This window comes from Dipodomys merriami, unplaced genomic scaffold (genome assembly GCF_024711535.1).
Source record: "Dipodomys merriami isolate MVZ:Mamm:240054 unplaced genomic scaffold, mDipMer1.0.p SCAF_21, whole genome shotgun sequence".
Taxonomy (NCBI): Eukaryota; Metazoa; Chordata; class Mammalia; order Rodentia; family Heteromyidae; genus Dipodomys; species Dipodomys merriami.
Window position 1 is genome coordinate 22,045,409 of NW_027203493.1, and position 72,089 is coordinate 22,117,497.

The 72,089-nt window shown below is 40.8% G+C and overlaps 1 protein-coding gene across 6 annotated transcripts; it reads left to right on the forward strand.

The window, feature by feature from the left end:
- The first annotated feature begins 1,199 nt into the window (after positions 1–1,199).
- On the forward strand, positions 1,200–55,389 carry Bdnf (brain derived neurotrophic factor). 6 transcript variants are annotated; one of them, XM_070032690.1, is made up of 2 exons: positions 1,200–1,619; positions 54,268–55,389. In XM_070032690.1, exons 1-2 carry the CDS (start codon positions 1,617–1,619, stop codon positions 55,030–55,032), a joined length of 768 nt encoding a protein of 255 aa, XP_069888791.1. In that variant the 5' UTR covers positions 1,200–1,616; the 3' UTR covers positions 55,033–55,389. The 6 variants fall into 6 exon arrangements, with proteins under 6 accessions (XP_069888791.1, XP_069888792.1, XP_069888793.1 ...); XM_070032691.1 differs by lacking the exon at positions 1,200–1,619 and adding an exon at positions 2,503–2,657; XM_070032692.1 differs by lacking the exon at positions 1,200–1,619 and adding an exon at positions 2,667–2,740.
- Positions 55,390–72,089: the final 16,700 nt, after the last annotated feature.

The window sequence follows — 72,089 nt, forward strand, 5'->3', positions numbered from 1 at the left end:
TGGGAAGTGTGTGTGTGGGGGGGGGGGGGTTCATTGTGTCTTCTTCTTCTGCAAGTTCATCATTTCCTTTCCAACTTACTTTCCGTCCACACGTGACCCCCTCCACTTCCCAATCTCCGCAGCTACTGGTGGGGAAGCGCGGTGTTAACCACGGGACTTCCAGGGAGTGTCTCCCTCCCTCCCCGCCCCCCCACCTGCTTCACCCCCACCCCACCCCCACCCCCTGGCTGGAAAATGAAGCCCCAGCTCCTGGGAGCGTGCAGGTCTGATGCCCGACTGCTTTCCCTCCCGCTCCCTGACGGCGCGGGGCGGGGGGGGGGGGGTGGAGATCCCCGGGATAGTGTGTCTGGAGTGCGGGGGAGAAGTCGCCCTGCCCGGACGCGGAGAGCAGAGCCCGGAACGTGCGGTGGCTGGCTCTCGCCCCGGCCTGGCCGGCGGCTTGGCTCTCCGGGGCTCTGCTGGCCAACCTCTCCTGCGCACAGGGGCTGTTAACTCCTCTTTGAGAAGCCATAACCCATTAGAGCCAACGCAGGCGTAACTTCATTCAACTCAGCCGCTCGAGAGAGCTCGGCTTACACTGGCTCCTGCGGGCAACTAGTGGTGGCTCGCCTCGGTGCCTCTCGTCTACTCATCAGTCCCTAAGAGGAAAAAAAAAAAAAAGGAAAAGTTCCCGGGCTGATGCGCGCTTCGACGCATGTAGCTGTTCCCTAGGACAAGTCACTGACTACACAGCCCCCCCCTCCAGCCCAACCCCCACTCCCCATCTGATCATCACTCACGACCTCGTCGGCTGGAGCCCCTTAGTCATGATGGGGGGAGGGGCACGAACTTTTCTAAGAAGTTTCCCTGCTACCGAGGGAGTCACAGTGCCGTCGGTCACGTAAACAGCACACACGGCCGTCGCCCCCACCCCCACCCCGCTCGCCCCCCTCCCCGCTGCGCTTTTCTGGTGTTCTTATTAAAGCCGTAGCAGCCGGCGCTGTTCAGCAACAAGTTCCCCAGCGGTCTTCCCGCCCTAGCCTGACAAGGCGAAGAAGGCTTTCTTACCTGGAGACAGGGAAATCTCCCGAGCCGAGCTCAGCTTTGCCAGAGCCCCAGGTGTGAATTGAGCACTGTGGGGAAGGGAAACGGTGTGCCGACTTGGGTGATTTTTTTCTGAGGGGGGGGAGGGGAGGGGGATTACCCTAAAACTCCTCACTTTCTCTGGGAACTTTCTGTGCCAGGATCTGGAGGCTGCCTCCAGATCCGCCCGCTACAGAGCAGGGCAGTTGGGCAGTCACTGGTAACCTCGCTCATTCATTAGAATCACGTAAGAACTCCAAGGGAAACGTATCTCTCACAGTGAGGGCGTTTGCGTAAATCTATAGGTTTTTTTTTTTTTTTAACATCGATGCCGGTTGCTTTGTCTTCTGTGGTGCGCCAAGGTGGTTGAGAGTTTAAGCTTGCGGATATTGCAAAGGGTTATTAGATTCATAAGTCACACCAAGTGGTGGGCGATGCACTGAGCAAAGCCGAACTTCTCACATGATGACTTCAAACAAGACACATTACCTTCCAGCATCTGTTGGGGAGACGGGATTTTAAGACACTTGAGTCTCCAGGACAGCAAAGGCACAATGGTGAGTAGCAATAAACCCTGAATTATAATTGAAAAAAAAAATCTTGACATGTTGCTTAACAACAGGCATATCATGGCTCTTTCTAGCACTTTTCCACGCCAGAGAAAAGCAGCTACTCAGGCCAAGGGAATCGGGTTTTGTTGTTGTTGTTGTTGTTTTTTACACAGTGCAACTTCAATAGGAATCATTTGAGATTTAGTACTGCAATGTGGAACTGCGTGAAACAAACTTGGAACTGAAGGGGGGTGTGTTATATTGGTGGTTCAAAGCTGGTACTTGTCTGCCAAGCCGTCTTGTGTTCTAGTCTTCGCCTTTACGTGTACGATTGTATGACTGTATGAGCCTGTTCTATGATTTATATGTGGGCATGTAATTGGCATCCACAGGAGGGTTAATTACCACCTAATACAATAATGCTGTTAGAGGCTGGGGGTTAGGGGGAGGAGTGGGGATAAGGTTGGGGTATAAAGACTGGGTTAGGAAAGGATGGGGTGGGGGGACTGGGGGAGAGAGAAATAAAATCTGAAGTACCTACCACCACCGTCATGAAATGGGTAATCATAGAAGAAGAAAAAAAAAGGTCTTATCAACATGTGATCAACTGTTAACAGGATGGCTTTGGCAAAGCCATCCACACGTGACAAAACGTAAGGAAGTGGAAGAAACCGTCTTGAGCAATATCAAGTATCACTTAATTAGAGTTTTTTTTTAGCCTTTCCTCCTGCTGCGCCGAGTGTGTGTGTGTGTGTGTGATCTGGCGAGCGGAGTCCATTCAGCACCTTGGACAGCGCCAACGGATTTGTCCGAGGTGGTGGTACTCCAGGTAGCCTTTCCGCTCCGCTGTCAAGCCGAGCCCGTGTCGCCCTTAAAAAGCGTCTTTTCTGAGGTTGGGCTCACACTGAGATCGGGGCTGGAGAGAGAGTCAGATTTTTGGAGCTGAGCGTTTGGAAAGCGAGTCCCAGTTTGGCCCCCTCATTGAGCTCGCTGAAGTTGGCTTCCTAGCGGTGTAGGCTGGAATAGACTCTTGGCAAGCTCCGGGTTGGTATACTGGGTTAACTTTGGGAAATGCAAGTGTTTATCTCCAGGATCTAGCCACCGGGGTGGTGTAAGCCGCAAAGAAGGTAAGCACCGGGGCGGGGACCCTTGCATCCCCAATTCTTCAGCTATTTTGATATTTGATCTTCCGGAAAGGACGCGTGATGGAGGGGAGGAAGTCTAGGGAGAGCATGAGAGAAGGTTGTTTCTTGATATATGCACAGTTTAAATTTCCCTAGGTGAGAACCTGAGGTAAAGATAGAAGGGAGGTGTGTGTGGTGGGGGGGGGGGCTCAGTCTTCCTGCGGATGTAATGAGTTTAGTTAACTTGAACCTGCAAACGCCTGGTTTAAATGTAAGATTTCTCTCTCATTTTCTCCCCCTTTCCCTCCCTCTTTTCCGTTCTTTTTGCTCGTGTGTGTATGTGTGTGTATGTGTAGTAATTCATTACTAATTATGAAGCGTTGGCACAACATTCGATTTCCTAAAATTTGACTTTGTACCATTTAGGATCAGGCAGTGGAGGTAGTGTTCATTGGGGAAAGGGAGGTGAAGGTTGGGGAGAGGGAAAGAGGTAACGCTAAATCTCCAACATAAAATGAATCAAGGTAATTTCAGCTCCTCTAGTGAGAAGGATTCATTCTCTCAGTATTCCTCCCTCCCTCCCTCCCTTCTTCCCGCCCCCCTTCTTCTACCCCGCCCCCTCCTCCTGCCTCCATCCCTCCCTCATTCTATCTCTCCTTCTCCGTCACCCTTGTTCCTCGCTGGATGTTTCCTTCTGGCTTCCCCCACCTCTCCCCACACCCACCCACCCATCCTGTCTTCCCTCCCCGCGAGTTTCGGGCGCTAGCTGGGAGGGCTCCCGCTTTCTCAAGGGAAGGGGAGCCGCTGAGACCGCGCTCCGCGTTCCCTGCCAGGTCGGATGCCTCACTGAGCACAGGTCCGAGTCAGTCGTGATAACTCCGGGGAAACAGGGGGAGGGCCTCCGCTTAGGAGTGAAAGGTCCTTTCGGGACCCCAGTGCCTGGGAGCCAGCCCGGGGGAGGGGGCCCTGGGCGGCTGGACGGGGTGGAGAGGAAGCCTCGTAGCTCGGTGGGGCGGCTGGACGGAGCCGCCAATCAGCTGGGCGCGCCGACCGCCCAGCCAGGGCGAGGCTGCGTCCAGAGGCGCGGGCGGAGAGTGCGGGCTCTCCGCCCAGCTTCCGCCGCCATCCTGGTGGGCCTGGGGCCCTGCCCCGGGGCGGTGATGGGGGGGCGGGGTTAGTGGGGGGAGATCGAAGCAGGCTCGGGGCCGCCCAGCCTTCCCTTTCCCCTCCCTGCCCCCCAGATGAGCCCCCGAAGGACCCCGAGCGGCTGGAGCTGAGACTGCGTTCTCCTGTCTCGAATCTCCTCCGGGAGTCCAGGGACTTGTGCGCCTCTGGGCGGGGGCCACCAACCTTTCCACACTCCGGCAACCTTCCACCTCCCCCCCCCGGTCCCCCCCCCCACTTCTCCGGGGCCCTTTGTTCCGGCCACTGTGGCCGCTTTCGCCCCGGGGCTTGGTTGTTCCCGGACTCCTCCCTGGTTGGACCCTTGGCAATGAAGAGGCCAGGGCTCTCGCTGTGGTGGGGAAGGGGAGTTAGGGATAAACTCATTTCCAGAACTCAAGAGTCAAGATGGGTTGTTGTTTTCTTTTTAGCGAACGAAAAGAAGAATTCCCAACTCTGCGCAGGTGGAAATGATGGATTCGTAGGCAACGCGAGGATATTGTGGAAATTTAGGGGGGGGGGAACCCAGGCACTTGGATCCGATGACGGCGGTAGGCTGCTCGGCACACAAAGGGAGCGTAGGGCAGGGTTTACGGAGCCAGCCCGCGGCGAATGGGGCAGATTGTTCCGAGATCCAGTCGTTTTCTCAGGCAGATCTACGTGGAGGGAGCGGAGGGGAGGGGCTGGGCTTGGGGGCGGGGGGATTTCTGATCAGTCTGATGCAATTTCAAGCGTGCTGCAGAGGAACTCCAAGGCGCCCGCATCACCATCGCCACCCACCCTTCCCAGATGGTGCTGTTTTAAATACGGATCTGCAGGGCTGAACACAGAACTGGGAGATTTATTGCAAAATCCTGAGAAGGAGGGGAAGGGTGGAGTGGAGGGGGGGGGGCGACAGGGCAGAATTTAAAGGTGCAATGCCTGCTTTTCTCCCCAACCAAGCGGCAACCGGTCGGAATTTCCCCCCTCTCCCCCCCCCCCCCCCACACGCACTCCTGTCTACTTTTCTCTGGATTCTAATTCACCGCGGAAGAGGTGTAAATATTGTGACATTTTGAGGCGACTTGATGGATGGGGGGGGGGGGGAGGGAGGGAATCATCTGTCATTCTAAATTGCAGAGTTCCCTCTCCCCGCACCAGGCCTTGCTGGAGAATATGCTCTGCTGCCTCATACAGTTGCTAGGGCTTCAAATGAGTGCACCATTAAGGGACTATTATCCGTTTAGACGACTTGCCAATTTATGTGACAATTGAGCTGAGAAAATTGTAGATATCATGTCTGGGTGATAAAGAGGGGAAAATGCTTAACAGCCTGGTTATTTTAACTCTGAGATCTTTAACTAGCAACTAAAATAAACCTCAAAAGTGTCACATCATCCTCTTACACACACACACACACACACACACACACAGAGTCATCCTCAACTTGGAAGAGGAAATGGTTTCTTCTAAAGTTTCACTTTAAAAATGATGCACCTGGTATTCACTGTTTCAGTGTACGAACCTTGGGCTCTTCAGCATAAAGCAAGAAATCTCAATTGCTTTCTTTGGAATCAGCCAGAAGATTAAAAGATAGATAGATAGATAGATAGATAGATAGATAGATAGATAGATAGATAGATACATACATACATACATACATACATACATACATACATACATACATGCATATATACATGCATACATTCATACATAGATACATACATAGACACATAGATACAGAGAATAAAGAAGACCTTAAAATTTTAACAGTAATTTAGCCTACTTTTGCACTGCCTGGTCTTGCATATTAATGTTTCTGTATACTTAGATGAAAATATGTGCATCTTCTCCATATTTTTTTCAGTGTCACTGATAACAAGACATACAACACAGCATTTAGAGTATGGAAGAGAATGTTTGAAAGGGCTCTGTACTCTAGAAGTGGGAGATATTACTATAATGCTCTCCTTGCACCCAGCCATTTCCTTTGATTAAACCAACAAATAAAAAAATATCATCCAAAACACCCTCTAATTTGTATGGTCAAGTTAGTAAGTGGATTTTTTTTAAGCAATTAAAAAAATTGCTTAAAAAAAGCCAAATTGGCTTCTTTAAAGTATTGGTTTTTCAAAATGTTGTCAGTTGTCTATCAATGTAGGTTGGAAGGAAAGCTCTGAAAACGTTTTAAAAAATTGATGTGCATAATGGCCCTGTTTCATGTGCTAGATTATTTTCCTAGCCAATCTTTAATCTAAAGTCTTAATAAGAAAAGAAGCTGTTGAATTTAGTTTCTTTCCTTTTCCTGGCCTGTCCTCTAGGGGAAGCTTTAGTAAGAAACAACCTGCAAAAATTAAGCAGGAAGAATGAGACGGCAAGGCATTGAGTGACACACAACGATGGTCACAAAACCCAGCAGATAAAATAGAGGGGAAGTGTGCCTTTAGACATGACTTACAAAAGGGTGTTTATTTTATTTTAAATTCTGTGATCTGGGGACCAGGCTCCAGCTTGCTCAAATAATATTCACTTGATCATATTGCTAACAATCTGGCAGTTAAAATGATGTCTAACTGAATACAGTTTTTACTAAATATACTTCTACCTCATTTTTGCTTTTAATTAGGACAAACTACTCTAAGCATTTAAGTGATTATAATGAATATGAACTGATATCATCTGATTAAAAAAAACCCTGCTTAAAACTAAATTTGTTCTGAACAGCACTGACTTGCCAGAAAAATATCTATTTTTGTAGCTTTCTTTTCACTCTATGGATAATTTAATGAGTTGCCTATTTTAATTTTACAACTGCTACCTCAGAAGTATCCCAAATTATCTTTCTTTTGCTGGTGCCTTTCCATGCTAATTCGCTGCTGCCATGTGTGTGAATGTGTGTGTGTTTTTTCTAGAGAAAATTTAACCAGCACCAAGTCTCTTAAAATTATATACTATATTCAGTGTAAAGAATGGTGTGCAATATTTAGTAATACAAATCATTATTAACTTCTAGTGGAAGCTTATCATTGTGGAATACTATGGAATGGCTTCAATGGAAGAAGATTAACTTATTAAACTATAAAATGTTCTCCCCTTTTTATTTCAATATGACAATTTTTTTATAACATATGAAACTTTTCAGGATTTATTTTGAAGTAAAATTGAACTGTGGCTTTAGTAAGTGTTTTTTTTGAAAGAGACACAAGTTTATCATCAACAGTCCCTCATGGTACTACTCTCTCTGTGCTGGTATTTGAATTCTTTATTTCTGCATCCATTCTCATTGGCTGATTTTTTTTAAAGTATTCCAAAATGGGAAGAATTCCAAAATCTTAAAGTCTAGGTACATTCCTTTTCTTTCTTTTATTCTAACATCCCAAAAGAGTTCTGTATGGAACTATTTGCTGTAGTGTCGATTTTACTTATTTTTCTCCTAGTAACTACTTCATATCATACATTGCTTTGTAAGTTCTTTACAAGTTTCTTTTATTTGATTGCCTAACTACGTGTGTAGGGTAAAAAAAATCACAAATGGAGCCAGGAGCCTGAGGTTCACACCTGTAATCCTAGCTACTCAGGAGGCTGAGCTCTGAGGATGGGGTGGGGGGAGGAAGTCCCCATGAGATTCTTATCTCCAATTAACCACTCAAAAACTGGAAGTAGTGCTGTGGCTTAAGTGGTGGCTTAGGAAAGAGCTCAGGGATAGAGCCCAGGCCCTCAGTTCAAGTCCCAAATATCTATCTATCTATCTATCTATCTATCTATCTATCTATCTATCTATCTATCTAATCTATCTATATCACCCAAAGCCTTTAGTGAATGAAATTATAGTGCAGAGTTGCCAATACCCACTAGCAATAGGAGGTAGAATGACTTGAAATCTGTTTCTTCAAATGCTGCTTCTACTCTAGACGATGTTCTTCAATCCCAATTAAGACCTCTGAAGGAGGTCTTTGATTCTTTTCTTTTAAATCATGACAAATACATTCAAGAACTTTGCAAGATTGCTGGAAAGTTTTAACTAGTCTGTGACTTTCTTTTGCCAGATAATTCTTTGCCTCTAGTAGAGTTGGGGGCTCAAAGAAGATGAATCTTCCTGTAGTTAGTATGCTAATTTACAGTCAGTAATTCCCCCCCCCCCAAAAAAAAGCCCACAAAATACAGAAGACAGACAGGCTAAAGCCAAGAAGTACATTACTTTCCCTGATGAGTCATAGAATCTGAAGGCTAGGAAGTTTCTCAGAGGTCACCTAACACAGCCCATATCCAATGCATGAATTCATGCTGGCTTATTTTCTTTCAACCCTCTGGAATTTCATCCTACTCTTAGATGCCTAGATACTCATTTACCTTAATAGATATTCTGTGGATATCTTATGTGGCTCATGAGCTTAACTGGCTGTTTCTTACTTTGCTGCCCTCCATGTATATTGTCTAAAGACACTCTTTATATTCATAATTTATTCTGTAGATAAATTGTCTATTACATTCCAGGATCTACTCTGGAATCTGGGTATTCATCCCTGAGTAAGAATGAATGGTTTCTATCTTTGTGGGGCTTTTAGGCTAGAGATGAAGACTGGTCCCTTTGTTAGCTCTGAGCTCTAGAAGGGCCCATAGTTCTGGAATTTTGCCTTTTTCAAGGGAATACAGTGATGGGGATTTGAAACCCAGGTTCAAACTTTACTCCTAAGTTGTCAATAAGTAGAAAAATCAGTCACATGATCTCTATTTCCTTACCCATCAAACCAGAAGGATGTTGTCAAGATAAACCCTATATTCCATTTCAGCTCCAAGTTTGAGTGATATAAAAGATATGGTCTGTACTGATTGTTTGGTGGTAAACAGGTCCTAAATTATACTAAACTTCAGTGATTTAAAATTTTAGACACTACTCATTTTTAACTTTCTGAGTAAATTATGAAACTTCAAGCAATATTCTTGAGACCTGAATAAGAGAGATGTAGGTGATGAGCCTATTGCTACTTCAGGAGCAATGACTTTACAATAAAGTTTTAATTTGAACAATGTTTACAAACTTCTGCCGATTTATTTTAAAAGGGAAGCAAGTGTTAGAAGACCCACCATCAAATTTTCTTCATGCTGGCATAGTTCTAATTTTTCAGGTCAGTTCTTTCTAAAAATCAAAGCTATTGCATGCTGAAAATGTCTAGGTCTCATGAATAATGTATTATATGAACACGATAATAGATAATTAGGTGGACCAACCAGTGGAAACATGAAAGGGAGCGGGTAGCCCAAGGATTGCAGAAGGTGTGTGGGCATTTTGACATCCAGGAAATGCTATAGATCTGTCCTTAGCTAACTCAGCCTGGTGGAGATAATTAAGAAAAAAATGTGGGTGTAGAAAGACTGCAAGCCATTCCCCAGGATTGGCTAGATTGCTGCAGGAGTTCAAAAACAATTGGCACAGCCACCCACACTGGATATGATTGCCCTTTGATGAGGCAGCTATTGACTTTTATAAAGATGCCATGTTTAAAATAACTTCTGATGTACAAGGGCTGGATGACAGACATCATTCTCAAATTCTATTTTAGACAAATGGCAAAAATATATCTTGCACAGTATTAATTTGAAAATGAGAAACTTTAGAGTGGTTTCTTTTTCCAAAAAGTCAGTTTACCAATGGGTGCTATGACCTGTCAATTTATCAATTCAGCCTGAAGCTGGTAGTTAAACAGGTGAGCATTCTCAGGAACACTATAAGAAGTATAAAGTATTTTGCCCATGTTTTAAATCTGCATGAATGTTAAATGCATTTTAAACCCTTCAGAAACTGGGAGAGGAGACCCAACTCAGCTACTGTGAACAGCAGAAGAAATTCCTGAGATTTCAATAGTAGAACATGTATTGAATATTATCTAGAAATCTCTTCAGATATGGTAAATTCCTCGGTGCCAGAAGGAGTTAAAACTGATTTATCTCCAACCTCAAGGAAACAGATCAACTACCTATAATTCCTAAGCATTAAAGCTTTGGGGAAAAAAATATCCAAGTTAGGTGACTGTGCAAACAATCTAGAAATATCTAAAGGTATATTCATGGAGAACGAGAGAGAGAGAGAGAAAGAAAGAGAGAGAGAGAGAGAGAGAGAGAGAGAGAGAGAGAGAGAGAGAGAGAGAGAGAGAGAGAGAGAGAGAGAGAGAGAGAATTGAGAACTGAGTAGAGAAATAAACATGGAAACCAAGACCTGGCTAGAATTATAAAGGAGCTCTTGAGTCCTCTGTATTTCCAGATCATTTGACTATGAGACTGATCTCTCACTTCCTTGCTTATTATTGCTCTGGGTACTTTAGTAGGACACAATTTCCTCAGTTTTCATCTTTATTTTCCACTAAGGACTTCTTTCTCCTCCAGAACTTCCACAATCAATATTTAAGAATTATTCTTTTATTATTCTTTGCTACATGTTGAACCAATATGACATTTGTAGTTAACTTTTGTGGCACGGACTCTTGGCACTCTGGTAAGACCCACATAAACCCTTCTCACAGCAGTATTTCCAAATGAATAAAATGAAAATTAGAAGATGAAAAAGAAAGACAATTACACTGATATACAGTCAAAAAATACTAAAACAGGGATTGGGGATTTAGATCAGTGGAAGACTACTCGCCTGGCAAGTGCAAAGCCCTGTGTTCAGTCCTCAGCTCGACAAAAACCACAAAACGGAAACAAGCCAAGTGTTGGTGGCTCACACCTATAGTCCTAGCTTCTTAGGAAGTGAGATTTCAGGATCAAAGTTCAAAACAAGCTGTGCAGGAAAGTCTGCAAGACTTTTATCTCCCATTAACCACGCAAAGCCAGAAGTGGGGGTATAGTTCAAGTGGTAGAACACAAGCCTTTAGCAAAAAAGCTCAGAGATAACACTCAGGGCCTGAGTGCAAGTTTCAGGACTAGTACACACACACACACACACACACACACACACACACACATATGCGCGCACACACAGATGTACACACACACACACACACATATACACATACACACACACACACACACACACACACACACAGCCCCAAACTAAAACAGTACATTGTGTGCCATAATATATATAATATATGTACTTGGGGTTTTTTTTTGGCTGTATGATAGGCATGTGTCCGTTGACTAAGCTTGCTTTACCTGAATGCTTATTCATTGCTCTAGAAATCCATCACTCTATTGGAAAAGATAGAAACATTCACACTTGGGACATTAACTTAGGGACTATGGCCTCAGATACCCACTCTTATCTCACAAACCTCAGTAGACTGTCACAGCTCTTCTTTTTCATTCAACTAGAGAAAAGTATCTGCATGTTATGGCAAGGTGAGAAAACACCTCTCTTTCATTTATCTAGTGCTAAGTTTCTTGCTTGACTTTGACATATATTATTTAATTCTCACAATAACTCTTAGAGATAGATTGCATTCTAATTGTATGAACAAGGAAATGAGCTCTGAAAATTTAATTTGCCTCAATACAGCAGATCTTTTTTTTGGGGGGGGGGTCATGGGGCCTGAACTCCACTCAGGGCCTGGGTGCTGTCCCTCAGCTCTTCAGCTCAAGGCTAGCACTCTACCACTTGGGGCACAGCACCACTTCTGGCTTTTTCTGCTTATGTGGTGCTGAGGAATTGAATACAGGGCCTCATGCATGCAAGGCAAGTACTTTACCAATGAGCCCAACACAACAGATCTTAAATAAAGAAACTGAATTTCAAACATCAAGTTTTCTGATTTTGACATCCATTATAAAATCTTGCTACCAGTCAGATTTCATTTGGATATCCCCATTTTTCATGGCTTTTCTTGAGAGATCTTTACCACTACCCTTTGAGATGACTAACAGTCTTAAAATTAGTGGTCACAAATACTACTTGAGAACCATTGTTAGTTTTTGCTAATTGGGAGGGGGGAAACTTTCAAATTGCTAATTATCACCTACTCCTTTTGAAGCTTGGTTTTCATAATTATAAAATTGAGAAAGTGATAATACTTAAAATAGCTGGTTGAGATCAAATAAAAGAATAATCAAATCTGATTTTGAGTTCACTTTGTCAGCTAATCTACATTTCTATAGTTCATTGACTCTTACTCATAATTGTCTCCCCAGGCAGGGATTCTTTTTCATTTAAAGATAAGCATTATTCTAAACTAACAGAGCCAGAAATGACAAAACTGGACCAAACCTATATTGGCCTAATGCCAAACTTTTTTCTTTTAATTATTAAACCTGCTGATCCATATGCAATTTTAGTTACTCTTGTTATAATTGTGACCTACCTAAAACACCATCAAGACAGAAGTGAGCATAGTCACTGAAGAGAAAGATTAAAAATTGAAATTCTTTACCTGCACATTCTTTTTTCCCCCCATGTACTTGAGTTTATTACCCAATGGATGATGTCTAACTCCTTTCTTAACTTGTTTAGGGCAGTTCTTAGTTAGTTGACTTCTGAGAGTTACTGAGTAAGAAACCTTATAAATTGTTTAGATTAGGATTTAGTGTGTTTAGAAGCCATTTCATAAGTTTGCCTTTCCTAACTCTTACTGGCTGGAGTACTGCAAATGCTGTGATGAGAAACGCCCTTTCCAAAGACTCACAGTGCATGACAAACCTCCAAAGCTAACATGTTGTTTACAGATAGGGAGAAGAGAATGGACAAGCACAGTCTTAAACGTAATTGGAAGGCTTGTAGTCCCTGATGGGGACTAAAATGTTTATTGGCTTTCCTTGTGCAATTCAATGTTCTTTCTCCAAAGGCTCTACTCCAAACTTGAAACTTCTACGTAAATACATCTCATTTGGGGAAATGCCAGGAATTGGTGCCTGGGTCTCTTGTGTCTTTCCTTCAACTCAGCATTGAGAACATCGGCTCTAGAAGAAAGCTGGGAATTAGCCTAGGTAAAGGAACCATATGTGTACTTGCAGCAGCATCCTTTTAGAAAGCAGCTCCTAGAAAGATCCAATGAGGGATTGGACGCATACTGGTAAATCTGAGATAGCACAAGTCAATGATCTTAAAAAAAAAAGATTTGAAAATCTGTGAAGAAAAACATATCTCAATTTACCCTGATTTATGCAGGGAAGAATATCCAAACTCATATCATTTTTTATATGTCTCAGAGTATAGAAACCAGTGTAGTAGAAAAGTAGGGCCTTTGTAGAGTTTTTGTTGTACAAAAAAGTCCACCTAACTCCTTGTCAGAGCTAGCTAAGTAATACATTATATTAAAGATTATGAATCCTTATTGGCTCAAGGTTCCAACTTAACAAATAATTACATGAGTTTCATACTTAGCTTACCAAATAATATACAGCTCCTGAAAAATCCAGATTTATATGGTGGAAAAAGTGCCCTAAAGACGAGCTAATTGAATGGTACCCTAGAATGTTGAGATGACCTGGACCCTTCGTTCTTCCTGGGTTGAAGTCTGAACGTTATGTGAAATTTGTCAGCTTCAGTTTTCCAGCCACTGACTTCATTCTATTGATGGGGTAACTAAAGGTGTACAATAACAACTACAGTTCAGTTTATTCTATAAGCCTTTACATAAATAAGCTTGGATTAACAAATGGTCTTATTCAGATCACATGGCCAAAGAGTAACAGATTTTTAATTAGAGCCCAAATTCTCCTGATTACTATCTAGGCCTTGAAATCATTTGACATGATAAGGATCTCTCTTTGATTTCCCAGTAATTAAAATGAAACAATGGACAGTTTGTGTGGGATGCTAATTATTTTCATTTTCAAAGTAAGGTATTTTGCATATATCTTACCTTAATTACTAAAATAACACAATCGAAAAAAGTAATATTATGCTAATGGACAAATATTTATTTATTTCAAAATGGTAAGAAAAACACTAATTGAATTTTAAACAATTTTTATTTTTGGTGGTGATGAAGTCTGGACTTGACTTCACGCTTTCCAGGTAGTTACTTCACTATCACCAGTCCTATTTGCTCTGGTTATTTTTGATCCAGGCTGACCTGGATCATGATCTTCCTAGTTTACACGTTCCACTGTAGCTGTGATGACAAGTACACATACCATTCTCAGCTATTCATTGAGGTAGGATATTGCAAACTTTGACTAGGCTGGCCTAGAGTTACAGTCATCTTAAACTCTGCCTTCTGATCTCCTCTCCTCTCCTCTCCTTTCCTCTCCTCTCCTCTCCACTCCTCTCCTCTCCTCTCCTCTCCTCCCTTCCCCTCCCTTCCCCTCCCCTCCCCTCCCCTCCCCTCCCCCCCTCCCCTCTTCTCTTCTCTTCTCTTCTCTTCTCTTCTCTTCTCTTCTCTTCTCTTCTCTTCTCTTCTCTTCTCTTCTTTTTGTTATCCAAGACTCGAACTCAACACCTGACATTTTCACTCATTGGCTAGTGCTTTACCACCTGAGCTATGCCTCCAGCCCTGATCTCAACCTTCTGAATAGCTAGAATTAAAGGCATGAGCCACTGGCACCTGACTATTTTAAACTTTCTAGAAACCCATAATTAATTTATGAGAATTGAAATACTAGTCAAGACAAGATGAATTGAAAATATAAGTTTATATTTACTAATATATTACTTATACTTTAGAATTACTACATTTGGTTTTCTTATCTGATATTTGATATTAGCTTTATTTCATTTTTAGTTAAAAAATCAATTTATTTTGGATATGGTGGCTCATGCCTGTAATCCTAGCTTGGGAGGTGGAGTTTGGAAGGATCATGGTTTGAGGCTAGCCTAGGCAAAAAGTTCATGAGACCCTATTTCAATGCATAAATAAAAGCTAAAAGCTGTGTATGGTGGGCCAGATCTGCCATCTCAGCTATGTAGAAAGTATAAATAGGAGTATTATGATCTAGGCTATCTGGACATAAAAACAAGACCCTATTCAAAAAAGTAATTAATGCAAAATGGAATTGGTATACATGGTAGAGTTACTGTAGAAGTCACTGAGTTCAAACATTAAAAAAAGAAAACCTTCAAAAAACAATACTGTCCCTTTAAAATAATTTTTAAAAATAAAAAGAAGAATTCTAAAATTAATCCTCTTAAGATTCCTTAGCAATGTTAGGAAATGGTTGCTAATTTAGAAGTTATATTTTAAACTACCAATTTCCAAAGAAGTGTTCTTCAGGGTTTTTATTTACTTATTTCTTGTTCTTCATGTGAGATCCATCCATATAATTCTGCTTTTGTGATTAACTTACATTATGAAGTCTTGTCCTAAAGTGGCACTCTTATAAACATCAATGAGCGAAAATTGAATTAGATATTTTATAAATTCTTCCTAGGAACAGAAACCAAAATCATACAATGACAACATGAATTTCTAAAACTACAATAATAAAAAGTAAAATTAGAAAGATATTAGCCTAGTAAATAGTCAAAATTATGTCAAACCTGGACATATTTTAGAGAAATTGGCACCCTGTAGATTGGCATGATTGTCTTTTATGGACTACAGCTTATTTTTACTCACTTTACTCTAATTAGTTTCTGTGTGCAGACAAAATGGAAGGCACTGGGAATTTGGCTTGCAAAGTAGCTCTAACATGATCTACCCCACAATCTGCTTGTCATGCTATAAGAATATGTTTATCATGTGTGAATGGAAATTGAAGTCCATATTCAGTATCAATTTTAAAGCAACAAGCCTTGCAAAGCTAGTTTCAGTTATTCATACTGTGAACTGATTTTTTAATTAAAAAGGTGGATTGATGGCTAAACCTTTGATTCATTCTTCCCAAGGCCTCCAAGAAAACATAAAAGATCCTCAATGCAAAACATTTGACTGTATTTGGGAGAGGCATGGAATTTAGAAATAAAGGAATTGTTGAGTCTTTTTAAAAAATTTAGTATAGAAACTGTCTTGGGAAAAGATTATTGTACTCTGAATTTGTGGCCTAGAAATATATTTAATTTCTATTAGGGAGCCGACATCAGACTTCCAAAATTGAATATCTATTCATATACCATCGTGTATACACACACACACACACACACACACACACACACACACACACACACACACACACACACACACACTCCTTTCTTTCAGGTCATAACTACTGTCTGCATAGTACAAAAATGAGTTATAAATACATAAATTATAAATAACTAACATTACAAATAAATTGATTTGAGGGGGTCTTGGAACTTAAGTGCATGAATAGCTACTCCTTCCCTTCCACTCTCCAGTCTACTGTACTTCTCTGTTCTCAACTTTTATGAAACATTTAATTTGTTCAATTTGTTCATCTGCCTCAACTTCTCCTTTTCTCAAGTCCAACTAGACTTACCAGTAGGAAATGGTTGTTAATTTAAAATTGAAAACCTGGATCTTACCATTCCCCTTTTCAGCATAATGTCCCTTGACAGTTTCTCCAAGTGACATTATGATCAGAAAGTTAATGTTCTCTTCCCTTCAACTTCTTTTTTGGAGTGTTGACTTCGCTGTACGTGTAGCCTAATTTGGGGGGACAATTGTGTTGATTCTACAGTCCCTATTGAATATTTCTTAAACACAGTCATGACTAATTAGAAATGGAATTTCTGCTGAGCCCTTACTCTTCACCTGGGCTATAAAGGAGTAGAGGATTGAAAATATTTCCTCTCCCTTTAGTTGTGAAATTCTAAGAGATATATCTGATGAGTGATATGTTCAAGAAAACTTGATGTTGGTTAGCATAGCTCCCTTGTATGGAATCTAGCTTAGTTTTATTTACTCAGTTTAATTAGATCTCACATATTGACTTTTTTTAATGTTTAAATTCACAGGGAAGTGAACATTTCAAAACTAGGGTAGTGTTTCATGGATTTTTACATCCCAAGAGAAATTGTATCAGAGCATAACCACCAGAGAATGCATAAGTACTACTCCAATTTAGCAGTTATAGGCTTGCAGCTAGAGATATTAAGTATAATACAGGGGGAAAACCCTCTTGTTCTTAAACAATTTTGTTCCAGGGGGAGTAGAAACTAAATATCTTCTTCAAGATGTGTTTCATTCCAAAAAAAAAGGAAAAAGGAAAAAGCTTCATCTACAAGCTAAGGGTAAAAGACACAGCTTTGACATGAAGGCTCATCATTTTATTAAACAACCACTGTGTCTCCCAACTAGCAAGGAAAAGATTTGTCAATCTGATTGAATCTTCCCTTTAGTTTTTCCTAGCAGCTGTGTTCAGATAATTCATGACTCCCATGTTTCCTGAACCCTGGATAATCTCATACACATGTCTAGTTTGGGGCTCCACATTTTCAGAAGAATATGGAGACTTTGGCCGGAGGTCCTGTGTAGACGTAGAGAAATGATTAATGGATTAGAAGTTGGAGTTTATGAAGAAGGTTGAGATCTGATCGCTTGCTATGAGAAAAGTTGGAGTGGTGACTTAATAACATCAGGAGGAGAGTAAGCAGATGTTCTCCATTTTCATAAAGGTTGGACAATATGAAATAAGATATAAATCGCCACAAGAACAAATCTATGTTACAAGTAAGAGTTCCCAAGCTCTAGTCTTGCTGTACTGTAGAGAAGTCCCTAAAAGGAAAGGCGCATAATGTACTTCCCTAGTCTGTCGTGATGGCCCTACAGAAGTGAGGAACATGTAATGATCTCTGAAGATTCCATCAGATGAATCTTAAAAAAAAAAGAAAAAAAAAAGGTCTACTTAGGAAGCCCAGAACTACCATTGGTGGCTCCCTCTTGGAATTCCAGGGGTTCAGGAGGTGGAAAACAGGATCCTTATTGTTTGGGGCCAGCCCAGGTTAAGAAAGTTAGAGAGACTTTATCTCAAAAGGAAATCTGGATGTTGTGTACAATGGGCATGCCAACGTATTCTTCTTTGTTACTTTTTAAATGTTGTCAGGGAAATCTGGTAAGGCCTAGGGTTCCAAGTTGATGATTCTCATATGTTTGGGAGGTTAGCCTCAGCAATTTTTAATGATTTTTGTGTGGTTTTTCTTGATTTAGTCAAATATTCCCAGATGGGATCACTTTTCTACCCTCTTTTTCTACACTCCAAATCTGGGAACTTCTAAAACTTTCTTCTGTGGTTCCTTGCTTTTGTCTGACACTTGTAGTCCTGCTTGTTGCATAACTTCTGTAACAGGTGTTGATCAATTAGGTCATAATTAAGTATGGTGTAGAGCTATTCTTTCAGTTTATGAAATGCTTGCAGAGAACTACTACCCAATGAGTATGGAAACTATTTCTCCCTTAACAATTTTCTCAGGGCAGGTATTATTCAGTGATCTCAAAGAGGGTAAGCAGCACAGTTCAAGCCTGTGTTTGGCCTTTGGAATTAGAAATCACACAGAATGAATTTGAGAACAACTCTGCTACTCTGTTCAACAGAGGAGTTTTCTGTTTATTTTTTCCCCTATGTTAATTACTTATTCCCAATTTTTCAGTAATGTTGGAGGTCAATTCATTTGATACTAGAGAGTTTCAGAGTTTATTTATTTATTTTTGCAAGGAAGATTGAAGGCAGAAGTAACTAGGAAACTTAAGTAAACATAATTAAACATAAAATGTTTATAATGATAGTAGTCTTGACCTCAGCCAATTAAAAGTATTAATAGAAAAAAATGACAAAGTCACATCTGAGCCTACTGCCTCCGCTCCCATTTGGGTAATGAGGATTAGTTTCTATTTCCTGACAAGTATAGATGAGTTATTCATGGTGCTCCTGGGACACTGGGTGAGGGTAGTATTCGACCAGCACTCCAAAGCAATAGAGACACTCATTCAAAGATAATTTTCAAAACCTCACAAAAGTGAAATGAGTAACTTTTATTTTCAAGTTTCCCCTTCCCCTCCTTTTTTTTTTCTTCTTCCTTTTTTGGTTGGTTATGGGGCTTGAACTTAGGGCTGTCCCTGAGCTCTTTTGCTGAAGACTAGCACGCTACCATTTTGAGCCACAGTTCCACTTCTGGTTTTCTGGTGGTTAAATGGACATAAAAATTTCACAGACTTTCCTGTCTGGATTGGCTTCGAATCACAATCCTCACATCTCAGCTTCCTGAGTAGTTAGGATTACAGGTGTGAGCCACCAGGCGTCGGGCTTTTCCCTCTTTTTTGATAGAGAAAATTATTATATAAACTTGTCATGTTTGCTCTCAACCTGTCTATTATGCCAGAAACCAGTGTTTAAGACTAAAAACATACACACTATCTTAGCAGCATTGCTCTTGATCATAATAAGAAAATAATTTTAGTACTTTGGCAAGCAGTTGTGATTCTGTCTGATCAGCAGGTTGAGGCAGGAGGAGTACAGGTCTATTGCCAGCCTCGGCTACACAGAGGCCCTGTTTAAAAGAAAAGAAACAAGACTTTTTGTAAAGGGTTTGATCTTAGATCTCAAAAATTATATACATATATATAGTTATATATAATCTATGTTGTCTGAATTAAACAAATAAAAATATTTGGAAGTCCATGCCAGGCAATGGTGCATAGTTTATCTTGGCTTCATTGTTCTCACTGTAGGAATGTCATTTTATTGCTAACAGGTAAGTGTTTGAAGTTTGATCTCTTATTGTTTTGGGGACTCATACACAAATCAGAAAATTAGAAATGCCCAGAACTGTGTGAAGAGGTCCTATTTGTAAGGCTCATCTGAATTGATACTTAATCTTCTTTTATTTCTAAGTATCCTTTGCCTTTTCTGAATTCTCTCTTTCTCAGTGAAACTGCACCACACACTGGAAAGTGAAGATACCAACATTTATTTATATAATATCAAGGGAAAATAGGAACAAGAAGATTGGCCATAGACTCATCCAATCACAGCCTCAGAAATGAGCACAAATTCTGACAGGGAAAGATAAATTCAGCAAGTAAAAGACTTGCTCCAGCTGTAGCGAATCATAGCAGACTCTGGACATCGACTTAACATATATATATGTATACATACGTATATATACATACATACAATAACTGAGTTTTGAAACTTGGGAACAGAACTTGTTTTCTAGCAAATTTAAAGTTGGAAAGTAAGCATCAATTTGAAGCAAACAAAATTATTTGTTAAAAGTCTGGGTGGAGATTATTCCAGTCCTTATAAAGAGACACGAATATTTACTTAAAAAACATATAGCTTCATAAATTGCATTACATTGGATGACCTTTTGTTTGCATCCACCCTATACCCTGGCAACTAGAAGCAGAGAGTTTTTGAGATGGCCACACACAGCTTCAGGTCCTCTGTCCTTGTTGCTCTCTGGTTACCCTGCACATTTCACATACATTGACTATTCCACAATAAACTCCACCATCTGTCTGTAGGGGAGTTTGTATTGATCATGTGCTCCATCAAGTTGACAGAGGTGCAAAGCTAAATGTGTGACACTCTAAGAATATGCATATATTTGAATAACTTGACTATTTAGACCAACAATTTGCAAAGGCACTCTGAATGATCACACATTCTGCTAACACTTCCAAGGAACAGATAGCTCTACTTACTGGAGGGGGAGGGGAGAGTAGAAAACAGGGGTATTTCTAGCTGGAGTTCTTGAGTTCATTGAAGTCTTGTCTCTGGCATTTTCCCTGTGTGAGTGAACTTGAGTAAACTACTTTGTAGCAATGAGCCTCAGGTTCTTCATTTAGACCAACAGGAACATTTTTTTTTCCGAAGCTCTAAAATAGTTAATAGGAGTGAATTCCTTTTGCTACTTGCCAACCCTAAGGCAAATTGAACCCAGTATGCAATAATATATATTCAACAGTGCATTCTTGATAACCACAAGAAGGTCCAGGAAAGGAAATTGTTTAGAAGTCTTTCCTTCTACCGAAATGAATGTTAGACTGTGTAGGGGAATTCTTATTCTTAAAGCAACCAGTCTTAGTAACGCTTAGTTACCCTTTGAGATTACAGGGGGAAAAATTGCATACTCACACATAGCTGTCTGTACCTACAGAACTTTGAGGGGAAGGTGTTCTTGTGATTGCCAGCTTTGCATCCCTCAGGGAGTTTTTCCCAAAGTGTCACTTCAAGATTGTCTGTCTCAGAATGACTAAGGATGCTTATTTAAATGCTAATTCCTGCAAACCCCCCTCCCCCTCACTGGAGCCTAATTTCAGAAAGAGCCTTCATTTTAACACTCGGGATTACAGGGTTAGGACTCTTGAACCTTCTAGACCCACGTCTTGCTTTTCATTCTAAATCTTAAGGTCCAGACTAGTCGTGTAGGTATTGGTTGAAGCAGCTGAGAAGAACATCTAGCTTTAAAGCAGGAAGCCAAGGAGACCATAGGCAAGAGATCATCAAATGGCTTATTGAAAATAGTCTTCTGGTTCCAAGGGTCTTGGCCACAGGCAAAATAGGGACCGGGAGGACCCCCTCCCCATATATATATATATATATATATATATATATATATATGTATATATATATATCTTCACATCTGTTTCTCTAACATCTGTGTATCTATCTATGTATTTATGCACCCATCTATCTATGTGTCTTTCTGTCTATCTTCCTCTTGGCTGCCCACGTTCGTTTTTCAAAGGTCTGATTTCTATGTTGTAAGTTGGCTAAGGCTGGCAACGAAAAAAAAAATCTGCAAGAGCGTGCAATGAATGCCCTGGAACGGAACTCTTCTAATAAAAGATGTATCATTTTAAATGCGCTGAATTTTGATTCTGGTAATTCGTGCATTGGAGTGTCTATTTCGAGGCAGAGGAGGTATCATATGACAGCGTGCGCGTCAAGGCGCCGTGGAGCCCTCTCGTGGACTCCACCCGCTCTCCCATTCACCGAGAGGACTGCTCGCACCGCCTCCCTCCCCCACCCCCCCCACCCCGGCCCGGTCCCCACCAATCCCACCCCACTCCACCCCACCCCCGGCGAGCTAGCACGAAATCTCCCAGTGTCTGCCCAGATCAAATGGAACGCCTCGCTCAAGGGGTGCGAGTATTACCTCGGCCATGCAATTTCCACTATCAATAATTTAACTTCTTTGCTGCAGAACGGGAGTACTGTAGCGGGCACCCAAAGACTCGACCCCTACCCCCCCTCCCTTTTGGAACCAAAAGGAAGGTGGGGGAAAATTATATATATTATATTATATATATATTGTATTAAGAGTCTCTGAGTTTGGGGGCTGGAGTCTTCCCCCTGAGCAGCTGCCTTGATGTTTACTTTGACAAGTAGTGGCTGAAAAGGTGGGTTTCTTTTCTTTCTTTTGGTGTATCTCTCCTTCCCCTCTTCTCCCTCTTCTCCCCGCCCCTGGGTTTGATGTGCTGGGAAAGCGCGTGGCTTTAGTGAGGTCTGTTATTGCCTCGGCTTCCTGGCTGGAGCAAGTAACTTGGTGTAACGTTATCTGCGGGCGTTCATTAATAAAAAATGGTGTTATTATCTTGATTGAATTCCTATTAGGCAAACTCGGGAGAGGTCAGTGCGCGAACTCTGTTTAAGCCAGCATGATGTTTAAGGTAGCTGAGTCCACTCCCCCGCCCCCAGCCTCGTCCAACGGGTGCCTTTCACCCCGGTGCCTTTCTACCCCCCCCCCCCCCGCCGTGGGCTCGCGTTCCGCCGGCTTGGGCGGTGCGCAAAGGTGCGGGAAGGTGCGGGAAGGTGTGTCTGTGTTGGGGGGGGAGGGAACTCCCGCCCACAGAACTTAGGTACCAGGTTGAAAACGAAGGGGGAGGGTTGCCATCCCCGGGGAGCACAACGTCGACGTGTGGGGTTCACACACACTTTCTTCGTCCCCAGGGCCTCTGGCTGGGATGTCTGCAGAGGGCGTGAGACGAAGGGATTCCCGCCCCCCACCCCTCCCCAGAATTTGGGGCTCGACCCCCTCCTCCAAAGCCCGAGGCTCTCCCTCGGAAGCGCGGAGGGCTGGCCGGGTGGGGGGTGAGGTGGAGGGACGAATCGCAGGGATGCATGACTGGGGGGGGTGCTGGATGCGGGGGGCCCGAGCGGAGGATGGACGGTGCGAGGCGCAAGGGAGGTGTCGGGGGGGGGGGAAGCATGGGGGGGGGGGTCCCTGGGGCTGAGCTCTGGAGAGGAAAAGGCGCGACGTTCCCTTTAAGCGGCCTCACAGAACGGGTGTCGGTAGCGCTGGCGAGGGGGGGGGGAGGGGAGGGGATGGGGGCGTCGCCGTCTGACCAATCGAAGCTCAACCGAAGAGCTAAATAATGTCTGACCCGGGCGCACGGCGCAGGCTGCAGCTCTGGGTCGCGGTCGCCGCAGCCGCCGCCGCGCCGGGGCGTCCCCGCCCGCCCGCTGTCCCGCGCACCCCGCGCACCCCGCCGCCGCCGCCGCGCTCCGGGCTCCGCGCTCCGGGCTCCGGGCCGGGCGGTCCAAGCCCGCCCCACGCGCGCGCGCGCGTCCCGCATCTCCCTCCCGGGAAGCGTGGATGAGACACCCGAACGGCCGTGCCCAGCGCTGCCCGGCGCCCGGTTGGGGAAGAGCGGCACCGCCGCCACCATCACGGGGACCCGTACTGGACGGTGGAGCCAGGAGCGGGACAAGGATGTGACTCCGCTACTGCGCCCCCGAAATCTTTGTGTGGACCCCGAGGTAGGCGATCGCCGGATTCGGGGAGCGGGGGGAGGACGGGGTGGGAGTCGACGCGGGAGCCCGGTGGTGGAGGTGCGGGGCGGGGGGGACCACGAAGTTGTGGGAAGACACAACTCCGTCGTTCGCCTCTCCTGGCGGAGAAGGAGGGCTGGAGTTGCTTCTTGGGGAGGGGGGGTGAGGGGGGGAGCTTTCTCCGCGTCTCTCACCATCCCGAGATGGGAGGCTGGCACCCCACCCTCTGAACCCCAGGGATCAGCACCCCGAGAATCCCCGAAGTGCGAAAGCACACGGGCCAAGAGGAGACGCCACTCGGGAGCCCAGACGGCTTCCCGGGGATCCCCGAAGTCTGCGCCCCGAAGAAGAGAGCTCGTAAGAGAGATTCGTAGGGCGGCCGCGGTGGAGAGGTGGTGGGAGCTGGGGGCGCGCGGGAGGGAGGGCTCTGACCGGGCCGGGGGTGCCCGGGGCTGGGAGGCTGAGCGCCCCTCCGGCTCGTCCGGACGGGGTAGGGGGTCGAGGCGAGGCGGCCTGGGCGTCGGGGCGGGGGGATCTTCGCATCCTCCGCCTCCCCTACTTTCCTGGAGGTGAGACCCAAAGCGGACTCACACGTCCAGGGCTCACCGGAGTCGCTTGGAGAACTTGGGGAGGGGCTTGGGCTTGGGGTGCGGTGGGGAGGGGGGGGGGAGGTTGGCCTGACACTTGGGACCTGAATGGGTAGGTGAAACTCCGGGCCGTCCCTAACTCTCCCGGCTCTGCGCGCCTCTCTTTGGGGACCCCCCCCGTGCCCCCACGGGCATAAAAAGTTTTGACTTTAATGAAATAGGGGTGTGTGTGTGTGTGTGTGTGTGTGTGTGTGTGTGTGTGTGTGTGTGTGTGTGTGTGTGTGTGTGTGTGCTGATCGGTCTTGGGTTTTTTTCTTGGGGGGTGGCAGGAAAAGAGATGGATGGGGGGTGAATTGAGACTGGCGAAGAATAGGGTAGGGTAGGGTCCGGGGAGCTTTGTGCCCGGGGGTCGGGAGGGGGGGAGAGGAAATGGCAGAGAAGGGGTTCTCCAAAGGGAAAAAGACACAGGCTGTGGGGGGTGAGCTGGAGTCCTAGTTGGAGGCGGATGCAGTGTTGGGGGTGGAGCGGGGACCAGGGATCCTGGTGTGGGGGGCCGGTTTGGAGGAGGAGGAGGAGGAGGTGGAGGAGGGGCCCGGGAAAGCTGGCGCTAAGGAAGGTAGCGCGCGCCCTCTGCTGGTCATGCTTTGGAGAGCAGCAGCGGAGGGGCTGGAGGCTGGGGGTGGGGCGGTGGTTGAGGTTGGGTTTTGCGGGATCCCTGCGGGAGCTGGTAGGTGGGACTTGTTGAGTGACGCGGCTGACCTGCTGGTGGCGGTGTGCGGCTTGTCGTCTTGGGTTCTGATTCGTTGCGCGTGTTCGGCTCCAATGATGGGGGTGGGGGTGGGGGTGGGGGTGGGGTGGGGAAACTTTGCTACCCCTTGGGGTGTTTTTGGTGAGCCAAGTTGGGTGATGGACTAGGTAGGGTTCCTGGATCTCATTTGGGGTTCTTCCGGGCACCTTGCAATTCTGACTCCTCAGTGTACACTTTCTGACAAGAATGCAGGAATGTTCTTGGCCAGAAGCAAAGAAAAGCATATTTCCGAGTGTTTATTATTTCTGCAATTACAGTTATCTCTTAAAGCAAAGTGGTATATAACTGGGGACATTCAGTTATTTTTTAAACTTTCTGTTTAAGCTTGCTGTTATAAACGTTAGTTCTAGAAAGTCAAAAGCCATTTGGGTCTTACAATTTGACATGCCTTGTTTTTGCCCTTTTATTTACTAGGGTGTAATTACAGGTTTAATTCAGCTAAATGTTACAGCTTTCAACGTTTATCTCGCGCAAGATGATCATTTTGGGGTTGGAGAGATGCTAAGGTTGTGTTATGAATTGATCTCATCCTGTGTTGAAATTACACCATGAAAATGGGTCCGTGGGACCAACACCCTTTTCAAAACAACCACAAGCCTTCTGTCCCCTGATATCGCTTAAAACTTTTTTCCCCTGAGTTTACCTCTGACCTAGCAGCAGAGGTAAGAGAGAGCAAAGAGACACTTGTTGAAATGTAACCATAACCTTTACTGGAATTTGAAACACGTTGGTTACCATTACTGGAATTCCAGGACCATAGAGTCTCTTTGCTCTTGTACTTTATTTTGCAAAATGAGATAAATGTTGGTAAATATAGACCAATAGTGTTATGACATGAAAAGCTATTATGTATATAGAACTATTTTAAGTTATTGCAGAACAGTTTCTATTTATAAATGATATAAGCACAAAGAAATGATTTCCAGATAAACAAGACTGACGGACGCGTTTTGAAGCATTAGAACATTGCAGACACACTTAGACATCACATTTTAAAAGTAAAATAACAGTAATTTTTCACATACCTTTGGAGCCTGTCATAGCCCATTCAGAGCAAAGCTGGTAAGTAGAAATGTTGTTTATTTTGAGGTGATATGCAAGGCCACTTAAGATTATAGTATGTCAACATCTGCAGATCCAGAGGTTAAACTATTTAGAAATCTGGTTTGCCGATCTCCTTCCAGTGAAACTTTTAGTGGCAAACAAAGGGAAAGAATAAATAAATAAATAAATAACCATTTGCCTAGAGGCAGTAATGGCCTTCAGGCTTATATATAAATCAATTGTTTAAATCTCATCATAGCCTTTGGGAGGTGAGAATGGTGTTGGAGTATTGCTGGTTCATTTGCCTCACCAGGAAAGGGATGTCATGTTAATGTAAAGGCAAATTTCTGCAATCTTGGCTCTAAGATCTTGGCTTCCTGTTTAAAAGGGGGCCCTTAGAACGGAAGCAATTCCCTTCTTCCTGGAATCTTTCAAGAGTCCCAGCTTTCTAATAGGCAAAATGGTAGGTGATGGATCATCTCATTTCTTTTCCATATAAATAGCTCTGGTTTGGAGCTCAGCACACTGAGCCTGTTGAGCACGCCCACCTGATAGTATAGCAAAGAGTTTGTTTACTTTTCTTTACACTCATCTTTGAAAACCTTCTGGAAGTATCTCTCTCTCTCTCTCTCTCTCTCTCTCTCTCTCTCTCTCTCTCTCTCTGTTTCTCTTTCTCCTTTCTCCCTATTTCTCTTTCTCTCCCCCCTCCCTATTTCTCTTTCTCTCCCCCCTACCCCTACCCCTCTTAGAGTGAACTTGAGACATATAACAGAGCCAGTAGCTTTAGATCTCTTGGACATAATCTTCTACTAAACATCAAGACAACTGATGCACACAATGGAAAAGTCATGTACAAGTAACTCATTAACATTTTAAGATTTAGTACGTTAGCTCCCGAGGAGAGTGAAAGAAGAATTTTATGCTTCCTGAATGAAAACCGAGAACATGGAGAGGAGATGACCGCTGAATCCTGATGGCTGAATCTCTTTTTTGAAAAGCTTTCGCATTTCAGATGTGCATGATACTGAATTTAATGGTCAGAAGTAACTTTCAACTTGCATCTGTCTCCTTGTGTGCTAGGCTTTGCATTTAGTTTGTGTGAGGGGATCTTCTAGCCCACTGCAAAGGAACATATCCCTTTGATAGGGTAATTGCCCACTTGTCTCAACTTGTTTTCAAACAATTATTATGGAGCACTTGGTTTTCAATAATTGCAAAATTGCTGCTTAATTGAAGGACTCTCATACATCCAGTGCAGCCATTCAGCCACTGGCAAGCGCAAACTATGAATCACATTTGAAAGAGGAATCAGGAGAGAATTCTGTGGAATTCTAGGTTTAAAATGTTGGTTCTTGTTCCAGGAAGGAAGTTGCTGTTTGATCCAGAATCACATGAAGTGATGTTGTGATACATTTGCTTTATTGGGACAAATAATAAGCATGAATAACCGAGCAAACTTACTGCTACATTCTGCCTCCATTTACTCTGGCTTGTATGGAGCAATGTGAAGTAATAAATGCTGGTGGCAAATGAAATCCGTATGGCTTTTGCATGGGGGATTTAACTCTGGGAAACATTAAGAAGGTTTTGGTGCTTCCAAGCTGAGGTTCACATGTCCTGAGAGTCCCCTAAAACTTGCACTTAAGACACAGAAGCATTTAACCCTAATTTTACACTTAAATACATCACTATATTTCCATAGTGCTTATACTTAAAGACTCAGAAAAGCCACAACCCCATTATTGAGTACATGGAGTCATTGTTATTGACAGATTAAAAAGTAACCCTCACTAGATCTGTGTTGACATTGAAGAATTGTCTGGAGTTGGGAGAGGGGAAGCATCATCGGGCACGTTTTCTAAATGGGGCAGAACATATTCCCTTCACTGTAAAACACATGAGTTTCATTTCCGTGTAAATGCACAAATAGGAACTATGACGCTTATACTCTGGGTGAGACAAACCGGCTGGAACACAGTGGATGTTAAGAGTTCACTCACTGTCCTGAGGTTCTGTTTGTCGATTTCCTGAAGTTCAAGGATGGCTTGCATTAAACGAATATCGGATGAGAGAGTGATGGGGGGTATATAAATTTACAAGCTTCAGTGACAGCCATAATAAAGTAAAAGTTTAGTTCCAAAGAGCCCAGAGAGTAACGCATCTTATGTAGTTTTCCCCAAAGGTTCACTTGAAAGGACTTTTCATTGGTTGTCATGCTAGTAATGTTCTGATTTTGAAGGCTTGCAGAACTTAGTCAATTTTAACTGCTCTTTCATCTTGGTTCCTTTGGTCTGACTGAAACTTTATGATGACCTTCTGTGTTTTTGACATGCCTCTTTATTTTTGGAGGGAGGAGGACAGGCAAAGGAGGATTTCTTAATTCCTAGACAATCTAACCATTGAAATATAAGATTGCACGATTTTTTTTAAAGCTGTCCTTCATCTTGATTTTCTAAAACAAAATCTAAACTGGCAACTTGTTTTTATCACTTGTATGTACAGAATTAAGATGCATATTGTTGATTTAAGGAAAGCAACATTTGAAATTAAGCTATGTAATTCATCAAAAATTGAAGTAATAGTGCCACCTAGAGAACAGAATCACCAGCCTTACCAGCCAAATACATGTCTCCTTCCAAATGAGCCATCTTCCAAGGTTACAGTCCTAGTATTTCCTCTAACCATTATAATAAGCACATTTGCAGATTTGGTGAGTGTGTGTAGAGAAGAGGGAGAGAAAGGAGAAGGTACATTTGGAATTGTAGGTAAACATTTAAAACCAATAAACACACACACACACACACACACACACACACACACACACACACACACACACACACACACAGAGTTCTTTTCGTGTTTAAAAGTAGTAAGCAAATGTAGCGGGCCAGAAATCAAGGGCTGGCCTCTGTTTTTTAACATTTATTATTTTCTAAGGTTTGTACTATAGCATGGAGTACAAAGGTTCTGAGTTTATCCATTTGCCACAGGCCATTCATTACACTTTCTGAGATACAATAACTCCAAGTAAATGGAGTAGAGAGAATGTTGAGAATGCCTTTGATCTCTACTTAATTTTAACTTTAATGACTTGAGAAGACTATAAATTGCAGGGATATAGATATATATGTATACGTATATATGACTATATGTCTATATATATGTATATCAGCATTTTAAAAGCAAAGAAAAAGTAAGAAACAGAAGAGAAGTAGAAGGAAGATGGTAAGGATGGCCTCAATCTTGGAACAGATAAAAGCACATAGTTGAGTCAACAGGCAAAACATTAGTAATGGAACCAAGAGCCCATTAAGAAGGGGTCAGAATTCCTAGATGACAAAACCAGTATTTGGTGTGCTTTTACATGCTTCCATAGTAGCATTTGGGATTGATGACCTAAATGTTCTTAAATGAGCATAAATTTAGTCATGTTTGCTTCAGATTCTGACTAGAGACATAGCCAACAAAGCAGCTATATAACTGTGGGGAAATGTTTATTTGTTTTCTGGCAAGAAGGTAGAAATTGTAGAAAATATATTTAATATTACTTATTTTTTGATAAGTGGGGTTGGCAGGGATGAAAGAGAATGATAAAGGTTGTGATATTGATGAAGATGAATTGTACTTCTAAACTGACATGTTGAATTATAACCCTTTCTTTGTACAACTACGTAACGATAACAAAAATAATTTTAAATACATATTTCCCCCCTGGTATCTATTATAGAAGTCATTTAGCTAGCTTAGTTTTAAATTTTCTTGTGCATAATTTGATTCACTCATAAAGTTATGTTTAGAAGATTTGAAATGTTAGAGATGATTTAGAAAGCAACTATAAGCGTACTGGTGGATTTTCTTTGAAATGTCTTAAGTTTTAGATGGTAATGGAGACAGCAATTCTTGTACTTCCGGGACTGAAATACAGTACATTGTAAATTTGTGCCAGTTTCTGGTAAATACAGAACAAATTGCATGATAACCAAATCAGCACACTATTTTTAGTTATTTTATTATCTTCAAATGGTTGTACGAAAGAGGTTTCAATTCAACATGTCAGTTTGTGAATACAATGCATCTTGATCAATGTCACCCCTCTGATCATTCTCCCCTGAGTTTCTCAAGACTCCCCAAGAAAATCTTTATATGTGTGTCATTCATAGAAGCAATCAAGTGTCGAAACTTTCTTATTCAGGAAAAAAGATAACCCTTCCAAAAACAACAGTGTTATATAAAGAGAGAAAGAGTATCTCATTCAGTTTATTTATTTAGTTAGTTATTGGGTCAGTCATGGGTGCCATGGGCCTGGGTGCCATCCCTTGCTCTTCACCTCAAGGCTAGTGCTCTACCACTTGAACCACAGCACCACTTCTGGTTTTCTGGTAGTTTATTGGAGATAAGAGTCTCTAGACTTTCCTGCCCAGTCTGGCTTTGAACTGCTATCCTCAGACCTCAGCCTCCTGAGTAGCTAGGATTACAGATGGGAGCCACCAGCACCTGGCTTCAGTTATATTTTTGCCACACAGAATTCAATCTAGGTGTTGGAGCATCTATGTACCTTGGTAGTTGAATTTTCTACTGCCTCTTTCTGCCTTGGGGAACTGAAATGAGGCCCACATTGAGAGAAGTTTCTCTCTCTTTTCACATGTTCACTTGTTTCTTGAATGTGTTTTTTAAACACAGGCAAATTTCTTTTGCATTACGTACAATCTGAAGGTCGAGAGAGAGCTGCATTCATGAATCTGGAGGGAGATGCTTGGCAGAGTCCCAGGCCACATTCCTAGACCCAGCTCTCCTTAGGTGTTCCCTCTTACACAATCTTGGGAAAGTACACCCAGAGCTGCGGTTGGCTGAGGGAGGACCTGTCTGAAGACACAGATGATACACTTATCATAGTGAAACATAAAGCCAGCAGCCATTGCCCTCTTTCTGCTCAGTGATAGAAGCTGGATCAGTTGCATTTACTTAAATGGAAAATAGTGGGATTAAGTTTACAAAGTCAGTTGGATCAATACAGGCTAAAACAGGGAATTGGAGGCATAGTTTTAGAGAATGTACTATCACCATTGTAGAAAGGAAACGGAATTCATTTATTTAAAAGCAGTTGTAAGATCCATGTGAGCATGTGAGCCAGAAGTGTGAGTGGCTGAAATTTGGGGTTGTGGTAGTAGGAGTTCAGTACTCAAATGAAGAAGCTGATTATTCTCCTCTTTCCCATGAGGAGAAAAGGTAATTTTGCTCAAATTTGTAGTCTAGGAATCTGTATGTGGTATTCCTGAATCCTGAAAATATAGCTAGCGCATAATACGCATGCCAACTTTACTGGCTAAAGTCACATAGGCAAGACTACCCAAAAATAATGATCTTGTCCAAATGTGTAGTTATCTATACATGAACTGAGTGCTGATCTAAAAGACAAATGAAAATTCTGTGATTTAGAGAGACATCATTTATTTTATTACAAGAATATTTAGATTAGGACATGATTAGAAGGGATTTGTAACTTTACGAAGAACAGACATTCAGAGGCTTGGAGATGCAGTCCTGCCAAAGGTTCTTCTATAAGGGCAGAGGGTTCTCTATGTGAGGGCAGAAGACCTGGGTTAATTGTGTGTGTGTGTGTGTGTGTGTGTGTGTGTGTGTGTGTGTGTGTGTGTGTGTGTATGCACACGCACATACATATAACAGTATTAGGGCTTGAATTCAGGACAAGCTCTTGCTTAGCTATTTTGTTCAAGGTGCACTACCACTTGAGCCACACTTCCGCTTCCAGATTTTTTTCCTGGTTAATTAGAGATGAAAGTTTCAAGAACTTATCTTTCTGGGCTGGCTTTGATCTGCCCTCATCCTCAGATCTCAGAGTCCTTAGTAGCTTGGATTTACAAGTATGAACCAGCAGTTGCACATCATGAATTAGTGTTCCTGACTGAACTAGAAGATGGAGTTTGGTTCTAGACCCAACATTTACTAAGTCTGTGACCTTGGGGAAGTTACTTAGGTGCTTTGGGCCTCAACCTCTTAGCAGGGTAGTGATAGAGATTAAATGTGTTAAGAGATGGAAACTGTTTAGAAGTCTTGCGATAGCTACAATTTTTATTAGCACTTTCTAACCCCAATAGAACATTTTCAAGATAGCTTATTACCACAGCACTGAGGAGCTTCATCAGCATGCATCATGCTTAAATTTGCTTCACTTTATAGCAAAGTTGACAAGAGCAGAACTTTGTTTTCCTGTAGTGTAAATCTATTCGTGCAAATCTTAGTCATTCTTCAAGACCTAGCTGGAATTCTTCTCTAGGAAGACTCCTTCTCAAAGTGACCTGCCCTCTCTGAGTCACGTGTGTTGTGTTTTGTGTTATTGATAGGGTACGCTCTAGAAAAATGGTCTAGAGTGACTTGCTCAGAATAGTCTGTTCATTAAAAAATAAATCCTAAATAGAAACTTCTTGAGATAGAACAAGTATGGTACCTGTATTTCTGGGCCAAATGATTAAATTTGATCCCAGACACAGATTCTATTGGGAAAGTTCCATCAGTTCTCTGTACCTAAAATAATGTGGAAGGAAACTACTCCCCTCCCAATGTTTCCTCAAGGGGACTTGCTTCCTGAAAGAGAACACTATTAGGAATACCCAGGCCATTCTCATGCGCATTATCTCTTCCTTTTGGTGAGAAGGGAGCGATTCATCTGATTGATGAGACCTGTAGATCTGTCAGCTTCTCTAGTGTATAAACCAAAGCAATGGACCACAATGCTGAAATTGAGCTAATTCTCTTATTCTCTGTTGGACTACTATAACCTAAATAGATAAAAATAGCAAGATGTGGTCCTTTTCCTAAAGATGCTATCTTATAGGTCTGCCTTCCACCACCCCATATCTACTTGAATAGGCATTTTAATGTTAGCTATTCAGTTAGATTGTAAATCCTTTCAAAGTAAAAATATCCCATAATCCTCATCGATCACAACAATTTGTTAGGTATACTCATAGTAGATGGCTCTTGCTAAATTCAACATGTCTTTTCTTCATAGGGGAAAAAAGTAGTATGATCCACTAGGAAGGCAGCTGAATCAATTTCATAAATAAGCTTTTTATAAGTACCCATAAAAAATGCAACTTTTGGTTTTCAGTTTATATGCCCTCTGTGACCAACATTGAACTCTTCATGGATACTTTGCCTTGCTGTAGGGGGCTAGCAGATCAGAAAATACCGTCTCTTATTCTACCACATAGACTCTTTTTACAAATTGGTTCATAGGTGGAGTGCTGTCCACTTCCATGACTTTCTGATTTTCTTGTTATACTGGAAAATCAGTGGCCATTTAAATTTAAGATAATCACTCAGTGAATTAGTTACCAAGTTAATTACTTCAACTTTATATGGAAAAACTTTAAAAAATATTTTCTAAAGTTAATCTCAGTACATCCAAGGTTGATAATTTCTTAAACTGTGAGTCAAGAACTGCAATATAACACATTCTTAATTCCTTTTATTTTGTTGGTTGTGGGACCTGAACTCTGGGCCTGGGCGCTGTCCCTTAGCTCTTCAGCTCAAGGCTAGAGCTCTACCACTTGAGCCACAGCACCACTTCCAGCTTTTTCTGCTTATGTGGTGCTGAGGAATCAAACCCAGGGCCTCATGCATGCGAGGCAAGCACTCTATCACTGAGCCACCTTCCCAGCCCCCACGTTCTTAATTCTTAGTTGGAGGCAATTTAAGTCTCTTGTGTAAGAGGAGGTCTTCATTTGATGGGATAGTATGTTTCCTAGAAACATTTCTGGAAGGAAACATCATATACATTTTGAGATTGGAGCCGAGAGGGCACTGTGTTTGACTCAAGATGGCCACCGTGAGAGCTGTTCAGTTGAGCCTGGTTGAAGTTCTTCTTTTTATTAACAGCAGTTCCCAGAGTGCACTGCACTAGCAAGGTGGCTTAGAACCAAGCGCCAGATACCTGGCATAGGGGCTATGCCAATCAAAGGAGAATAGTGGGCTTTCCTTGCTTCCCTCCCTTGTTTCAAGTAACTGGTTTCTTAACACAGCATCTGGGTAACAGCACCAATAGAGCACTGTCAGTGAACTCCATCATGTGGTTATTCCCAGCCTCCTGGAATGTTTCACTTAGGGAAGGTGAGGAAAGCAGCTCTTGGATTTCTGTGATTAGTTTAACATTGTGGACCAGCTTTGACCATCCGTTTAATGGGAGATATGCTTTCCAGATGACTTGACATGAAGATGAGAAGGTTTTTTGGTGGGGGAGGTGAGGTTTGAGAGAGTGTTTTTTCATTCAGTCTCCAAACTTGGGGTAAAAGGTCCTCTGGGGAGCATTTTCAGAAGTGTTTGAAGTTCCAGTCTGGTTCAGAGGTAAGCTGAGGTGACAGACACACATCTTCATCAACTACCTTTGTTCAACATTGATCTCCTATTCATAAAAACCTTATTTCCCAAAAGTTCCTTCCCCTGTCTCTCTAATTCCTCTGTTAGCTTGTACCAAATAAATGTACAACATATTCAATTTCAGGTGACCACATATGGAGTCATTTAATGACACCTTTCTCTTCAGATCAGCCTGTTCTTGTTTTTTGTTTCTGTTTTTATTCCAGCTTTGGGAGGGCTTCTTTTCCTCTTCAGGCACTTGTGCATTTGGCCATGGTCCCCCCTCACCTCCCCACCATATGTTCTGCTCTACAACTCTTGTTTGTAGATTGCCCTTTAGAGGTCACAAAACCCTTTCCCATTTGTCATTGATCCTTTGATCCTTCTTGCAATGCTGTGAGTCAGGCAGAGCAAGTTTTCTTCTCTTCCTCAAATTGCTTGACATGAGGCCTTAAATTTGTTCATTCATGAATGTGTCTAATTTGCTAGTAAAAATGGCCAAATAACCACTTTAATAGGGTCAATGTAATACAAAGTGGAAGAGGCACAATCAGAACCCAGGTCTTCAGCCTCCTGTTCCCAGTCCCAAGAATTGTCATTGGATCCAATCACCCTATCTTGCACAAATGTCTTAGGGAATTGTATCAAGAGTAGAGGTGGCTGGTTTCTGTAGGTTAGAGTTATTTCTTCTTTTCTTTTTTCTTTTATCTCCTGTGGTCACTGTTTTTGATTTTGGTACCCTGTGTCTTGTATATACATTTATCTGATTTGGGAGGGAAAGGGAAATAATGAAATGGTGAGACAAAGGACAAAGGGTGAACCACTGACACTGAGATACTCACAAGACACTTGGTTGGAAATGAACTTTACAAAGTTGGGGGGAGAGGAAGGGGAGACCAGGGGAAGGAAAGTGGGAGAAAACAAGGGAGGGGGTAACTCTGTTACACACACACACACACACACACACACACACACACACACACACACACACACATACACACACACAGATTTGTATGTCCACTATTCAGTTCTATATTTTATTAATATATTCCCGAGAGCTTTCTATTTTACTATATGGGAAAAAATGTTTCCTTAATAGTTGTGTGGATTCTACTTTAAGTGTGTACTCCATTCTACTTTCCTGTAGTGGGAAACTGGGCTGTTTCTATCATTCCTGCTAATCTGTTATTATTAATAACCACATTTTGTGTGTATGCACCCACATCTGTATATTAGTTTCCAGCAGTGGAGTAGCCGGGTCAGGAGAGTCTACTTACATATTGGATAGATATTCTCTAAACGATCTATGAGGGCCTTGAGCTGTTTGTATGGCCGTTATCAGTGTATGAGAACACCTGTCTCTCTATACATTCATCAGTGGAGTCTGAGAGATGAGATGAGAAATGGGGGACAAATTTCTAATTGAAGACTGAGACATTTACTTTGTCCTTAGCTTGTGGTGGAATTACTGTGCAGTCCTAAGAGCTGGTGCAGGCATCAATTTCAATGGAAATAATAGCTCACCATGGATATGGGCTTATGCCAGTCCTTGTGACATAGAATGGACCCACACTGTCACTTGTAGAGTTTCCTGTAATGGAAAGTTGAGCTTGTATTCATTATTTACCCAACTAGCAATGCTGGCTCCCAAGAGCACATCAGTATTTATTGAAACAATATAAAAAAAAAAAAGAAAATTGTTCTGCCTAAACACACTGTGTACCAGGCTTTCAGTGCTCTTTTCTCAGCTATTAACATTATTTCTAGGGACAGAGTGTAAGAGATGTATATCTCAAATCACAGAGGAAGACTTGTTAAGCTTAGAATTTTCCTACCCAAGGGATGCTTCTTGTGAGGAGTGACTCTGCACTTCCCTAAAGGTTTGTAATTAACTTAATTAGTAATTTACAAGATAAATGAAAACTTCCAGAGTACAATATAAACACTGAACTGTGACACAGGATTGCTAGGCTTCTTTAATGTTGCCAGGCTGTTCTGTGTATTATGCAAATCCATGGAAAACACCACCCTTGTATGACTTAGATATATTCCAGGTTGACCTCTTGTAAGTTTTTACCATTGTTATCAGAAAGATTGACTCTTGGGCTCATTTTTTCTCTGAAAACAGTATGCTCTTGTTTAGAAACAAACAAAAATCCCTTTAGTTCCATTGCACAGAAAGTATGGCAAATGAAGTCTGACAGAAAAGTTATTCAATCCAAGTGATCTTTTGTAAAAGTAGACTTTAAAAAAAAAGAGGGAAGGAAAGCCACTTTTCTTTCTGTGTGTAGAATCGTTGTATCTGGAGAGTTGCATTCCTGGTTGTATCTGCATTGCATGAGAGACCTTTCCCAGGCATATGGGTGGATTGTGAAAAGCTACCTGACACAGCACTGACAAATACATGTTTTCTTTCAATGATACTGTCTATGAACGCTTCCACAACAGGCATTTCCAGTTTTGCTCTCTGGCTCTTTACAGCAGCTTCTGTGAAAAATCTGTTCTCTCCTAAGGGTGGACAATGGCAGAAGCAAAGTGTTCTCACTGTGCCATCATCGCACACTCAACCACTGCACATGGGATGTCACTCCAGATGTATTTGGGGGGGGGGAGGAGGGCACTGTTGCCTTTGTCCTCCATTCATACTGTAAGGCTTCTAAAAGACAGTATGATGGGAGATAATTTTGAGACCTTTGTTTCTTGGGCTGTATTGACTTCATTGCTCTTGGTGGTACAGTCTGCACTGATGTTCACTGAAGGTTAGACCATTTCTTCTACTGGCCCGAGGGTCTTCAGTAGCTGTCTCAACTATACCTACCCAACAGATGCTCTTAGGAGGAGTGGTTTCACTTCCCTCAATGACATTGTCTTGTGATAGCTATCTTTCTGCTTCCATCTTAACCTCTCAACTGTATTCTTTAAAGGACAGAGATCACAAGTAGTTGGCATAGAGTAACAGATAGGAAGGATTCAAGGTTCAGGTATTAAAAATAAATTTTTATGTCCCTGTTACAATTTTAAAAGGCCCATAGGTCTTGGTTGAAATCATTGTTACTCAAGCAGAATTGACAGAGTATTTGGTAGCTATGGTTACTGGTTTAAAAAGTGTGTGGTTCTTTTCCAACGCCCAAAGAGATCTCCAAGGGAAAATGTTCTGACATGTCCCAACAAATTACCTTCATGGTTTGTTTTGACATGGTCCTATTAAGTATGCGTGTATGGTTGGGACCTTGAGGGAATAATTTCATGTTAGGGGGAAGTAGTAACAAAGACATAGTAGGATTATACTCAACATCTGTGGCATGAGTTTGTAAGCAGCCATATAGGGCTTTGCTTAAATACATAAATGGCACATAGGGATTGTGCATATATGTGCCATATAGATTTCCCTCCAAATGTAAAACACTAGATCCCATCTGATCCCCCCATCCCTACCCCCATGGAGGAGGCATGCAGCCATGGTTCAGAGTCTATCTCCATTATGCTGGGTGCATGGTCTTAAGGAATTCATTGAATCTCTCTGAGCCTTGGTTTCCTTTAGCTATAATCTGCTTGGTGCAATTATTTGCCTTATAATGAGTGGATGTTAGGCCACTTAGGAAGTCAATTTTTTAAAAAAACAAACATTTGTTTTTGAACAGTGTCACCCCTTCCCTTATTCTTTCCCAGTTTTTCCCTTCTGTTCCCACCCACAAGGTATATAGTTCATCTTCAACATAGTCTCTAATGAGTATCAGTGCTGCATTTGTTCACCCTTTGGCCCACCCTTTCTGTGTCCCCCTGTACCCTCCCAAAGACAGATAAAATAACAAACGAGGTAAGAGGTAAAGAAAACAAAAGACAGTATCAAAGGAAAAAAAACCACCTCTTGTTTCCATTTCTTGGAAATTCGATAAATATCCTTTTTGTATGCACATACCTATTGAATCTTTGTGATCCTCTCCCAAGAATAGCCTCCTTTGTTCTTTGTGTGATTAGAATCTCGTATAATATATTATGTCCAAGTGTATTTTTTTGTCTTTTACCAACCAATCTGTTTACTTGTGGATTTATAGGCACATTCTAGTTACAACATGCAACCTATGTTTCTTTGGATTTGGCTTACTTTGCTCAATATAATTTTTTCAAAGTCTTTCCATTTCCTTATGAATGATGCAATATCATTCTTTTTTATGGATGAGTAGAAGTCCGTTGTATGTATATACCATATCTTCTTGATCTATTTGTCCATTGAGGGGCAACTGATTTGATTCCCTATCTTGGCTATAGTAAATAATGCTGCAATGAACATGGTTGTGCTGGTAGCTTTAGCATGGCCTTGTTTGTGGTCTATTGGATATGCCAATGAGTGGAATTGCTGGGTATAGGGAAGCTATGTTTAGTCTTTTGAGGAACCCCTATACTGCTTTCCAGAATGATTGAATAAGTTTACATTCCCACCAACAGTGTAGTAGTGTTCCCCTTTGGCCACATTGAGGGATCATTTAATACAAAGAAAAGCTTGGTACAAATCATTTATCCAGATAGCTAGAACATATTCCAAAAATTTCCTCTTACTTATTGCTTCTCTCAGTAATACTTACTTTATAGATTCTAGATAGAAATACTATCTCCATCTCAATGCTTAGATTAAAAGTTGACATTTGAATTGACGTGTCATTTGCAGGAATCAGTGGTTAGTTGAAAGAGATGGAGAAAGGCAGAGCTCTTTCTGCTCTTATACTTAGGGCACTACTATTCATTCTTAACTAATATAAGTATTTTCTCCTCAGCCATATGGATCTTTTGTCATCTGAGATGATACTAATTTCCTTATATTTTGTAATAATTCAGATCATAGCCAGTTTCTTGAATAGACACAAGGTCTAATACTCTCTTAATTTGCACTATTCTGATAAGCCATGATACTTAGAAGAATTGAGAGCTGGGATAGTTCAATGGGCAGGGAGAAAAAAAATCCTATGTAATTTCTTTCCCCCTGCATTAAGCTACAGATATAATGAGCACTTTCCTGTGTGTCACTGTAAGTAATTAAAAGAAATTATAGAGTTGGATACAAACATAACCCGAAGGACAACTGGATGTGTGGAACCACCAGTTTTCTCCATGTGTGCAGGTTAATCCTTGTTAATGCTAAGAATACTGGGTTTCTACAGAAAGGGCTGCGTGTCCACACATGTTGCAGCACCTACCCACAAACATCTGAATGGCATGACTGTGCATCTCAGATGGCCTGTGGTGTTTGCCTCTGTACTTCAGTGGAATGGAACAAAGCAATTCCTGAAAATGGTCTCATAAAGGTGAGCAACTAGAAACGAATAGCCTTCTTGTGCTAATTAGATCTTTCCCCTAGATCGTGGAATAGTATTTTGAAGAAGGATGATTTTCTTTTGGCTCCAGAGGCAACTTATCTTTCTAGTTTCTTCCTCTATGTCTTTTTACCTCTCATATTTTGTAGTGTTCAGAAGATAAGGTCTAATTCATTGTCAGGTGAAAGTTAACTCTCTCAATCACACCTTGTCTTTTCTGGTTAATGATGTCAATACTAGTTTGAGCCTAACAAAACCAGTGCCTAATTTTGTACAGCTATTCTTTTTATTACTAGAACTTGTGTATGTTATTCTTTATATTAATTGAAATATATTGGGTATGGAGCATTTCAAGAGTATTAACTGTGGACAAAAATTGGGAAGGAAGGGAAAGGCTTTACCAAAGCTTTGGAATCCATTAAGAGTGTGACTGTGAGATTGCAGTATCCGATAGGTTGTAGGCTGTCAGCTGTGAGGATTCCCATAGCATCTCATGGCAGTAATTCAGGGCATCTAGCAATGACCTATATATAGGCAAACTGTTGATTAAAGTAACCATTTCTGAGAGATTGAAATAAGACAGAATGCTTCAACTCTCTTTTTCTCTCTTGTTTTAAACTGAGATTCTGGCACAATTTCAACCTACCAACATATTGGCAAACAAAATTTCTTAAAGGAGGACTCCCTTTATCCTCAGGTATGAGAGTTACCACACACTCTTCTCTTATGTACAAAGACTGCAGTTGCATCACGTTGAATTATTTTTTGGTCCAAGCACACTTACGCTTGGAGGCAGGAAGATGAGGTTTTGCTTTGCCTTCGCAACATTCTCCTCCAGTGGGTGAGCCAGTGTGGAATTTAGAGCATACAATCCCTTAGCTGTGTTGGCATTTGTATTTTTTAACCTGGGATTGAAGGTGGAAACTAACATCATTTTGAGATACTACCTAGGAAAATAAGGCTCAGGGTCACCTCAGCCCCGACCTGTTTTCAAATTATTTGCCAAACTATCAGAGTTCCCACTGAGAGTCCCTGATGGATCTGGTAACTTCTTGGCATTTGAAATCCAACAATTCTGGATGAACTTTTGTAAAGAGCCTGAACGTGGACTAGTCTCAAGTTCTGTTTATAAAACTGCCTCATCAACTCCCTCACATCTTTGTTCTTTTTTTTAAAAAAAATTATTGTAAAGGTAATATACAGAGAGGTTACAGTTATGTAAGTCAGGTAATGAGTACATTTCCTTCTGAACAGTGTTACCCTCATACTCAGTCTCTCCCAGTTTTTCCCCTTCCAACTTCCCTCCCTGACACAACTGATTAATTAAACAGTCTAGACATTCACACAGTAAGAACATAGGGGGATACTCTTAGGAGAGGATCACAAGGGCTCAATAACTAAGTACATATGATCATATAAAATGTTTATGGAAATTAACTCTAAAAAATGGAAGCAAGAGCATTTTTTAAAAAAATTGTACTGTTTGTGTATTTTTCCTTTGTTTATTCCCTTCTGTCCCTGCTTTGAATTTCTTTTTTTTTTTTTGTCGGTCGTGGGGCTTGAACTCTGGGCCTGGGCGCTGTCCCTCAGCTCTTCAGCTCAAGGCGAGTGCTCTACCACTTGAGCTACAGCGCCACTTCCTTGAATTTCTTTTTTAAAATATTTTTTTATTATAAAGATATTGTATGGAGCTGTTACAGTTACATGAGTAAGGTAATGGGTACATTTCCCATTGAGCATTGTTACTCCCTCCTTTGTTTTTCCCCTACCATCCCTTTCCTCCCCACCACCCCAACTACTCTCCCAACCCCAGAAGTTGTAAAATTTGTTTTCAACATTGTGTCTTGTACATCTCATTACTACAATGGGTCAACCTATATCCTTATTTCAGCATTTTGTTATTTCCCTTCCCCTCCCCAAATTAGAAAAATGTATATACAAGATGCAGGGCACCACAATCAAATACTGTGAAAACAGGGTTTATACCATGTGGGAAGAACATACAAAAGAAACAAAAAAAATCACACAGTACCTTATAAGCACATTAAAAACAACCACAACAAAGATAAAACCTTTTATGTCCCTATCTTGGGGTTCAGAGAGGCTTTTCTGAAGAGGAAATAAGAATGGCCAGTAGACACATGAAGGAATGCTCAACCTCCCTAGCCATAAAAGCAATGCAAATCAAAACAACATTGAGATTCCAGCTCACCCCAGTTAGAATGGCTATTATCAGGAAATCTAATAACAACTGATGCTGGAGGGGTGTTGCCAAAAGGAAATCCTACTGCATTGTTGGTGGGAGTGTAAATTTGTTCAACTGCTTTGGAAAGCAGGGTGGAGGTTCCTCAGAAGACTCCACATAGAGCTCCCCTATGACCCAGCAATCCCACTTTTGAGCATTTACCCAAATGATCACAAACAAGACCATACTAAAGTTACCAGTACAACTATGTTTATCACAGCATTATTCACCATAGCTAAGATATGAAACAAACCCAGATGCCCTCAGTAGATGAATGGATCAAGAAAATGTGATGTGTGTGTGTATGTGTGTGTGTAAAATGGAATTTTATGCCTTCATCAGAAAGAATGACACTGCTGTTTTTGATTTCTGTACTTTTGTCTTGTATATAAGTTTATCTGATTTGGGGAGAGGAAGGGGAAGCACAGAAATGGTGGGACAAAGGGTGAATCAATTCAGCAGTGACACTCACATCTTTGTTGTGCTTCATTCCTTTTGGATTTCTAACTTTCTTTTTGAGCGATTTAGGGAACTTCAAATGATCTCAAATATTAGCTACTAATTGAGAAATCTGGCTACTTAGAGGGTACTTAGTTTCAGAGACAGATGAGTTGGAGGAAGGTGTTTGATGCTTGATACATACATTAATATAGTTTAGGATTTTGTTGCGAATGCTTTTTTACTTAGGGAGACAGGGACAGGGAGCTGGTTGCTACTGAACCTTGAACTTGTGCCTGCTAGGCAGGCCCTCTACCACTTCAGCCAGTTATCTAATCCTTTTTTCAGTGGTTATTTTCAAGACAGTGTCATGTTCTTTAACCAGCTATCTTGTACTGCAATCCTCCTATCTATACTTCCTATTGAAGCTGAGATGACTGGCAAATACCACCATAGACAACTGTTGGTTGAGATAAGGTCTCACAATCTTTTTTCCCAAGTGGACCTCAAACCATGAGTCTCTTGATCTTTACCTTCCAAACATGCAGAATTATGGACATGAAACACCAGCTCCCAACTTAGAGAGGTTTTCATTTGTTTAATTTTGAGTTTCATGGTACTTGGTAGTAGAGAATTGGATCTATATATGAGTTTCAGGAAGAGTCTATAAATGAGAAAACTACCACTGAGTGAATAATTTTTCTCTGCCTCATGAAATCACCATTGCAAGGTAGAAAGAACTCACAAGGACCACAGACATCTGGCTGAAAGTAATTTGACATCTGGCTGAAACAAAATGCCTGGAAATCTACCACCTGCTTTAGCTAGTCACATCATTTCCAGTATGATTCTGATGGAGAGGATAATATTAGGTTGGCTATGTTAAGTGATTAGGGAGCCCAGATATGCTTACACCTGCCTTGTAGCACTTAGTTAGAAATTAATGATTGAGTAGCAGTCCAGATTTATATCAGCAGTACTCTATAAATTCTGATTTAACCAGTCACATTTATAGGTATCCTGCACTGGAGTGGAAAAGCCAGTTACCATAAAGAGAACCCAGGTTTGTATTTAATACCATTACAAAAGCAAAGATACGTTCCCACATAACGAGTGTCCCAAGAAAACAAGTTGAACCAAAGAGGAAAGATGATAGGTAACCCATGGCATGTTGAGAAAGTACCATAGTAGTACTTAAGTTGACTTTAACCCTTTCCTACCTTATCTTTCTTGGCTGCTTTGCTCTTTATTGTTTGGTCTAGTGCTTCTCACTGTAATGACAATATGATTTACCTTGAAGAGTATGTATGAATCTAGCTGAAATGCAGGTTCTGACTGGGTTGGGTGGAGTGAGGAGGGAAAGCCGAGAGTCCTAATTTCTTCTAAACTCTTAGATGTTGCTAATGCTGATTCTCTCTTGATCACACTGAGCAAGAAGGAAGGTTGCACTTAATTTCAGCCTCTGGAGTTTTATCCCATACCTTCATTTCCTCACTCTAAATTCAAGACCCATAAATCTCTTTTGCTGGAGAATTTTTACTGACAACTTTGCATTATATTAGTTCACTGAATTTGTAATAACACACTCAAAATATGATTTAAAGTTCAGGAGTTTAGACTATAAAAATAATTTCATATTTGGAATTTTAATAAATGGAGAAGTATATAGAGAGATATAAGTACAACTTAATGAGGCTTAAATTATTTGGGTTGGTGTCACAATGATGTTTATTAATTAGTTTGATTCTTTTGTTTTTGTTTTCTTTTTTGGCACTGTTGAGTAAGCAAGTGCTCTACCACTAAGCTACAATTCCAGCCCTGTTTTTGAAAAATCCTCCTGTTCACCATTTCTAAAGTCATTGTCCCTTTTCCAAAGGATTACACTCCTGTGATTTCATAATATTTGAAGAACACCTGTCATTAAGTGTTATGTTTACTTCACAAATTTTCCAGTTTGCTCATTACAGAGTGAGTCATTAAAACTTCATGGAACTAACTGGAATTAATTATCTTTTTAATTAATGTCACTATCTACCATGTATGGGAATTTGGTAAATATTATACTGTTAACTCTAACTTTGCTTTGGTGAGTTATAATTAATCCCACCCGAAATTTTAATGAAAGCAGAATCCTAATTAAAGAAGTTACACTTTTTAATTGACCATCAACTATCATTTGGGTCTTAGAAACTATCAACTAAAAAAAACTGAAGTTACAAAGGATGTTTAGAAAAGCATTTCTGACAACCTACTCATTTAATAGGCAAGCAAGTTGGGCATGCTTCTTGTTAAGGATTTTATTATTTATTTATTTTAAGACAGAGTCTCACTAGGTAGCCAAGACTGGGCTCAGATTCCCAATCATATGGTGGCAGCCTCTAAGTGCTGGGATTACAGTGTATACCATGAAGGGAGGCTATAAGACTTCTTTATTATAGATTAGATCTGTGTGCTGTTTGTGCAGTGTTGGGTCTGTGACAAGGGGCAGAGGAGAAGGTCAAGTCATGGATGCGACTGCCAGCTCTGTGTTTCTCTAGCATTCAGGGAGCCTCCATTGATACAGAAGAACAGTAGTTTCTCTGAAATAGTAATGAAGGCCACACTTAGGTTTACTTGTATGGTACATCTATGCTAGAGGTTAGGATGTCAGGTGAATTGTTCTCTGCCCAGGTCTGGTCCTTTTTTTAGGTGTATTTTAAATCCCTTATTCCAAAATTTAAGACCTCACTTCAGCTCACATTGAGACTTTACTGTTCATAATTTAATTCACCCCAAACACTATTCAAATAGTACCCGCTACAAAGAGAATTGAATTATTCAGTGCCCACAGAACCTCATTTGTGTAACATACTATACAATGTTCTCTAGGTGATAGCTCAGGAGAGAGTGCCCAACCTCTATTCTTAATTCTTTTTTTTTTTTTTTGAATTAGGAGTCTTTATTGGAGAGCCAGCATCTGCAGGTGGACCTGCCTCTATTCTTAATTCTTGAATGAAGGCAGTTCTCTGCCAATAGAAAAATCAATTCGTTTGTCCCCCATCCCTTCCCTTCCTCTCCCTTCCCCTCCCCACTGCATCCCCTCCCCCCATGAGTAGGCTGAGAGAGTAGACCAGAGCTGTGGGGCTTTCTATCAAATAATTATGTATCAATTTGATGAGTAGAGAAATATGCATTGTTTTTCTCATAGTAGCTACATATATTTACTACTACAGGTACCAGTCATTTCTCTGGCACTTTGACATTAAATAATGTTTGCAAGTGCTACCAAGGGAAAACTGAGGGATGAATGAGTACTCTTTTTATGAAGGTCTTTGGTTTTTGTTTTTGTTTTTAGAAGATTCTATTACTTGGGAGGGAATATATGGAAGATATAGGTATCTGGGAGAGAACTTATTAGGGAAATTGGCTCACATGATTTTGGAAGGCAAGAAGTTCTATGACTGACTACATGCAAGCTGGAGATCCTGAGATAATAGTAGCATGGCTCAGCCAAAGTCTGAAAGCTGGAGAACCTGAGCAGCCACTGGTACAAGCCCAGAGGGCCTACAATCCTGATGTTCTATGGCAGGCAAAAAGAGTAGTCCAACTCCAGGAAATAGTTAGATAGATGGATGGATGGATGGATGGATGGATGGATGGATGGATAGATAAGTAGATAGATAGACAGACAGATAGATAGACAAACAGTTAGATAGATATTTTTGCCTTTCTTCTGTTTTTGTTCTCTCTGAGCCCTAGTTGATTGGATGGATGGTGTCCATATATATTGAAGGTGGATTCTCAATGGAATCCACTGATGGTCCTGCCAATCTACTCTGGAAATACCCTCATAGATGCACTTCAAAATAATCCTTTACTAGTTTTCTAAACATTCCTTCATCCAGTTAAGTTGGCACCTAAAATTAACCATCACAGGAGTATATTTGGATACTTGGGACATAAACTACACTACAGTTTAAAAACTGCATTGAAGTTTTGGGTCCACATTGTCCGACAGCATCTTCTAAAATATGTATTGGTTTCCATGGAAGGCTCATCCAAATGAGTATCTACAATGATCATCACAGTTTTTATTTTCTGGCTTTATGTGTGGGAGTTTTTAATGTTGTCTTGGTTTTTGTTTTAGTCTTGGATTAGTAATACAAACATAATGAGAAAATTACATGGAAATAATGTAGATGGATGTACCTGTAGTTTAAGGTTTGCTTCTTTTGGAATCTGGGTTCTGACCTGTTTTTATCAGGGGAACCACAGTGAGTGGATGAGTTGATTAAAAACTCTGATCCTCTTTCCTCCGGTATGGAATGGAGATAATTATAGTTACTTGCACCTCTAGGGTCCTATGAGTCTTAATTACTTAATATTTGCAAAGTGTCTGGAGATCTTTGAATTAAAAGTGCTGAGCCATGGAACCAAAGTTCAGTGTAATTATAATTAGAATGAAAGTTTGTATTTTTACCTCACCTCCACCTCTTTCTGTCCTCTTCATTTTGCCAACCCAGACATTACAGATCATTGCCACCTGGTTTGGTATACTTCTGTAACTTCTTCCCTTGCTGTAGCCTATTTCAGCTAATAGATAAGACACATCCAGACTTGTAATTCCATATTAAGTAACTGCTTGTTTATTCTGAAAATTCACTGCTGGGTGTGGTAATACCACACTGTAATCCTAGGACTCAGGAGGCCAGAGTCTGGAGGATTGCAAGCTTGAGGCTAGACCCCAGACTATATAGCCAACGGCTGTCTCAAACAAACAAACAAACAACAACAACAAACCTGGTAGTCACTAGGAATAAAATCAGGAATTTGTTTCTTTCAGTCTTTCATTCTTTCAATTCTCTTGCATTAGTGTTTTTGTGGGGTACTATTGGAGTTTGAATTCAAGGCCTGGCTCTTGCTAGGCTGGCGCTCTATGATATCACTTTAGCCACACTTCCAGCCTTGCTTTTAGCTTATTATTATTATTATTATTATTATTATTATTATTATTATTATTATTATTATTATTATTATTATTATTATTATTATTATTATTATTGGTCGGTCATGGGGCTTGAACTCTGGGCCTGGGCACTATCCCTGGGCTCTTCAGCTCAAGGCGAGCTCTACTGCTTGAGCTACAGAACCACTTCCGGTTTTCTGGTGATTAATTGGAGATAGGAGTCTCTCGGAATTTTCTGCCTGTGATCCTCAGATCTCAGCCTCCTGAGTAGCTAGGATTACAGGTGTGAGCCACTGGCACCCGGCTTAGCTTATTATGTTACAGATGACATGTACTGAATTTTTCTGTCTGGGATGGCTTCAAACTTTGATTCTCTAGACATCAACCTCCTGAGTAGATAGGATTTATAGGCATGAGCGCCCGGTAGCTGGCTAAACTTGTCTTCTGAAAACATTTTGCTGCTTAGAAGCTTTCACTGCCTAGGAGGCAATATCTAATCTCTTTCCTACCACAGGTAGAGTCTTCCGAAATTGGGTAACCATTCCAATTTATTTTTCACTATTAATAGCCCAGAACTCTTCTCTCCAGATACTTCATGTCTTCACACTTCCATGCCATTAACCAAGCTACTATCATCTACTGCTGTCTTGTGTGGAGACATTCAAATCCTTTGCAATGTTTGTTTTTTTTTTTAACCAGCATTTCTTCATCCCTACTTGTAAATTATTCATTTCCTTTCTGGAATTTCATTCCTACCTTTCCTTGGTAATCTCTACCTTTATATTTTAGTTACACATTTCTCTTCCCTCCCTCCTAGACTGAAACTGGAAAGTAGATTTAATGTCTGGTAACTAAACAAACAAAAAGAAGGCTAATATATAGATGTGGTGAAACTGGATGCAGACTAAGTACTTTTTTTTGTTGTTGTCTGTTTGTTGTTTGCCAGTCGTGGAGCCTGAACTCTGGGCCTGGGCGCTGTCCCTCAGCTCTTAAGCTCAAGGCTAGCACTCTACCACTTGAGCCACAGCACCACTTCCGGCTTTTTCTGTTTATGTGGTGCTGAGGAATCAAACCCAGGGCCTCATGCATGCAAGGCAAGCACTCTACCACTGAGCCACCTTCCCAGCCCAATACTTTTAATATTCATTGACAAGACTTTGTTAAGATGTTGTCAACATCTTATATATTAGGAACTAAAAATGAACATATTATTTCTTCAACCTTGCCAGTATGCTTATTATTTGTGGGGCTGTCTAACATGAGCCGTTCTATGATTAAACTGTGTTTTGTTTGATTGCATATTCATAGACAAATCCAAAGGGACTAGGAACAATTTTTTTAATATTTTCTTTTTAAATTTATGAATTTCAATTTTATCATTATTTGGCTCCCCTTTTGATAGAGATGTGGTTGTAATATATATAAATGTGTGCAAAGCTATCCCTTGGAAACTCCATTCTCTGAAATGCCATTGAGTAGAGTAAAAACTTAAAATTGAAGGTTTTCAGAGATCATAATTGTGCTAGTTTCACATTGCTAGAACAAAATGCCCAAGAAGAACAACCTGAAAGATAAAAACTTATTATGTGGGCTCCTATTTTCAGAGATTCGAGTCCGTGATTGGTTTGCTCCATTACTTCTAGGCCTGTAGAGAGGCAGAACGCCATGGCAACAGAAGGTCTAGTAGAGTGGAGAAGGTGGCTCTCGAAGTAGCCAGGAAGGAAGGGGAAGAGAGAGAAGAAGAGGAAGGAAATGGAAGGAAGGAGGGAACAATTGAGAAACTTTGGATCCACTTTCAGAGCAAGCCCTCAGGGACCTGCATCTTTCAACGAGGGCCCTTCTCCTACTGTTTGCAACATGTCTCAATAGTCTGTTCAGTCCAATTGTATCAATGGATTAAATATTGATGAGATCAGAGTCCTCATGGACAATTACTTCCAGAAAGCCTATCTCTGAGCATAACTGGAGCGGAGAACAAGCATTCAACATATGAGTTCTTAAAGGGTATTTTTGATTCAAGCCATAACAAAGTAGTATCTTAGTGTTACCTTTAACAAATTGGCCCCTGTTGCTATTTTATAAGCTCCCTCATTGTCCTAGCTTCTCTCTTCCTGCAATTAATAGTCTGAAACTGACAATTATCTTCTAGTGGTAAAAGCTTAGACCAGAGACAGGTAACCTATTAGCTTTGTGACATTTGACAGGTTATTTAAACTTTCTGAAGTGTAATTGCTTCATCCATGTAATGGGGATTATATTACCTGTCCTGTTACTTGTAGCCATCAAATTAGTTAATGCTTGGGAATGTTCTATAGTCTTTCTGACAAATGCAAGTTATTGCTGCAATGTAGCAGGATAAGCATGCTATCTAAAGGTACTCTTTAGCTGAGTGTTTAGGACTTGTGGCCTCAGACTTCAAAATAAACTTTATTTCAATCCTCTTGGTTATCTTTTCAGTATTATGTACTTAGAGCAGGACTATGAAAATCTTCCTAACATTTATAGACATGGTTAGTTTGTTGTTAAACCTAAGAGAAAAATTAGGCAGTTACCAATAGATTTGTTTAGTATAAATAGGCATAAACTTACGATTTACTTAGCAGCATTTCGCATCTCCTTTTCCTTTTGCATATCAATTCATCTCAAGGTTAAAAATGTGAGAATCATCATGGAAGCTGTGTTAGTTTCTTGTCCCTGTGACATAGAACTTAAAAGGAGGAAACACTTTATTTTGATTCACTGTTTCAGTCTATGGTTAGCTAGCTCCATAGAGAAAGACCTTGATGGAGGAAAGCTGCTCACTTCATGACACCAGGAAGCAAAGAGAAGAGAGAGGAAGAGGCCAAGGACAAGACACCATCAAAGCCATACCCCCAGTGACCTACTTTCTCTAGCCAGACCCTACCTCCCAAAGTTTCCAACACCTCCTAAAATAGCAACACTAGCTGAAGACTAAGCTTTCAATACACGAGCCTTTAGAAAATATTATATATTCAAGCATAACAGAAATTCTTTATTCAACCTTTTATGATTGCCTAAATATAAACTTGCTTATTGAACAGTTTCTAACAATAAGAAAAAGATTTAAAAGACTAAAAATAATCCAGATTTTGCTATTATTTGTATTAATCCATGTTTTTTTCTCTAGTCTCCCATCAATGGATTCACTGGAAACAGAGCTACATAAAACATAGTAGGAGAGTTCGAATATTTTAGTGTTATTTGTTCTTTAACATTCAAGTAAAAATTTTATCCCATTAGAAGAAATCAAGAACTTGTTTTTGGCCAATACTTGTCATCTGTTAGTTAAATTCCTTAGAGTTCATAATTTGATATTAGTACACTAATCAATAATTTACTCAAGAATTTCAATGTGTTCACAGATGACTTCCAAAAGAAAAGGTTTCTTATAAAAATTGTGTCAATGACCTCTTTTCTTTTGGTTTCATAAAGCTATTAGTAAGTTTTTATTGAATACTACGAGTAATTTTTCTGTGTTAAACTTATGGGTGTTATGGTATGATCCATTTCCTTAGAAATCTTAATTCTGAGAAATGATCATAATTAGAAAATATCATTAGCAACAGTCAAATTGGGAATGGAATTCTAAATAAGATAGTATTGTATAATTTTAGAGGAGAAAGTAATTAGAGAAGGTTGCATGTATGATATGATGCTTACGAGGGCTGTGAAAAATGCCCAGCTGGAAGAGATACATGTAAGCATGGAGAAAGACAGCTGCCAGAATAGTATAATAAATTACTTCTTAGCACTAATACATAGAAGGCTTCAAGGATCTGGCCCTGTTAGAGAACAGTTGATAGCATTTTGAACAATATTAGCACAGTGGGATAAGGCCAGAGTTTTGGAGGTATAGAATAACAGATAGAGGCGATTAACTTTGATCTGAAGGAATCAAACAGCCAATACAAGTATTTATGTAAGAGAATAAGTTGAACATATTTATTTTACCTCAGATAGAACAGGAACGATATCCAATTCAACAAGAAGATAACTGTAGACAAAAAATGAGATGGTAAGGATTCAGCCAAGATGGTGGCAGTGGGGTGAAAAAAAAAGTGATAGGAGAAATATTGTAAAAGAAAAATTTTTTAGTAGAATATCTTTACTAAGTTACCTCAAAGGCTATGCAAGAAGTGTACAGTCAAACCCCATTCTAAAATTTCTAAGAAACACCAGGATTAACTAAAATGTCGGGAAACCGTTGTTAAAAAGCAAAACCCTTGTTTTGACAGAAGGTATTGACTTTACTTTTAATCCGCTTATCTCAAATAGGCCAACAGAATTTCAGAGGTGCCACTCAGAGGGCAGCTCTGGAGGTATGGAGGTGGACTTCATCATCATTTAGTTAATTACTGAATCTGTGCTTGTGTTCAGCTTTGACTGATACCCATGTGTGGACTTTAATTAATGCCAAGTAATATTTACCCAGATGCCAGTTGTGCCTTTGGAATATTTGCATGGGGAACTGATGAGAAAATGATACAAAGCATTAATTGCTTTTTCTAAGTAGTACTTCAAGTCAAGTATATAAAGAGGTCTCAGTGAAAGACTCATTACTGTAGTAGCGATAATAAAACAATTTCCTAACTCTGCCTTAAAAGGCTTCAAGGCCTCCAGGCATTTTAAGCAATTTCTGTGAACACCTAGTGAATATGTACTTCAAGCTTACATTTCGTTAATTCTAAAGCTCATTTTTTCCTATTTTAATTGTTTTTTTTTCATATTTTAACATTTCTCAAATTGGCTTGTGTCTCCCAGGTGATGCCACTTTGTTATTTTTGGCTAACTAGTCATGACGGGGATGCTGTTGTCTGTACCAGTTCCCTTTCCTTTTCTGCTTTATGCATGCACAAAAGTTACCTAGGAAAAAATGTGTCCAAATAAATCTAAAACAATGCTCTGTGTAAGTATACAGTAAAGTTTTAAGTAAAGAAGGCCATATTGCCTGCAGTTTTGTTTGGGTGGTACATAAATGGTTGAGTTTTTAAGTAATGGTAACTTACAATTGATGAAATAGGGTATTGAAATAGTCAACCATGACAAACCTACACCAGTGTAATACAGAGGAATGAAGCATTTTAAATTTGCATTCTTTCATCCACCTCAATTGGAGGAGCCCCTGGGGTGGTTTAATTTGGATTGGGAATATGAGAAGAAAGAGTTTTCATTCAGTAGTGTAACTACCATCTACCCAGAATAGAAACCTCCTCGGAGAATCCATTTCTCTGATGATGCAGAATCCAAAAGATTCACAAAACTTTAGGTATAAGCAGAATGAATGTATGCATTTCACGCAAACCAGTTTTCTCTTCCTAATCTTAGACCACTGTGTAAACCGTGCTTTCCTGAGCTTGCTCACTATTCTGCATAGTAACTTTGAATCTATAGGGAAATGTTATATTTAGGAATGATATTGAAATGTCCCTGAGTGGTAGAAAGTGCTATATCTTTCCAGAGTGGATAATAGAAACCCTGGGTTTTTAGTACCAGAGTTTTCAGCCGTTTTTGCACTGTGACATATTGGCTTGGAGGTAGGTTGCCTAGGTGGCTCTGTAGAGGCAAATCGAGGACAGAAACTAAGTCTCATTTCCTGTGGATTTACACAGCCTTAGTGATTGGAGTGTGTGTCTTTTTTAAGTCTGTGCTCCAGAACATAATGTTCTGTATCAGGGCTGGGGGCAGCTTCTCTGTACCACTGAGGGATGCAGGTAAGTGATTCTGAAGTCTTCCGCCACCTGACGATAACCTTGGGTTGGTCCATAGGTATGGTATGTTTCTATTTTATTTATTCACTCTAATTGGCTTCTTGGAGCATGCTAATAGACGTAAAGCCAGATTCTGAGTATAGTAACCCTCTGGCAAACAGGAAGAGATTAATTTTGTGGTGTGCTGTTAAGGGACTTCCCAGAAAACTTCAAAAAGCACAGAAAGAAGCACTAGCTGCTCATCCTTTTAAAAGTTTGATAAACTCAGAGTCGCATGCACATGGACATACACATACATTCATAAACACTTGTATACACACACACACACACACACACACACACACACACAAACACACACACACACACAAAATCTGTCCAGAAAAAGCCAAAGGCTGAGGGACTTCACAGTGTATGTGGAGAACAATGTGAAGTGTGCATATGGGAGGTATTTGAAATTGATTAAATGCCTTCAATGCCTTCTTAACACTGACTTTTCCAGTTTTCTTCTAGCCAGATACATTGTTTTCATGACATCAGCCTCAGGCATAGACACATCATTAAAATGAACCTATAGAAAATGATTTCTGTTTGGAAATAAGTACAACATTTTTTTTTTCAGTCATGACCACCCAGGTGTAGTAAAAAGAACACTGGGGTTAGGAGCTTGCGTACTAATATAAACTCTGTTCATGACAGAAGACAAGTCCTATATGGTCTTTGGTTTCTTTATGTAAAACATGGTGGCCCCATGAAATTGCCTTTCTTCTTTGTTATAATAGATTATCTCTAGGGGAGAGAAAAGTGTCAACGTGAAGGCTTCTTACAGCTTTTGGCTGTTATTCTAGACATCCCTTAGCTCAAAAGACCCACCAAATCCCTCAGGCCACTCTATTTTTGTCTCATACGCTAGCAAAGGACCATAGAACTAAGGGAGGAAAAAATTCCTACTACACTTGCAATTGTTGCTTAGTAACATTTCTGATTTTGTGTTTCTCATGACAGCCTGAGTGGAGATCATTAAAAATTAAACTTACAAAGCTGTTAAAATGGGAGAAAGGAGGGGAAATGAAGCCACCCCCCCCCCCCACCTTGCTTAGAAGACATTTAATCTCAGGTTTATATGCTAAGTCTCAGGGAAAACACTGGATGTCTCTGGTTTATATTAAACCCCATAGAGCCCACTGCTGACATTGATTTGTGTATAGTACAGCTGGAGTTGATCACCAAGACGTTTAAAAAAAAAATCACCAAAAACCTTGACCCCACAGAATGGTCTGAATTGCAATCAGATGGGCCACATGGTATTGCGGCGAAGGAATCTGCTAACCAGTTTGGCCTCTTTCTCTGCTTTCTCCCTGCAGTTCCACCAGGTGAGAAGAGTGATGACCATCCTTTTCCTTACTATGGTTATTTCATACTTCGGTTGCATGAAGGCTGCCCCCATGAAAGAAGCCAACCTCCGAGGACAAGGCGGCTTGGCCTATCCGGGTGTGCGGACCCATGGGACTCTGGAGAGCGTGAATGGGCCCCAGGCAGGTTCACGCGGCCTGACGTCACTGGCTGACACCTTCGAACACGTCATCGAAGAGCTGTTGGATGAGGACCAGAAAATCCCACCCAAGGAAGAGAACAGCAAGGACGCGGACTTGTACACTTCCAGGGTGATGCTCAGTAGTCAAGTGCCTTTGGAGCCTCCTCTTCTCTTTCTGCTTGAGGAATACAAAAATTACCTGGATGCTGCAAATATGTCCATGCGGGTGCGGCGCCACTCCGACCCTGCCCGCCGTGGGGAGCTGAGCGTGTGTGACAGTATCAGCGAGTGGGTGACCGCGGCGGACAAAAAGACTGCAGTGGACATGTCGGGTGGGACTGTCACGGTCCTGGAGAAGGTCCCCGTATCCAAAGGCCAACTGAAGCAATACTTCTACGAGACCAAGTGCAATCCCATGGGCTACACGAAAGAAGGCTGCAGGGGCATAGACAAAAGGCACTGGAACTCTCAGTGCCGAACTACCCAATCCTACGTGCGGGCCCTCACCATGGATAGCAAAAAGCGGATTGGCTGGCGGTTCATAAGGATAGACACTTCCTGTGTATGTACATTGACCATTAAAAGGGGAAGATAGTGGATTTATGTTGTATAGATTATATTGAGACGGAAATTATCTATTTGTATATATACATAACAGGGTAAATTATTCAGTTAAGAAAAAAATAATTTTATGAACTGCATGTATAAATGAAGTTTATACACTACAGTGGTTCGACAACCTATTTATTGGACCTATCCATGACCAGAACGTAAACAGTCATCTGCGCACAACTTTAAAAAAAAAAAATCTGCATTACATTCCTCGATAATGTTGTGGTTTGTTGCCAAGAATTGAAAACTTTAAAAAAAAAGTCTAAAAAAATGATAATAATAAATTGCATGCTGCTTTAATTGTGAATTGATAATAAACTGTCCTCTTTCAGAAAACAGACAAAAAAAAAAACAGAAACAAAAAATTGAAACCAAAACATTCCGTTTACATTTTAGACAGTAAGTATCTTCGTTCTTGTTAGTACTCTGTTTTACTGCTTTTAACTTCTGATAGCGTTGGAATTAAAACAATGTCAAGGTGCTGTTGTCATTGCTTTACTGGTTTAGGGAATGGGGGATGGGAGGGTTATATTTTTGTTTGTTTTGTGTTTTTATTTTGTTTGTTTGTTTGTTTTGTTTTTTTTCAGTTCTCACAAGGAATAGGGATGGAGAAAGAATTCCTTCGGTATCTATTTTGGTTGACAAATAGATACTTTTGTTTGTTGTAAAAGATGTTTGCAATATCAGTCAGATGACTGGAAAGTGAATACAAATTAAGGCAATTGAATAAAGAGCTCACACTCCACTTCCCAGGATGCATTTCCCAGGTACCTCTGCTCACCCTTGGGTGTGGGTCAGGGACAGCTGCGAATATCAGAAAGATCTGCATTTGCTCAGAGCACAGTCTTTCCCTCCCTCCCCCTCTGGTTGCCCTCTCTATTTTGTTTTATTTTGAGGAGAAAAATTAGTTACGTGCTCTGAAATCTTTTACCACTGCTGTGCTCAAATTGTGTCATGGCATGGAATGACACTATGGAAATCAGTGACTTTTTTTTTTTGAACAATAAGAAATAACCCAAAAATAAAGACTTTTTTTTTTAATGAGGGTAAACATTTGAGTAAATCATTGGTAATGCTAAAAAAAAAATCTTGGTAAGGTTTACTGATGTCTTGCAAGTGATCAGAGCAGGATCAGAGAAATGAAACTGAACCAGCCCTATGGAGGCTGAGGGGAGCTGACAGATCATTTTCTGGCAGTGCAGGAAGAATTTCTCAGGGCCTAGCTTGATGTCTAGGTAGAGATGGGAAATGGTTCTTGAGACATTCCAAAGGGAAAGCCTTAGGAGACCCCTTACAGTTGGCTCTAGAATGACATGTGTCAAGTTGCTTGGACTTTGTGCTTTAAGTGCCTACATTATCTAACTGTGCTCAAGAGGTTCTCTACTGGAGAACCATGCTCAAGCTGATTTATGTTCTCCATCCCATTGCTGGATCCAGTGTGCAAAAAGTCAGATTAGCCCAAAGTATGGTCTGGAGCCAAGTGTAGCATTTATGATCATGAGATTGGTACACTGAGGTAGATGTTTGCTACAAGAACACTTACTTGCTTTTAAGCTAAATTTGAGGAAACCAGGGTTTTAATCTTTTGAGAACTTTTGGTAGAAAGAAAGAGAACAGGAAAAGGCCCCAAAACTCAGGCTAAACAATGAAGGCCTGATAGGTTAAAAATCTTGTCCAGAGACAAAGTTTGGGAACGTGCCTTGCTCCATAGAAGAGATCAGGACAGATTTCCCCAGTGAAGGCCACAGCACTATCGTGTCCATTTTGTCTGTTGATGGAGAGGGTCCCTGCTATACTTCTGCTGTTTGGGATTGCGAGAAGTTAAATTGGGGGAAAATGGACCGACCCAGTGAAAATTGTGCTAAGGTCATTTACTTATCCAACCCACTTCCATATTTGAAAGGGTAGGGGTTACTACCTGAACTTGAATATCAGAAAAGGCTACATGCAATTGCTGCATCTTGGTAGGGTAAGAGCAAAAGAGTATGTCCACCGTGACTCAGGGAGTGAAGATACCATCAGCAAATAATTTGTTTGTTCAGTGTTTCCTTTTGAACTAGCCTGTCTTTTACCATACCAACTTGAATACCTGTCTTTAAAAGAAAGACTTTTTGCAGTATAGATTTGTGTGTGTGTGTGTGTGTGTGTGTGTGTGTGTGTGTGGCATTTTGACAATATTATCTTTGTAATTATTTTTAATCTGTAAGGAAAGCATAGAATATCTGCTGAATATTAACTTTTCACAGCTTCTTTTGGAGGGACAGCAGAGAAAGAATAGAAAGGAAGGAAGGAAGGAAGGAAGGAAGGAAGGAAGGAAGGAAGGAAGGAAGGAAGGAAGGAAGGAAGGAAGGGAGGGAGGAAGGAAGGAAGGAAAGAAGAGAGGGAGGGAGGGAGGGAGAAAGGGAGGGAAGGAAGAAAGGGAAAGGAAGAAAAGGAAAGGAAGGAAAGAAAAATAGAAAGAAAGAAAGAAAGAAAGAAAGAAAGAAAGAAAGAAAGAAAGAAAGAAAGAAAGAAGAAAGAAAGAAGGAAAGAAAGAAAAAACAACAACAGCAAAATAAAAGTCCCTATCACAATCTGAAAGTATGGCAAGGGTCAGATCTGTTAAGAGTTTTGCAGGAGACATTCAGCAATTGTGTGGTCAGCGGCTCTCTCTTACCCAATAAGATACATCACAGTCACATGCTTGGTGGTTTATGTTGATCTAAGATTTATTTTGTTAAAATCTCTCTGTGTTGCTATTTGTTCTCGTTCTGTTCTGTTTCGTTTTTAAAGTCTTGCTGTGGTCTCTGTGGCAGAAGTGTTTCATGCATGGCAGCAGACCTGTTGCTTTTTTTTTTATAGTGATTCCCATTGAAAATGTAAGTAAATGTCTGTGGCCTTGTTCTCTCTATGGTAAAGATATTATTCACCATGTAAAACAAGAAAAAATATTTATTGTATTTTAGTATATTTATATAATTATGTTATTGAAAAAATTGGCATTAAAACGTAACCGCATCAGAAGCCTATTGTAAATATAAGTTCTATTTAAGTGTACCAATTAACATATAATATATGTTTTAAATATAGAATTTTTAATGTTTTTAAATATATTTTCAAAGTACATAAAATCTGGGGGTTCTGGGTTTTTTCTCTTCACTATAAAATGAACATGAGAACGTGTTTTATTATAAATACGTGTGTTCCTTGCTTTAAAGATTAACCTGATTAGCAGTAGCAGTTAACCATCCTCCAGAGAGGATGCTTATCCAAGTATGGGGAGGCCAATCCTGCAGTCTGGAGCTTCTGAGAAGCTCTAGGATTGGGCCTGTCTTCTGCAGTGCCAGAGAGGAGTGTCATTTTCTAGGACACTTGAAAGTTTTCCCCTTTGAAGTGATAATACTTTCATCAAATACCAAACCATGTATCCTAGCAACATCAGGATCCATGAATCAGGGCTGGCTGTCTCTATTTGATTATAAAATAACTGTTAAAAAAATCAAAGTAAGCTTAGTTAGGGATAATGAAAATAAATTGGCTCAAATTTAGAAAGTCAATGACTTAAAAAATAAAAACATAGAAATTCAATATTTGGAGACAGGTCATGTACTCTTGGTTTGGAAAGGATGGCATTTGCGCTATGTATTTGTATCCATTGCACTGATTTAATTTTTGTACGTGGAGCACACAGATTTTGTATCATAGCATCCATGATCTAACAGATTGCTAGGATTTCTAAAAAGATTTGCTTCCGTGATGGCTGCCAAGCCGCTGGGTAATTTAGTTAAAGTGTTTAAAGTTATCAGTAAATCTTAGGGAAATAAATGGAAGGGTTTTAAATTAGAGAAAGGGCCATTAAGGAAAAAAAGCATCTGTTCCTACTCTCCAGACTACCCATTTAACACTGACAACCCATCCCAGAACGTGGTGAACTATATCTGTGTGATGTATCATTTCTATTTCAAACATACACACATGGTTTCCTCTGTATTGTCTTATAAATAAGGATCAGGAAAGTCATAACAAACATTGACGTGTGTTGTATATAGGGAAGAACAGATCAGATGAGATGAATTACTCTATTCTAATCTGTCCAGTCCATTTGCAGAGTGTATTAAACTCTATGAGAAACCCTCGGCTGTCAGTCAGGACAGCTCAGCAATGGAATTAGAACTTTGGTATATTTCAGGCTTACCCAATTTTCATAGCTGATGAAAACTAAAATATTTTCTGACAGGGTTGAGTAATAAGAAATGAGAATTAAGTGTGACATCTAAATTACTTAAAGCTGGGCTGAGAATGTGGCTCAAGTGATAGAGTGCCTGCCTGGCAGATGCAAGGCTTTATATCCAAACCCAGTATCCTCCCTGAGTTCAAACCCCACTATTCTCTCACCCCCCTAAAAGTATTTCAGGGAGTTTGATACATATGAAGAAATCTTCCTTAGAAGGGAAACTCAGAGAAAACATAACAATAACAAAAATGAAGGTATCAACTAAATTAAGAATTAACAAGTAACCATTTTGTACTGAGTTCATTGGGTAAGCACTTAAACATTAGAATCTTGGAAATATCTCAAATCATTGACCTTTCCACCATTTCAGTATGACCTCTGTGGTCATCAGATATGTCTGTGAAGTTTTTTTGTATTAGCTATACTAATTTTATGAATAATATAAGTGGTGATTTAAGTCTTAGAATGAATTATTTAAAAGTATAATTTATTCAACTTAATTACCAGATTCTAGAGAAAATATCAAATACCTTCTAATTCACAATAGACAACTTCAGATCCTACTTGTTTCAGCCAGAATTCCCAACAGCATTAAAGTTTATCCATCTTTCTCTAACTTATTCTAACCTCAAGACTGTTCTATGGTCAGTTCAAGTGAAATGCATTTTTGCATTGTTGGTAAGCCATGAAGTAGAACAAGGAACAATGTATTGAACCAAACAAATATAGATAAAGGCTTTTAGCCTACAGAGAATCATCCATGCATTTTTAAAAATCCAAACTCAAATTAGTATTTGATAGAACCTGGGCCATTCTTTCAGATGTTGGTTAGTTGTTGCTTCAAAGGTTGGGTTGAGAATGAGGGGTGGCAGAAAGAATGGTATAGTAACTAGAATGACCACAACCTCTTGATACCAGCCTCATTCATGGACAATCCAGCTAGAAAACACCGAAAATCAAAATTTGTTCACTCAATTCCAGCTACTATTCTTTATTAGGAAAAAAATGCAACTGCTTCTTTTTTTTTTTGATATGTGATTGGCAGTATTAAGTCACCTCAATATTAAAAGAAAAATACTGTAGTCTCTATCATATATCTCTCACCAACTAAAAGCTATTTATATGGTGTAATGTAGTATTTCCTAGGCTTTTACCTTTTGGAATTTTATAAGCACAGACCACCTGCTCGGTTTCTCAAACCTGACTGCTTTTCTGAATAATAGCTATCATATGTGCTTGGTAAGGGTAGTAGTCATGGAATTGCAAAGACTCATCTCCCAATTAATAAATCTCATTACACACACACTAAGCAAGACCTTTGCATCCATCATGTATTTATGTACTTTCATCTGGCAAAACAAAGGTGAGTTTCCCTTGGAAAAGGGAATCTGCTGTATTGAAAAAAAATGTCATACAAAATGCTGTAATAATGACATGGCATGTTAAATGACCAAGCAGTGTTGGGTGAAATACTCAACCTAAAGTATGCACTCTTACCTTTAGAAAGGAGAGATGTTTGTGTAGTGTACTGTCTACTCTCTCAAATGTGTTTTCTGTTCAAAAACAAAATCAAACCAGGAGCTGGTCTATATACATTAACTGAACCCAAGAGAAATATTTTGTCTAGATTAAGAGTTCATATTCTAGGAAAATCAGGATCAAGTATTACAGTGCACATCCAAATTTATTTCATCAGGCTACATATCCCATTGAGCCCAACACTGTATAATAGTTTCATATCAAAAGACCAAAAGGGGAAATCAAGACGTAACAAAAACCTTAAGCATCAAGCAATGTTTCCTTGGAGGATTAGTAACATTCTGCTTGTCTCTCAAGATCAACTCAGTGAATCTCAAAGGATGGCCTCTAAGCAGTAGTAGCAGCACCTCTGGTTAAGCACCTTCATAGACTTATATAATCAGAAGCTGTGGGAATAGGGCTCAGCAATCTGCTCTTTTCAAGTCCTCCCCTACCAGGTGTTTCTGTTCACTTTAGAATTACCAAGGGGGACAAAAAGACAACTGTCTTCCACAAAGTATTCTAGGTAGGAAGCTGGCAAAATCCAAGAATTTGAAATTGAGTTCCAATCATTGCCACAACACTACTTTTTTTGCATAGTGCTCTAACATCACCACTGAAACATCTAGATTTCTATTTCCTATAACAGGAGCAATCCTCGCTCAGAGGTGGAGCAGTTCTTCGTGTTGCACTGATCATTTTAAAGGGAGCATGGACATGTGTGCCAGAAAGGCTCGCTGCAGTTATAGTCAACATTTCTTTTTTTTTTTCTTGCATTTCAAAGAAACAGCAGTAGTGGATTGGGGACCCAGGACATGTAGTCATTTGTAACACATTTAGAATACTGTACGAGATGAAGAGCAACGTGCAGCAAATTAATAAGGAAAAGATTATTCCATCTGTGGAGCTGGGCTCTACACATGCCAGCACCACCCTGAAATAGATTGTATCAGTCATAAATAAACATCTTGAATTATTCAGCCATTTATATCCAATTGAAGAGTCCTTGATGCACCACTCCAGATTGACCAGAACTATTTTCAATAAATGAGGACCTGGACATAGTCTATGCTCATCGCCGCCCCCACACCCATGTGCGTGTGTGTGTGTGTGTGTGTGTGTGTGTGTGTGTGTATGTGTGTGTGTGTGCGCACGCGCACGTGTGTGTGTGTGTGTGTGTGCGTGCGTGCACACCTGCCCACAAGTGTATGCATGCTCATACTCTGTTCTCCTTACATATTTTAGACTTCAAATTGTATTTCAAGATTTTGTGTTCATAGGATGGAGGGAAGGGGCATCTAAATCTATTAGACATATTGACTATTAGGCAGTATGGGAAATTAAATTTGATAAAGCTCAGCTTAGAAGTCGATTGTCAAAATAGCTCAGTTATTAATTAAAGCATCAAACCCATTTTGGGATTCAGTCTCCAAGCTTTTTATCTGTCACAGGAAGAGGCTGAATTGGACCATGTCAGAGGCAAATTTCAGGTTTGAGATACTACAGTTTCAATTTTTTCCATTTTGTCTACAGTAATAAGAGTTTCAAGGAACTTAAAGGCTGGGTAACATTCTGAAATAACCCCTGCCCCATCACCCCTTACCACAAGATGGAATCAGAGAGCATCTTGGATCAGGATAGGGAATGGGGTGGAGTAGTATGCGCCAAGGAAGGTTTTCACTTCATACACAACTAAAACTGTTTTCAACTCTGTTACAAGCAGGCAGAAAATATCTTGAGGAAGGTGACCAAGTATTTTTTTCTAGGTGTACACTTCTTATTCCTGGTTCTAAACTCGTTTTTTTTTTTCAATGCCAAACAATATTATTCACCTATGTTGTTTTTTTCCCCTTTTCTTCGTGCCATATTGCATGATTGCTGGCAAAGAGAGATCCAGTGTGTCTGGCTGAGTTGTAGATTATACTACTGGATTTGTAGACGATAGGGTAGCTCTTTCTAGAACTCCGAAACAAAATACACTTACATCTTTGATTCTGTGAGTTATTTTCACAAGGATGTGTAGCTCTTAGCTTGCTTCACTGCCACCTCTAAACACCTTGGATAGATTGTTTTCTTGAGAGGATGGCTTTAAGCACAAGTGTGTCTCATGATTAAGTCATGGGAAGGTTATTCTGGATGAAGTAATGCCCAGCTTAGGAGACAAACCTCACTGGCATACCAGGGTCTGGAATTCCTCATTCCTGTCACCTGACTTCGGTTTATTCCTGGTTCAGCGTCCTTTAGGCCTGAATCTCTGAGCAATTTACGCTTTCTTTCTAAGATAATACAGTTCTCATTCACTAATGCTTGGCTTTCCTCCTGTTGACTTCAGAGCTCTGTTTTCCCTTGAAAAAATATTGCTTACTTCTCATAGTATAGTAGTTATACAGTAGATATAGTAGATACATACTATAGTAGTTAAGGTTATAGATCTTTGGTTGTGGCTACTAGAGCTGTGTGGCTATGGAAAAGCCATTTGCCTTCTTTGTTACTCTGTTTCCTTGCCTGCAATGGAGCAGAAAAAAACATTTGCACATTATCTCAAGATTTTATGAGACTCAAATGATGCAACACATATAGCACTTGGAAAAGTGGTGAGTTTGTGGAACAGCCTCAAAAAGTGTTTACCAATGCTTAGCAGTCACTTTGCTGACTGAAAATATGCAAGATTCACCTAATACAGACTTCAGAGTCCCTGAATCCTGAGAGGGATTCCATATTGTCTGTATCAGCACCTAGGGCCATTGTCTTTTCTAGAAGAAAGACTCACAGAAACAACTTTTCTTTATTCACTAGCAATACTGCCTGGCAGATAAGCCATGTCCACTAACACACACTTAGGCAAGTACATTAACCAGTAGTTTTTTTTTCTAGACTGCACATGATAGATGGAGGCCACTATCCCTGCCTGAATGGCAAAGATCAAAGCCAGGGTGGAATGGGAGAACTTACTTAGTGTAAAAGAAAAACAGAACCACAGCAAACATTCCTGAAAAGAGTCATGGTGCATCAAGAAAATCCTGCTTCAGTCTTGACCCCAGTTTTAGACAGCCATCCAACCCATTCAACAATGACTTGAGTGGATCCAAAGTTGGCAGTATTCCAGGCATGTATGCCCATTGACCCACTTCACAACAATCCACTACAGTACCTCCACTCTTGTTTTAGAGATGAGGGAACTAAAGCACACAGAAACTGATTAAGTTGCCAACAGCCACAGTATTAGTGAGTAGCAGAGCAGGGGCTGGACTCCGTGAAGTTTGTGTCTGGAGTCACTCTCCACTGCAAAATCAAAAGTATCAAGGGCGAGGCTGGGAAGTTGACTCAGTGGTAGAGTGCTTGCCTCCCAGGCATGAGGCCCTGGGTTCAATTCCTCAGCAGCCCACAAGCAGAAAAATGCTAGAAGTGGCACTGTGGCTCAAGTGGTAGGGCACTAGCCTTGAGCTGAAGAGCTGAGGGATAGCGCTCAGACCCAGAGTTTGGGCCAAACAAACAAAAAAAAAAAAAGAAGAAGAAGAGGAAGAAGTTAAAAACGGTATAACTATGCATCACAGAGGATTTGGGCTTCCATCAGGAAAAAAAAGAACATGTGTGCTCTTTCCAGAAAGCACTGGTTGATTGTTTCAAGGGTTAACATGCAAACAAGCTCACATTGCGTGTCAGCCTCTCCCAGAGTGGAGATAGCACTGCTCTGGGCTGTGTAGGGTTCCTGGAGCTTTGGGCCAGCTGTTTCCAATACCTGGAAGTGAAGTAGCTGTCGTCCCTTTAACATCATAACAGATCTAAAGGGGTTCCAATGAGTTGCTATGATGGGATAGACAGGCATCTGCCAGTTGTTGAACTCAGAAATGCCCAGTCCTCCTTGGGGCAATACTTCCAAAGTTTTTTTTTGTATTTGAGACTGGTAGAGAAGGGATGATGACTCAAATTCTGCTAGGACTACAAAACTCTAGGACGTCACTCTCCTATATATGGCAGATATCAAAGTCCTAGCTGAGTTTACCTTCAGCCTCAGAACCCTCCTCAAGGTCTTGCTACCTGTAATCACTGACAACTGAATAGAAATGATTTAAACAATAACCTGAGTTTGCTCTTGTAGTTTCCCAGTTTCTGGAGAACAGATCCCATAGGTAGTAGAAGGTGGAACAGGCAGTTGGGAGGCTGCCAGCAGGAAGGACTGGATGGGCCCTGAGGTCCAGCAGAAGTTAGGTGTGAAAGGATGAAGCATGTTCTATAGGTATCTAACTCGAGAGTGTGGTCTTTTGGCTTCTGAGAGACAATCCACCTGTGAGGCACCAGCAAAGGGGGATTATCTGAAGAGCCGATTAAACACAAGGTCAAGAGTTTGGCAACAGGTAAGAGTATTTCATCTCTTGTTTGTCCCAGATGGCATGCTTTGCATGCTATGTAAAATACTCATCAGCCATGAGACAGATGTGATTTTAGAGACAAGGAAATGCAGAATGCAGGAGCCTAAACCATTAACCCAATGGCTTTTAATACTTACCTGTACATTTGAATCCCATAGAGAACTTAAAAAAATGTATTTTTATTTTTATTTTTTTGCCCAGGCTCAACCTTAGATGAGTTCAATCAGAAAATCTCTCTAGGAAGTGGAGCCAAAGCATTTGTATCTTAGCAGAGTGGAGCCGAAGTATCTGTATTTTAGTGAATCTTCCCATGGGTTTTAATGACAGGCCAGGGTAGAATTGCTACCCTAGATTCCTCTTTCCCTGATAAAGAAAAGAATTCAGTCCAAAGAAAATGAGGTCCAAATCTGGTGACCAGGACGTAGGCATGGGATTCTAATGACTGGAGATTAACCAGGCAAGAACTAGGTCCTAGAATACAAATTGAAGCACAAACAGAAGAAGGAAATCACGTTAGCACTGGCATTCAGAGTCAGAATGAAACTCTCAGCAGTTCAGTCTAACACTGAACTCCTAGACCCAGACCTTCAAGTTCCTACAGATTCCCTGTGATCAGAAACAGACAGAAGAGGCTACAAAAGTGTGCGTCTACACGTGAGCGTCTACTGGCCCAGGCGTGGAGAGAACAAACTCATAGACTTCTCATTTGTTCCACCATCAAACAACTTGCCTTGGACTAGAAATAAGCCACGGTAAGTCATTTCAGTAATACTCAGCTTATCCTCCTGGTCTCTGAAGAACTTTTAAAACTTCAAATAAAGAAAAATAAACTATTCAGATTGGAGTGTATTCTGTTTTCAGAAGAACTGTTACTATGGGCGTTGTCTGCTCTTTTTACCCTTATATCAATTACCCCTACCCTACTTCAATTGTCAAGAGGGATTGACAGTATGGAAAAAAGAGTCTTGGAGTCTCTCAACCCCTTCCTGGAGGGTTTCTTTTAGCAGCAATGCAGGACATGCCTGGCTTAGCCAAGCCACAGGACTAATAGAATTTGGCAGATCCTCTGTGTCAGCAGGCACCAGGGTGCTAATGCCCCTGGTCAGCTGGTGAGAGGGTAAGTGGGCAAATGCCTGGCTTCTTCCCCATGTTTTCAGAATAGGAATCTGAGTCCCAGTAATCGCTAGCCTATGGGACCAGAGGCTATTTTGGGCCTCACCTTATCCAATGGAAAGTTAGGGGTGTTGTTATCTGAAACCGCCAAGGAGCATCCAGTTTCACCCGCATCCAGGACATGTCCCCAGAGGAAATGGAGCAATGTCAAGGAGACCAAAATGCAGGTATCAGAACTTCCCTTTGTGTTTTTTTTTTTTTGGATTGTTTCTTTTTTTTCCCCCCTTTGCACTTGCAGCTCCCTTTTTCAGTTCAGGTGTTCATTACATCTCACCTGGAATATCATAGCAGCCGTCCAGTGGTCTCACTCTCTCCCATTTATTACCCCTGGTCCCATCCACGTTAGCCTCTAATGATAGCTGGATGATTTCTCTGAAGATTCAGTCGAAATAATGAGTGTGAAAACACTTTGTAACACATCACACAAGTCGCAACACCCATCTACACACATATGAATGCTTTTGCAGAAGAGGTGGGGAGATGCAGTTCCTCTCTTAACAATGACTGCACAGTGTTTTGGTAAGGGAGGAAACAGAGTGGGAGAAATGTTTTACGGCAACAGGATATATATTTTTTTGCGCACAATGTTGAGGATTCCAAATGAGTCTTCCGAAAAGCATTCAGGGTGACCTTGTCCTTTCTCTGTGAGAAATGTAGGCTGTAGCTCTACTTATGCCCACTTCATCTGGAACTAAGGCTGAGAGAGGCTGTGAATTGTAGAAAATTACTCAGTGAGCACTGGCATAGCAATCAACACAAATTTAGAAGGAATATACTTTTTCTAGTGTGCCACATTGTTACAGATACATTATACAGATAGATAAGTAATTAATTATAATTTCACTACCTTTCACCAGTGGAAAGGAGACTGGTTTCTGACCGAGTAGAAATCAGTGAGGCTGACATTCAGGGTCTTCTATGATGTGATTTTCAGTTGTTTTTCCCATTAATATCTAGACAATTCACAATACACCTTGCACTGGCCTCCAACTCTACTTCTTCTTCTTCTCTGTGTATATTTTACCCTTTCCTTCTTCTGTGCATTTGTTTCCTACATCCTGCCCTGATTATAAATGTTCTGCCCAATCATCATAACGATTATGAATAATAATAGGATTGCCAGATAAAATACACAATGCTAAAAGAAGTTAGAAATTTAGATAGGAAATTGTTTTATATGCCCATTCAGATCTTGTGCTATGGTTTGAGTGTCCCTCAGAGGTTTATGTGTTAATAGACTTGATCCTATGGTGATGACCTTGAGAGGTGGCAGAACCGTTAAGATAGGAGGCCTTGAAGGAGGTCCTTAGGGCACTGAGCTTAAGCCCTTGAAAGGCATTAAGATACTTTTTCTAGGAGTCTGGCTCAGTTCTGGGGGAAAGGGTGTTATAAAACCCTGGTGCTACCCAGCTCTGCTTCCTGCTTCAAGATGTGGCACTTCCTTATTGGCATGCTCCACCACTTGCCATGAGACCCTCGCCAGCCTGTGGTATGGTATTTGTACTTTCAGCCTCCAAAACTATGTGCTAATGAAACCTCTTTGTAAAGTTAACCTCTGCCAGGTATTTCATTATAGTGATAAAAAAGCTGACTAATACAGAACATATTTACACTATAATATTGTGTTCATTTAAATTCAGATTTCACTTGGGTACCCTATAATTTTAATTCCAACATCTGGCAGCCTTGCCCATAAATGGCTGTCCCATGGTTCCCCTCTGGCCATTTAAAAGTAGTGCTTCTTTGTATTTTCTACACAGAAGCTACTCTTACCAAATCATTCATGAGTAATGTCTATTTTATAGAAAATTTGGTAGGAAACTTGGAAAATAGCGCTCACAATCCATAATACACAACCATTTGGGGTTCCCAGTGCTAAAATTTGAATTCAGGATGATAAAATTGAAGCAAACACTCCACCATTTGAGCCATGCCTCAACCCCTTTTTGCTTTAATTATTTTCTAATATGGTTTCATGTTTATGCCCAGAACAGTCTGGCCCCATGATTTTCCTATTTATACTTCTCCATGTAGCTGGAATTACAAGCATACACCATCATAGCTAACTTACTGGTTGAGATAGGGCTTTTTGCTAATATTTACTCACGCTGGCTTCAAACTATCCTCCTGATCTCTGCTTCCTGAGTGGATGAGATTACACTAGCTCCCAACATTCAAGTTCTTATTTAAAATGATCTCATGATGGCTACAGATATGCGTGAGCCTATGGGTTCTATCCTTAGCACCACATAAAAAGGCTACATGAGCCTCTTCTCTTTGTTCCAAAGTCACTGTTCTTTCACTTCTCTTCTCCTCCCATTCTCTTCCAAACACACATACTTGCCCAAGGCTCATTTATATACTACCAAGACAACGTTTCAATTAACCAGGTCTCTTTTTACAAAGGAAATATTCCTCCCAAAAAGATTTTAAAAAAAACTATTCCTACATGTTACAAAATCTTCAAAGGCCTCCATGAGCCTTTAATCATTTTCCCAGAAAAAAAATTGTTTCTAGTAGTTATTTGTGCAGTTGCCTGACTCCTTTATCCTATCATTTTCTAGAGCAATGGACATTTCCATTCACTGTGCACCCACTAAAATCCATCAAGCCACATGCCAGAAAGTATAAAACCATATTTAGCCTCAAGTGGCTAAAAACTAAAATAACAAAGACTAGGTATCAGTAATCAGGAAGATCTACTTAAAAGTTTAAGTGAGTTAATTCTCTACCATAGTTGCGTGTTAGACATCTAGGGAATTTAAAAAGTATGATGTCTAGACCTCCATCCTTGATCAAGTGAATCAAAAACTTGGGGGTTGAAAGTTGGGTATAATATTATTTTGACAGCTCCCAGGTGATTTTTATCACACAAGCAAGATTGAAGACTAAAGGTAGATGTTAGAGATCTGGACTAATATTTTCTCTGTGTTTAATTCATGATACAGGAGAGAGAACAGGATAATAAAAGAATTCTAGGTCTCTTTTTGTAACTGTTTTTGTAATTTTCTCCCTTTTGTACGTTTTATCATTTACACGGCATTGTCACCCACAAATGCACATTTATTCAACGCAACACCCACCAAATAGTCATTGAACCTTCAGTCACATGTTCACTTCAAGCCTGTGAAGGGCAAGTTGCTCCCACAACCGCTGCGCAAATGATGACCTGGAGATTGGCTGGGTTGGTATTGCTTCACTAGGATTTAAATTCCTGGTTTGGATCCCTTCCTTCTTTAGGATTCCCATTTCACCAAGAATTCAGTAACCGTAGCACTGTCTGAGGACAAAAGGAGAAAGTGCTTGCTGAAGCAGAACCAGTGAGCTTTCCACACCTCACCCCTACCACATACTGACCTCAACTGACCATCCAGAGGAAAGCTAAAAGCATAATTCCTCCCTGGTCTGGATACATTCCACATGAGGCTCTTCCAGGTGTTGCGAAGTAGAATTCCTTTCAGTATATGTGACTGTTAAGAGATGGGTTCTTGAAATGGAGGCTTTAAGGAATAAGAATGAGCATCGGCAGAGAAAATGTGGGTCTGAAAGTCAACACAATGGAATTCTTGACCTTTCTCTGCCCTTCTCCAGCCACATACACTGGGCAGCCCCCCCTTTTTTCTTTGTTTCTGTCTTCTCTGTTAAAAGAGTATCCTAATCCATTTGTGCTACTATAACATAATATCACAATAGAAATGTATTTCTTGCAACTTTGGAGGCTGCTAAGTCCAGGATCAAGGCAAAAGCAGGTTAGCTGTTGGCCAACGGCTACTGTTTGCTTCCAAGATGGTGCTTTGATGCTGTACCTACCGAGGTGGAGGAGCATTGTAACTTCACATGACAGAAGAGACAGAAGAGAAGAAAGGAGCCAGACTTCCTCTGAGGAGCCTTTTTATAATGGTACTAATCTATTCATTAAGACAGAGTCCTCATGACCAAAAATACAATGAGACTGGGAAGGTGGCTCAGTGGTAGAGTGCTTGCCTTGCATGCATGAGGCTCTATTTGATTCCTCAGCACCACATAAGCAGAAAAAGCCAGAAGTGGCACTGTGGCTCAAATGATAGAGAGTTAGCCTTGAGCTGAAGAGTTGAGGGACATGCCCAGGCCCAGAGTTCAGGCACCAAGACCACCACCACCAACAACAAACCTGCTAAAATTACATTGGAGATTAAATCTCCAATTGATGAGTTTTGAGGGAACCATTCAGGCCATAGAAAAGAGGGTGTTGGATCTGATTATCTATAGGTTTCCTCTGTCCATAAATACAGAATGGACTCTAACTCTCAGAGCAGTACATGAGAAATCTGTTGAGCCTCTGGGAACCATTTCAAAGAAGCTGAGTTTCTTCCCAAATCACAGGTTGCACATGGACTCATTAATGCATTGGAAGTCCAAGTTCCAGCTCTGCCTTGAACTGGCTCTTCATGCTTGAAAAGGTCATGTTCTTTCTCTGAGTCTTCTCAGAGACTCAGCTGGAATATGACTGTTAGATGAAGTCATCTATTACTCCTTTCAACTCTGTCAAGAGAGGGGTGTTAAATGTCTGTGTGGTTCAGAGTTTTTGTCACAACAAATATGAGATTTGAATATAGAGCAAAATTCAACACATGAAGCAGTTAGAGTTGAACAATGAGAAAATACTTGTTGTCTAGGACGGGTAAATGAACAAACCTCAAATATAAGCAGTAAAGGAAATGCAAGGGAAGAAGAGAAAAGAAGAGGGAAAGAGGAAGAAGAAAAGCCACAGATAAAATCTGGATCTATTTTATCCAACCTAGGAATATATCTATAATTGTATTTTAATTTAAATATGAAAAGAAGATCATATTTTATTTTAAAAATACTTGAACTTTTAAAGTGAACAAACATGTTGTTGGCAAAATCTACACACTTTGTGGTGTAAAAAAAGACCCTTTCTCTGTAACCAAGGAAGTTTTTTTTGTGGTGTGTGGGTTTTTTTGTTTGTTTTTGTTGTTTTGTTTTTGTTTTTTTAGATAAAGTCTGGCTAATTTTGCCCAGGTTAGCTCAAAGTCTTGATCTTCCTGTTTCTACTTCTAATGTTGCTATTATAGCCATGTATCACTATGCCTGGCTTAACGTGGACTTTTTTTTTTTTCCAGAAAAGAATAAACCATGTAAGCAAGTCCACCTTTTGCCAATTCTTTTTCTTCATGGCCTTGCACATGCTTACCATTGAGCTGTATCTCTAGCCTCCCCTGCCTGTTTTCCTTTGAGACAGAATATTGCTAATTTCCCTGAAAGGCCTTAAACTACTTGTATAACCCATGTTGGTCTTGAACTGAGGATCCCTGAGGCCCATTAGGCCTCAAAGTCTTAAGCCTTATGCCTCAATACCTTAAGCCTTATTTTTTTTGGCATAGCTCTTTTGCTATTTGATATTTTTAGAAAGACATTTTAAGAAATTTAAATCTAAGCTGGGTGCTGGGTGCTAATGCCTATAATCTTAGCTACTCAGGAGCCTGAGATCTGAGGATCATGGTTCAAAGCCAGCTTGGGCAGGAAAGTCTGTGAGACTCTTATCTCCAATTAGCCACCAGAAAATCAAAAGTGACATGGTGGTGGCTCAAAGTGGTAAAGCACTAGCCTTGAGTGAAAAAGATCTGAGACAGTGGCACTGAATTCAAGCCCTACAACTAACCAAGAGGAAGGAAGGAAGGAAGGAAGGAAGGAAGGAAGGAAGGAAGGAAGGAAGGAAGGAAGGAAGGAAGGAAGGAAGGAAGGAAGGAAGGGAGGGAGGGAGGG